Raw genomic sequence first — 70,914 nt, forward strand, 5'->3', positions numbered from 1 at the left:
TTCAAAAGTCACGGAAGACAGGAGACATTCCAGAAGACTGGAAAAGGGAAAATATAGTGACCATCTATAAAAAGAGAAATAAGGACAACCTGGGGAATTACAGACCAGTCAGCTTAACTTCTGTACCTGGAAAGATAATGGAGCAAATAATTAAGACCTCAATTTGCAAACGCCTAGAAGATAATGAGGTGATAAGTAACAGTCAGCATGTATTTGTCAAGAACAAATTGTGTCAAACCAACCTGATATTTTTCTTTGAGAGGGTAACAAGCCTTGTGGATAGGGAAAAGTGGTAGATGTCATATAGCTTGACTTTAGTAAGGCTTTTGATACTGTCTTGCATGACCTTCTCGTTAACATGGGAAATACAACATACAACATAGGGAAATACAACCTAGATGGAGCTACTGTAAGGTGGTGTATAATTGGTTGGAAAATCATTCCCAGAGAGTAGTTATCAGTGGTTCACAGTCATGCTGGAAGGACATAACAAGTGGGGTCCCGCAGGGATCAGTTCTGGGTCTACTTCTGTTCAATATCTTCATCAGTGATTTAGATAATGGCACAGAGAGTACACTTATAAAGTTTGCAGATGATACCAAGCTGGGAGGGGTTGCAAGTGCTTTGGAAGACAGGCTTAAAATTCAAAATGATCTGGAAAAATTGGAGAAATGGTCTGAAGTTAATAGGATGAAATTCAATAAGGACAAATGCAAAGTACTCCACTTAGGAAGGAACAATCAATTGAACGCATACAAAATGGGAAATGACTGCCTAGGAAGGAGGACTGCAGAAAGGGATCTGAGGGTCATAGTGAATCACAAGCTAAATATAAGTCATCAGTGTAACACTCTTGCAAGAAAATCAAACATCATTCTCAGATGTATTAGCAGGAGTATTGTAAGCAAGACACGAGAAGTTATTCTTCCGCTCTACTCTGCGCTGATTAGGCCTTAACTGGAGTTTTGTCTAGTTCTGGGCACCACATTTCAGGAAAGATGTGGACAAACTGGAGAAAGTACAAAGAAGAGCAACAAAAATGATTAAAGGTTTAGAAAACATGACTTATGAGGGAAGATTGACAAAATTGGGTTTGTTTAGTCTGGAGAAGAGATGACTGAGAGGGGACATGATAACAGTTTTCAAGTACATAAAAGGTTGTTACAAGGAGGAGGGAGAAAAATTGTTCTCCTTAACCGCCGATGACAGGACAAGAAGCAATGGGCTTAAATTGCAGCAAGAGCCGTTTAAGTTGGACATTAGGAAAAATTTCCTGTCAAGAGTGGTTAAGCACTGGAATAAATTGCCTCGGAAGGTTGTAGAATCTCCATCATTGGGGATTTTTAAGAGCAGGTTGGACAAACACCTGTCAGGGATGGTCTAGATAATACTTAGTCCTGCCCTGAGTGCAGGGGACTGGACTAGATGATCTCTCGAGGTTCCTTCCAGTTCTATGATTCTATGATCTGGGCCATTGGTTTTAAATTGTAAAGCCTAGATAGTTTTAATCTGAGTAGGAGTTGGGTAAACTCAGGAGGGTTTTAGTTTAGACCAGTGGTTCCCAAACTTGTTCCGCCACTTGTGCAGGGAAAGCCCCTGGCAGGCCAGGCCGGTTTGTTTACCTGCTGCATCCGCAGGTTCAGCCGATCGCAGATCCCAATGGTCGCGGTTCGCTGCTCCAGGCCAATGGGAGCAGCTGGAAGTGGCGCGGGTCGAGGGACCGCATTCCCTAACTGCTCCCTAACATCTGTGCTGGGTGGGTGGCGAGGTTTACCCCGATAGGCTTGTAAAATACATGCATCCCTATTGTGCCATATATCTTATACAGCTGGGGTTTTAGTTACATTCCAGGTTACTCTGACATGGGCTAAATATAACCTATGAGCAATTACTGCAGATGTTGCATCATCAGGACAGCCCCATGCTGGCATATTTTTAGTCGGTTCAAGAGTTTCACCATTCAGGAAAAATATCACTTAGGGGAATAGCAGAGAGAATTGTGTACAAAGTATGTCATGTTTCCATGTTACTCTAGTGCTTTAAAAATGAACCTTAAATAGTTCTCTTGGTATACAGGAGAGGGCAGAGGTTCTTACCTGTAGTCCCAAGTGTTCCAGGGCTTCCTCTTTCTCCTAAAGAAAGAAAACAGCCTGAAATCCTTGTTGGATGCATCAGTCACACTTTGCTCATTGTGCTTATCTTGGTGCTAAGCACCAAGCACCTGTCCTGGTGGTGAGAAAACCCAGCCCCTCCAAGCACCTGTCCTGGTGGTGGGAAAACCCAGCCCCTCCAAGTCCATTTACTAGTACACCGGGGGAAAAAAAGAATCCTGCTAATTCCAGTGCATTTGGCAAAAGGGATCTAACGGCTAATAATTTGCTCAGTAAGGGTGAATTCACCCCTGGGCAGAAGGCCAGCAAAAGGTCCAGGCAGAGCTTAAGCCTATTAAATAAAGCTGAGGCAGGATGTAAGTGATCTATAGACTCTTCACTGTCTACCTACACAGGGATGAATTTCATCTGGAGGGCATGATCCAACTCCCAATAAAGTCTTCTGCAAGAATCCCATTTATTTCAGGGACAGCTAGACTGGGCCCTAAATCAATATGGTACTCCAGTACACTGTGTGTAAGAATATAGGCACTGCCTGACTGGGTCAGCTTGGTGGTCCATGTGGTCCAGTGTCCTGTCTCTGACAATGGTCAGTACCAGATGCTCCAGTGAGAAGTACAAGAAACCCTGCAGTAGGCAGAGGTGGTATGGTTTGCCACCTTAAGATGTCTCTCCTGATCTCAAAGCATTAGAGATTAGTTTAAACCCAGAAGCAAAGGGATTATAAACCTTCCCTAACTTTGTATAGTTATAACTATATAGCTAACTTTATAACTCTGAATAGTGTTCCAAAAAAGAAGTTGGAAAGGGCTCAGAAAAGAGCTACAGGAATTATTTGAGGTCTGGACCGTACCTACATGAACAAGGGATTGTGGATAGTAGCCAGCTCTTTAATCTAGTAGAAAAAAGGCAAAATGAGATCCAACTATTGGAATCCAAAGCTAGACAAATTCAGATTAGAAAAAAGGCACTTTATACAGGAGGTCAGACTAGATGGTCATAATGGTCCTGTCTGGCTGTAAAATGTATGAACCTATGAAAAAAATCTTTGTTATTTAAATCACAAGCAGAATGGCTAGCGTTCTCTGCTCTTTAGTGCTTTACCTTTTGTCCCTGTTGGTCCAGCCTTCCCCAGAGCTCCACTGTCTCCTGCAAATGCAGAGAACATCCAAGAAATATTTCCTTACGTTTATAAAACTTCAAACGCACAAAATGAACCAGACTTCTAAATTACTCCTTCACCTGTCTCTATAAGGCGTCTGGAAGAAGACCCCTACAGCTAGACTGAATCACAATATCTAATCTCCTTTTATTTTGCCTTGATCTGACCCTGCTACCACTGTTCAAACTAATCTCCCATTGAGTTCAAGCAGAATATTTCATGAGTGAGGGCTCTGTTAGATTGCAAGATTTGGTCCTGTGGATTCTATTCACTGTAAATTTATCTGGTTGATACAGTCTGTAATTTGCTGTTATCCTACGGGTGGTTTGGATAGGGATTCTCAACCTTTTCCATACCTGGTGCTCAGGACACCCCTCCCATTTAGCTGGGATGTTTTTCCATTTAGTAATGTGGGGTGGGTAGAGAGGTTGTAACCCCCAGGCTCAGAACCCTAGCTCTGATGTTCTGATTGTCTGTTTCCAAAGGTGCATTACTATCAGTCTGCAGCCCAGGAGACTGTGAACGTGTTTTCCAGTCTCAACAGAAGATGCTGGAACTGTGCGCCCCAACTCCTAGAACTTGTGAAGTGTCAAACTGGGCACACTATTGTCAGGAGGAGCCTGTTCGGGGATTGCTTGCAGTGAGTCTCGCTCAGGGCCAGAGATGTACCTTTCAGTTCTACAGCTCCGGGTTCGCCTTTTGGACCAGGTGGACCTGTGGTTCCAGGGCATCCTTGGAGAACAGAGAGTTTATTAAATGGATGATGTTTGTAAGGGGGATCTCAGGGCCTGAAATATTCTTCAAATTCCAGACTGCAACAAACACCTTAGATCAGAGCTCACAGGGCTTCATGTATCTTTCTCACTGTCTAAAAACAAAGTAGCCCCCTTGGTTTTAGGAATTAGCTGGATCTTTAATATCATTATAAAAAGTGCTAATAGAAGAATGACTTTATATAGATTAAGACATGCCACCAGTAGAGCTAACCTTAGATGTTCCAAAACTTACCTGAAAGGGGTTGGTGCATCTTGAGGTGGGCAAAATTCACAATTTTCGTTTCACGAAACTTCATACAATGGTTTTCACTCTTTTATTTTCTGTCATTTTACACCTTCCATCCACATCAATTGTGCTTTATGGGAACTCAATGACTTGGCTACTCTTCCCTTGCACACACGCAAAAAAGCTATTTTTCAGATTTTTGATACAAAACCATTTTCACTCAGAAATTAGCCCATTTTGCGGAGTCCAACAGACTGGTTCCCTAATGGATCACTGTTTTTACATACTTTTAACAGGGTAAAAACTCCATTTGAAAATGCAGCATTTAAAAAAAATCAAAAGACTGATCTTAAAAACGATCACTCGCATGACAGGTTTTCTTACATCTCTGATAATAATTGGAGATTCACAAATTACAATGGGGTCCCAAAGGGCCAGCAGAGAAGCTATAAAGTGCATCTTTGAATCACAGAATCATAGAATATCAGGGTTGGAAGGGACCTCAGGAGGTCATCTAGTCCAACCCCCTGCTCAAAGCAGGACCAATCCCCAATTAAATCATCCCAGCCAGGGCTTTGTCAAGCCTGACCTTAAAAACCTCTAAGGAAGGAGATTCTACCACCTCCCTAGGTAACGTATTCCAGTGTTTCACCACCCTCCTAGTGAAAAAGTTTTTCCAAATATCCAACCTGAACCTCCCCCACTGCAACTTGAGACCATTACTCCTTGTCCTGTCCTCTTCTACCACTGAGAATAGTCTAGAACCATCCTCTCTGGAACCACCTCTCAGGTGGTTGAAAGCAGCTATCAAATCCCCCCTCATTCTTCTCTTCTGCAGACTAAACAATCCCAGTTCCCTCAGCCTCTCCTCATAAGTCATGTGTTCCAGACCCCTAATCATTTTTGTTGCCCTTCACTGGACTCTCCAATTTATCCACATCCTTCTCGTAGTGTGGGGCCCAAAACTGGACACAGTACTCCAGATGAGGCCTCACCAATGTCGAATAGAGGGGAACGATCACGTCCATCGATCTGCTCGCTATGCCCCTACTTATACATCCCCAAATGCCATTGGCCTTCTTGGCAACAAGGGCACACTGCTGACTCATATCCAGCTTCTCGTCCACTGTCACCCCTAGGTCCTTTTCCGCAGAACTGCTGCCTAGCCATTCGGTCCCTAGTCTGTAGCTGTGCATTGGGTTCTTCTGTCCTAAGTGCAGGACCCTGCACTTATCCTTATTGAACCTCATCAGATTTCTTTTGGCCCAATCCTCCAATTTGTATAGGTCCCTCTGTATCCTATCCCTGCCCTCTAGCGTATCTACCACTCCTCCCAGTTTAGTATCACCCACAAATTTGCTGAGAGTGCAATCCACACTATCCTCCAGATCATTTATGAAGATATTGAACAAAACCGGCCCCAGGACCGACCCCTGGGGCACTCCACTTGACACCGGCTGCCAACTACACATGGAGCCATTGATCACTACCCGTTGAGCCCGACAATCTAGCCAACTTTCTACCCACCTTATAGTGCATTCATCCAGCCCATACTTCTTTAACTTGCTGACAAGAATACTGTGGGAGACAGTGTCAAAAGCTTTGCTAAAGTCAAGAAACAATACATCCACTGCTTTCCCTTCATCCACAGAACCAGTAATCTCATCATAGAAGGCGATTACATTAGTCAGGCATGACCTTCCCTTGGTGAACCCATGCTGACTGTTCCTGATCACTTTCCTCTCATATAAGTGCTTCAGGATTGATTCCTTGAGGACCTGCTCCATGATTTTTCCGGGGACTGAGGTGAGGCTGTCTGGCCTGTAGTTCCCAGGATCCTCCTCCTTCCCTTTTTTAAAGATTGGCACTACATTAGCCTTTTTCCAGTCATCCGGGACTTCCCCCGTTCGCCACAAGTTTTCAAAGATAATGGCCAATGGCTCTGCAATCACAGCCGCCAATTCCTTTAGCACTCTCGGATGCAACTCGTCCGGCCCCATGGACTTGTGCACGTCCAGCTTTTCTAAATAGTCCCTAACCACCTCTTTCTCCACAGAGGGCTGGCCATCTACTCCCCATGTTGTGATGCCCAGCGCAGCAGTCTGGGAGCTGTCCTTGTTAGTGAAGACAGAGGCAAAAAAAGCATTGAGCACATTAGCTTTTTCCACATCCTCTGTCACTAGGTTGCCTCCCTCATTCAGTAAGGGGCCCACATTTTCCTTGGCTTTCTTCTTGTTGCCAACATACCTGAAGAAACCCTTCTTGTTACTCTTGACATCTCTTGCTAGCTGCAGCTCCAGGTGCGATTTGGCCCTCCTGATTTCATTCCTACATGCCCGAGCAATATTTTTATACTCTTCCCTGGTCATGTGTCCAACCTTCCACTTCTTGTAAGCTTCTTTTTTGTGTTTAAGATCCGCTAGGATTTCACCATTAAGCCAAGCTGGTCGCCTGCCATATTTACTATTCTTTCGACTCATTGGGATGGTTTGTCCCTGTAACCTCAGCAGGGATTCCTTGAAATACAGCCAGCTCTCATGGACTCCTTTCCCCCTCATGTTAGTCCCCCAGGGGATCCTACCCATCCGTTCCCTGAGGGAGTCGAAGTCTGCTTTCCTGAAGTCCAGGGTCCGTATCCTGCTGCTTACCTTTCTTCCCTGTGTCAGGATCCTGAACTCAACCAACTCATGGTCAATGCCTCCCAGATTCCCATCCACTTTTGCTTCCCCCACTAATTCTTCCCGGTTTGTGAGCAGCAGGTCAAGAAAAGCTCCCCCCCTAGCTGGCTCCTCTAGCACTTGCACCAGGAAATTGTCCCCTATGCTTTCCAAAAACTTCCTGGATTGTCTATGCACTGCTGTATTGCTCTCCCAGCAGATATCAGGAAAATTAAAGTCACCCATGAGAACCAGGGCGTGCGATCTAGTAGCTTCTGCGAGTTGCTGGAAGAAAGCCTCATCCACCTCATCCCCCTGGTCCGGTGGTCTATAGCAGACTCCCACCACTCCATCACTCTTGTTGCTCACACTTCTAAACTTAATCCAGAGACACTCAGGTTTTTCTGCAGTTTCGTACCGGAGCTCTGAGCAGTCATACTGCTCCCTTACATACAGTGCTACGCCCCCACCTTTTCTGCCCTGCCTGTCCTTCCTGAACAGTTTATAACCATCCATGACAGTACTCCAGTCATGTGAGTTATCCCACCAAGTCTCTGTTATTCCAATCATGTCATAATTCCTTGACATCACCACGACCTCCAGTTCTCCCTGCTTGTTTCCAAGGCTTTGTGCATTCATATATAAGCACTTGAGATAACCTGCTGATTGCCCCTCATTCTCAGTATGAGGCAGGAGCCCTCCCCTCACAGACGTTCCTGCCTGTGCTTCCTTCCGGTATCCTGCTTTCCCACTTACCTCAGGGCTTTGGTCTCCTTCCCCCAGTGAACCTAGTTTAAAGCCCTCCTCACTAGGTTAGCCAGCCTGCTCGCAAAGATGCTCTTCCCTCTCTTCGTAAGATGGAGCCCGTCTCTGCCCAGCACTCCTCCTTCATGGAACACCATCCCATGGTCAAAGAATCCAAAGCCTTCTCTCCGACACCACCTGCGTAGCCATTCATTGACTTCCACGATTCGACGGTCCCTGCCCTGGCCTTTTCCTTCCACGGGGAGGATGGACGAGGACACCACTTGTGCCTCAAACTCCTTTATCCTTCTTCCCAGAGCCACGTAGTCTGCAGGGATCCGCTCAAGGTCATTCTTGGGAGTATCATTGGTGCCCACGTGGAGAAGCAGGAAGGGGTAGCGATCTGAGGGCTTGATGAGTCTCGGCAGTCTCTCCGTCACATCGCGAATCTTAGCCCCTAGCAAGCAGCAGACTTCTCGGTTTTCCCGGTCAGGGCGGCAGATAGATGACTCAGTCCCCCGGAGGAGAGAGTCCCCGACCACCACCACCTGCCTCCTTCTCTTGGGACTGGTGGTCGTGGAACCCCCCATCTCAGGACAGTGCATCTCATGCCTTCCAACCAGCGGAGTCTCCTTCTGCTTTCTCCCCCCAGACATATCATCTGGTCCACTCTCTGCAAAGGTACCTGTGGAGAGAACATGAAAGCGGTTAGTTACCTGTGTCCGCGTTGCTGGAACCCAGACATTCCCCCTTCTTCTTCTGGAGGTCACATGTTGCCAAGCTTCTTCACTGGCCTCTTGGCTCCGCTGTGCAACCTGCTCTAAATCTTTAGAGCTTTGTGCCCGTAGAAGCATATCCTGACTTTTGTCCAGAAAATCCTCAGTTTCTCGTATGCAACGCAGGGTCGTTATCTGTTGCTCCAGACCTTCAATCTTCTCTTCCAATATGGAGACCAGCTTGCACTTTGTACAGACAAAGTCGCTTCTGTCCTGTGGAAGAAAGACAAACATGGCACATCCAGTGCAGGTCACAACAGCTGAACCCCCCCCCCCTTCCATATCACCTTCCTACTATGAGCTTCCTCAGAGAAGTTGGCAAGATGTAAGGCTCACTGGGCTCACTCCAGGCGAACTCCCAGGCAAACTCCTGCTGTGTGCTGCTCTGCTGTTCCCAGCTGCTCAGCTGGTTCCCGAAGCTCTGGCTATCTTTAAACAGCCAGGCTTCCCTGAAACAAACAAACAGACAGCCCCAATGCCTGCCCCCTGCAGGCTACCAGTTTCCTCTATGAAGGATTATTTCTGACCAAATAAAAACGTGCTATTTACTGCTACCTCTGATGAGCTCATAATACTTCTACAAGAGAAGAAGAAAGGAGCATGTTGTTTGTAAGGGTGACAGGTTCGTCTCTCACGCACCTGGGCAGGTGTTCGGAACCTCACAAAGTGATGCTGCTAGCCAGAGTAAAGGGACGAGGATTTTCTGCATAGCTCTCCCCATGACTGGTGCTGGTCTCGGCCACAGCAGTCCCATTCATCTTTGCCTTGTCTCTGCTTCGGCATTTGAGTGCTCCTGTGTATATTGAGTTTTACATAGCCAAAGAGAATGCAATGTTCACTTGCACCTCCTAATTCTTAGCTCTCCCACTCGTTCACCACATTCTGTTTGCTGTGAGACTGCGCTGTGGAAAATTAAACAGATGCAATGTCCCAGGAGGGCTGTGAGCATGTGATTTGGAAATCCATTTTCTTATGTAATCTGTCTGGGTTTCCTACACAGGGTTGTTCCAGTGAGGCGACCTTTAGCTCAGAGTTTCCCAAAGCAGTTTATCTTTAAGCAGTATTGATGTGATGTGTCTACCTTATTGGACAGGGTTTTACAAAGTCATCATAAATATCAGCCACAAGTGTCTGTTTTGTACAATTCACATTGGCTGTGCCTTCTACGAGAGAGAGAGAGAGAGAGAGAGAGAGAAATGGCCGTAGGACTCACGCAGAACTGAACGGTGGCTGTAGTAGGACCCCTGGCATACATTTAGCATTGACATTATTACTATTCAGTTGAGCAAAGTGATGTCTGATGCTCTTCTCAATGGCTTTTTTTCCTTTTAGGCTGGAATGCAATAACTTTTGAGTGCTACATCCAATCAATTCCAAAATTTCAGAGAAGGCAGAACCCTATTTATTTTTGGTGGCAAATGGGAAAACCAGAAGGGAGGAAATGGGGCACACAAAACCCCTGGCATCTGGTTAGCAGACCCCCCAGCTTCAACCACCCCTGTAAATGTTTACAGATCGGAAAAACCATTTGCTGTTAGCCATTAGCACCATATCATAACAGTAACCCCCTCCCCCACATCTCAGCGCTTCCAAAATGTCGATACCTGGAGTGACTTATAACCTAGACAGAAAGAAAATACATAAGAGTGGTGGGAGTGGGAAGGAGGGAGGAAGGGTGAGTGGAGGTGCATACTGAGCCCCTGGCATGGAAGGGAGAATGGGGGACACTGGCATGGGGAAATGGGCAGCACATGGAACCACTGTTGGGGGCAGGGAATGGGGTCAGGGGGACACACAAACCTCCTGGCATGGGGGAAAATGGGGACAATGGTATGGGTGTTGGTGGGGGACACAGAGCTCCTGGCATATGGATGGTGGGGTTGCAGTGAGTCCCTGAAACAGAGAGGGATGCCAGGATGGCATGCAGGAAGCTTGTCTGTGTGTGTGGTGGCGGGGGAGGGGAATGGAAGGATGCAGAATCCCTGGTGTGTGGAATGCGCTCGGGTGACAGGCGCAACAAGCGTACAGCCCTCGGGTGTTACTGGTTACCATTTCTATGGTGGTGCGACTGTGCAAAATGTGCAGCACTTTGGATAGCCCGAGGTCGGCCGTGTTGCTTTGCTGCATGGTCTGCATTTTGGTTTTGGCTAGAGCCACTGGATGTCCTGTCCCTTTCTGGGTCACACAGGGCAAGACTAGAGGTGCCAGGGTGCTCCTCAGGAACACACAGAAAGGAAACTTGATAACAATACAGTGTTTAATTTAGAGTTTAAAATGATCAGTGGTGTGGCGCGGTCAGGGTGGTAGGAATTTCCATTGTTCTCACTGCCTGCAGTCCCAGCTCCATTTCCCACAACACAGCAATGACTTCTGTGGCTTTGGAGTAACATGAAGAAATGTCCTGGGAACGAAGCAGCCCTAAAGCACAGCTGTCCTTCAGTGAGGCAGCAGCTTCCAGGCAAGCGAGTCTATACAAACCATGCCATGCTCCAGAGGGGTCTGGATGGAACCAGAGCCAACATCAGCAGGAGGTGGGAATATTAGCAGAGAGCTGCTCCCAGGACAGAGACTCAACTCAGCTGTGATCTGTGAGAGGATTAACGCTGGAAAATATTAACCAAGTTAAACCAGAGGGTAGCTGGAAATGCTTGGATCCCATGGCAATGGGGTGCTCCTATAAATAGATAGAACAATAATAATTATTTTACAGCCTCTTTTCTCCTGCAGAGAAGACTCTACTCCCCAGATATGCACTTAGCAAATGCTTATTTACAAGAGAAGTGATGGGCCAGCTCTGAGGGCCCTGTCTCACCAATGGGAGGGAGAGCAGGCAAAAGCAGAAGAAGGTGTAGGTCTGGGTTTGAGAGAAGTCTAAGGACTCCCATTATTATTTGCATTACACTGGGGTGTGGAATGCCCCCCCCCCCGCACTAAGTGCTGTACCAACACACGTGGAAAGAGTTCCTGCCCCAAAGAGCTTGCAAACTACACAGACAAAGGGTGAGCAAATGGAAGGAGTACAGTCCCCATGTGTCAAGGCTGTTTCCCCACTCTGGCACTTCGAGTGCAGAAGGTGGGGGCCCACAAGTATTTTAAAAATTAATACTGGCCACTCCAGGCTGGTATTAAACTCCCAAGGTCACAACTTCTCTCTGACCTTGGATGGGTAGATGCTGCCACTACCCAAGTGCAACCGTCCCCTTATTTTGAGAACCCAGGAAGGAGCACTTGGGAATTCCTTCCTGTGGGGTACCCTCAAGCCCTTTCACCCCCATTCTGGGGAAGAGATGTGAAAAAAAAAAAAGGAAATCAGCTGTTGCCACCTGCTAATTAAACAACATGTGCACAAACCTCTTAAGAACACAAAAATCCAATCCTGTTCTTAAAAAAGGTAAATTTTATTAAATCCAAAAAGAAAGGAAATACATTTGGAACTTGGGCTTTTTGCTAGATCTTAAAAGAAACAATTACAAAAATTAAGCATCAAGATCGCTCTCTTGAGGTTCTGCTTAAAGGTTACAAGCAAAACAAAAGCATATGGGGATAGCACAGAGGAGTCCACAAGCCAATAAAATATAAAAGAAATAACCCTAATCGCATCTTCCTAGACATTCCCTGATTTACGTACATATCTGGGGTTTCAGATAAGTAGGTTCGAGGTATGAATTGATGCTTTTTCATACCTGGTTTTAAAGCTGCTTACAATGTTGCTGTTCTGTGTCTCTGCTCTCCGGAGAACAACAACACCAGACAAAAGTGGAGTCTTGTTTCGATTTTAAAAAGTTCTAGCCTTCCCATTGGCTCTTTTGGTCAGGTGCCCACTCCGTTCTTTTTATCTGTGGGCTTTTTTTAACCCTTTACAGGTACAGTAAGTAGAGAACATCTACTAACAGGAATTTTATAGCTAGCTGGCTGGCGGGGTGTCCATAAAAGGGAGCTATCCCCCAGCTTCATTTATCACACCATGTTACAGTGAGATTAAAGGTAGGTCTTTCCTGGAGCTGGAGATGCACTTTCCAGCTCCAGGAGATGTCCGGGCTGGCGTTCTGATTGAGCTAGTGCACTAGAAGTAGCCGTGTGGCTGCAGTGAGGTAAGCAGAGGTTCAGGCAAGATGCCTGAGTTCAGTCCGAGAGAGACAAGGTGGGTGAGGGAATAACTTTTAGTGGACCAACTTGTGGGGTGTGAGAGACATGCTTTTGAGCGGACCCAAGCCAGTCCAACGTCTTAGGCATGCCCTCAGGTGGCTAGCCCAAGGTGTCGTGGCCCAACTGCTGCTGATCAGAGCTAGTGCATGCATGTCTACCCACACTGGGAATTACACCTCCCAGCTGCGGTGTAGTCGTCTCCTACTTTACTTGCCAAAGATGACACAGGAAATGGATTGCAGAAGCAATACCTGAACCCCAGTCTCTAGAGTCCCAACCCACTACCTTAATGACATGAGCAGGCTTCTAAGTCCGACTCAGTGGAGATTAATCTTATGGTTACTTAGTGTCTAGAAAGAGGGTGCCACTTGCTCTCATACCCCCGGCCATGAACCCTGTAGCATGTGAAGCAGCTCTGTTAGTTGGGCAGCCAAGGCACAGTCACTGGTGGAAGCCAAAGGAAACGAATGAAATCAGTGGTACCAAAATGAAGATCAGGGCATTGTCCACACTTAGAACCCAGGCACTGGGGGAAGAAAGGAGAAGGCATTGCCAGGAAAATACGGATGGCAGAAATATGTTACAGGCAAGAAACAGAGAGCAGTTCTCCTTCATCGTGTGCCTGCTGGCTGAGCTAGACAGGCCTACATTTCATTTCTGACTGTTTGTAGGAATAGTTATATCCTTTGCCCGTCCTCCAGTTCACCCCATCCGCAAAGCTGGAGTGGGCACCAGCCAAGTACATCCCATTCAGGTTGGACCAGTGACAGTCCTTGTACCACCAGGCCCCCTTGTAGATTGCAGCACAGTTTTGAGCATTTGAACCCAGGTCATTGTCACGGTCTCTGGTTGAAAACTGCATGTCCTTGTGCCAGGTTAGTGAATCACCTGTGGAAAATAATTGTGTTACTTTGTCACAAAGATGTTACAGTTTCTTGTCTTGCCAGGGCCTGATCTCAAGGCCATTGAAATGGACGGGGGTCTTGCCAGGGATTTCAGGCCAGGGCACTCAGCATTATGGTATCATATGCTGCGCTGTCTCATGTGATCACCGGCTTAGTTCCCCAAATCCCAGCCAGTGAGTTCTGCTACAGGATGGCTTATTTCGCTACCAGGCACCAGGAAACCCTTGCAGTGCGGGAGAAAGGCTCTAATGCTTAGTGGAGGAAGGAGGAGAGGGCAGCACATAGGAAATTACACATACAAACATATGTACCGCCAACAGACCCCTGTCGCCGGCGGGCAGGATTGAACCGGGGACCTCTGGAGCTTAGTGCATGAGCCTCTATTGCATGAGCTAAAAGCCAACTGGCTGTTAGCTAAGGCTGTAGAGCAGACTCATTGAACTCTCTCTCTAAGTGGTCTCAGTGCCACTAGATAGGACAGAACGTCACACCCAAGGAGGTGTGTGGGTTACACATACTTTTAGTGGGGGCTGTGCTGGTAACTCAACAACTCTAAAAAAAATTATACTCATCTCAATGGGGTGAAAGCTGGGTCTTCTCGCTCAGCAGCATGACCACAGTGCCCCGTGATTTCACACCATTACAAGAAGTGCTTTGGGAACGAGGTTACTAAGTCCCTAGAAGAACGCAGTGCTTTGGGAATGCTATTGCATTGCACCTCTTCAGCGTGTCTGTGGTGATAGTGGGAGTACATGAACACTATAGCTTAGAGCAGAGACCTCACTGGCCTCACACCTCCCCACCTTGGGGTTTCTTTTCTGGTGCTCTGTTAAGGACAGACGTCTCAAACCAGACAAGTGGTTAATAGAGCCCGGGTGGAATTTCAAATCAATGATGTGCAAGCGGGTTCAGAATTCCTAAAATTTCAATTGTCGCTCGTGAAATCAACTTAGAGATTTGGAGGCTAAATACAGAAACAATGGGCCGCATTTGGTTTACAACTGCTGCGACCCCACTGATTGCACAGAGTTGATCAATACAGCATTTATTCCAATGCGTATAGGGAAGATTCCTGTTCTCCATTCCCCCTGTCAGTTTTTCCTTCCTGTAACTGAGTTTCCAGATGCTGTAAATAAATTTGATCCTGTGTCTTAGATGCACATTTATCTCTCCAGTTATGACAACCAGGGAGGAATTTATTTTGCTTTCTCCACAAGGTGTCCTCTCTCTCTGCTGGTTGGGCCTGTTTCCCTTGTGCTATCAAAGGTATAAGACATGCCCAGAACCTACCTGCAGTGCCTCCAAGAAAATCTCCAAGAACCAGTTTGTATTTCTCCGTCTCTCCTGCAATCTTGAATGACTTGTACTTGGCAAACTGCATGTTGTTTTCAAAGTCTTTGAGGTCAATGCGGAGTTCATGGTTTCCTGTTAAAAACAAGGTGACCACTGAGCATATTCTGCTTTTGCACTATCTGTGGGGTCCTTTTTGCACCGGAATCAGCCCGATATTTGCAGTAGGGCTGGCATTACCCATCTGATTTCTACCCTACAATGTCACTGGTCTATTAGCAAACAGTGCCACAGCATCCAACCCCTTGCTGAGAAGACAGCCTGATTTTCCATCGCTTTGCCCCTCCTGTAACCGTTTACACCGGTCCAAGTCAGAACAAGAGCATTTTACACGCATTTTTGAATTGCAGAGCAAAGAAGAATCTGGCCTGGTGCATCCAGAGCCATCTCCTTCCCTGAAGTTCACTAGTGCCACTGCATGGTTCAGCTGACAGAGCCTGTTTAAATGATCCACCCCCTCCATTAGAGCTACAGAGTTCTCTGCTCCAGCAGCTTTCCCCAGAAGGGTCGTCGAAAAGAGGCTCAGTCCCTTATCACTATTTTCACCATTATTAGTGTGTCCCACTGTTCCCTGTAATGAGGCAGGATTAGACTGAAAAATGGCATCAGTGATTTCTTACCTAGAGATGTTAACAGGTGGATATTGTCGTTCCCCAGCCAGAATTCTGACAGCCGGCTGCCGAAACCTCTTTTGTATGAACCCCAGTCACGGAAAAAGTTCTCGGATCCATCTGCCCTTTTCTGGAAAACCTATAGGGAAAGGAGAGGGGCTCATGTAGGAAACTGAAGAGTGGTGTCTGCCTTTAATAAAAGCTGGGCAAAGGAGGGGGGAAAAGACCCCTCCCCCAGTCTCCAAATGTACATCAATTACTCATGTGTAAATGGCTTCAATCCATTTCAGTCTCAGGTGAGTAACAGCTCAGCCCGTCTGGGGTAAATGTTCACTGTGGAGAATGGTGCAGCTAAATCCCCTGTCCACAGCATTGAAAATATATCTGTGATAGAGTGAACTGTCACATGGTGATGGGGGTGGGGGGACCCCAAGCAGCTGGTTCCAATTAACCAATCCCCTTAGAGGCTGCTGGGAGTAGGAGGGATCTGAGCCTATATAACCCAGACCCAGCTAATCTCAGAGGAGGAGTGAGAATGTGCAGGGGGAATGGGATGCTGAAGGAGTGCTACAGGGAAAACAACCTCAGCAAGGAGCAGCAGGAGAGGCGATCGCCTTTGGGGGAAAGGTACTAAGGCAGGGGAAAGCAGGGTACAGGCTGGAGGACTGCTTCCCTAGGAAACTTTGGACTTGCCTGAGAGACAGGAGAACTTATGGGGAAATGGGACGAAGGACTTTTGGTGTAGATGATGATAAACTAAATATCGATACAACTACTTCCAAGAACAGCTACTGTGTTTTCTCTGGCTTCCACCCCCTCTAGTGGTCAGGCCACTGTGGCCCACCCAGGAAACAGCTTAGTGGCAGTATTCAATAACGTTAAAGTCCTTTGCATCAGCTCTTACAAAAAGGGTGAATTAAACTAGTCTCTTCAAAAGAATTTAGACCGAACATCAGTGAAATCTGTAGGAATGTAAGTCAGTGTCATGGACTATTGATTAGCTTGCAAAGAATCCACTTTCTCACATCCTGGGACCCTCATGCAGAACAAGCTTCTGTCTCTGATATTTGTGTACACTTTATTCTCACTTACAAGCCATCCCCCACCATCTGTGTCCATGTCGCACAGCACGGTCATGGCGTTACAGTCACGGGGGTAGATGGTGTACCAGCCGCTCAGGGTATTCCCTCTAGCTAACAGCTCCTTGCAGTTTTTTGCTCCTGGGCAGAACCAGAATTTAAAATACTTATTAAAATTCAACATTATTGCAAGCTGTCTAGAACCAAAACACGGCTAACGAGACATCACAAGCCCACTTTACTGGAACTAAACCTCTGTGACAGAGCCAGGTATTGAACTTGGATCGTCTAAGAGCCAGTCTAGTGTCTTAAGAACAAAACCAGCTGATGAAGAGCCGAAAAATCCTCAATTCTTAACTTGTCTGGGGGCCTGTGCATCAATCTATGCAACCGCCCCATTGATCAGCATGATGTCTGTGTATTGTGGCCCTCACAATGGTACCGGGTTTATTAGTCTTCTCATACCTTGGGTGAGTGCAATAACTGAAAACTCCACTCAGTGGTTTTAGCTCTGAAATTGAGGCAGGCTCTTTAAAGAGAATATCCATTTAAAATGAGCTTTGCCAGTGGGTATGTGTATTTGTCATGGCCAAGGATAGTGTGACAGACACCACGATCCCTACAACAGCTGGGGAAGAATCAAATGTGACTCTGCATTCTGAAGCAAGGTTCCATTATCCTTGGAGCAGAATGAGCGGATTGACCAGAAATTCCAGGAAGCACTCACCTTTCTTACACTGTACACTGTCCAGCTCGCTCTCTCCTGTGCAGGAAAATGAAATCAGAAAGGAGTGACTTTGTAAACTGCTGATAGTGTCTATAATAAAAATGCTTATCCATTATGACTACATGCCTCTGGGTTTAAGAGGCACAACAGGGGGGACGGATAGCTCAGTGGTTTGAGCATTGGCCTGCTAAACCCAGGGTTGTGAGTTCAATCCTTGAGGGGGCCATTTAGGGATCGGGGCAAAAATTGGGGATTGGTCCTGCTTTGAGCAAGGGGTTGGACTAGATGACATCCTGAGGTCCCTTCCAACCCTGATATTCTATGATTCTAACAGTGCCATAAGTTCAGTTGCTTCATTTTGCTGGGTTTGTATTTTCATGAGCCATTATTCCTTGGTGTTTCTTTCATTGTCAACTGGATGATGCATTCCCTGTAAGATATTTCATAGAATCATAGAATATCAGGGTTGGAAGGGACCTCAGGAGGTCATCTAGTCCAACCCCCTGCTCAAAGCAGGACCAATCCCCAACTAAATCATCCCAGCCAGGGCTTTGTCAAGCCTGACCTTAAAAATATCTAAGGAAGGAGATTCCACCATCTCCCTAGGTAATGCATTCCAGTGTTTCACCACCCTCCTAGTGAAAAAGTTTTTCCTAATATCCAACCTAAACCTCCCCCACTGCAACTTGAGACCATTACTCCTTGTTCTGTCATCAGATCCAATTAGGCAATTAGATTAGTCAGGCATGACTTGCCCTAGGTGAATCCATGCTGACTGTTCCTGATCACTTTCCTCTCCTCTAAGTGCTTCAGAATTGATTCCTTGAGGACCTGCTCCCTGATTTTTCCAGGGACTGAGGTGAGGCTGTCTGGCCTGTAGTTCGCAGGATCCTCCTTCTTCCCTTTTTTAAAGATGGGCACGACATTAGCCTTTTTCCAGTCGTCCGGGACGTCCCCGGATCGCCATGAGTTTTCAAAGATAATGGCCAATGGCTCTGCAATCACATCCGCCAACTCCTTTAGCACTCCCGGATGCAGCGCATCCGGCCCCATGGACTTGTGCTCGTCCAGCTTTTCTAAATAGTCCCGAACCACTTCTTTCTCCATAGAGGGCTGGTCTCCTCCTCCCCATGCTGTGCTGCTCAATGCAGCAGTCTGGGAGCTGACCTTGTTCGTGAAGATAGAGGCAAAAAAAGCATTGAGTACATTAGCTTTTTCCACATCCTCTGTCGCTAGGTTGCCTCCCTCATTCAGCAAGGGGCCCACACTTTCCTTGACTTTCTTCTTGTTGCTAACATACCTGAAGAAACCGTTCTTGTTACTTTTAACATCTCTTGCTAGCTGCAACTCCAGGTGTGATTTGGCCTTCCTGATTTCACTTCTGCATGCCCGAGCAATATTTTTACACTCTTCCCTGGTCATTTGTCCAGTCTTCCACTTCTTGTAAGCTTCTTTTTTGTGTTCAAGATCATCAAGGATTTCACTGTTAAGCCAAGCTGGTCGCCTGCAATATTTACTATTCTTTCTACACATCGGGATGATGTCCCTGTAACCTCAATAAGGATTCTTTAAAATACAGCGAGCTCTCCTGGACTCCTTTCCCCCTCATGTTATTCTCCCAGGGGATCCTGCCCATCAGTTCCCGGAGGGAGTCAAAGTCTGCTTTTCTGAAGCCCAGGGTCCGTATTCTGCTGCTTTCCTTTCTTCCCTGTGTCAGGATCCTGAACTCGACCATCTCATGGTCACTGCCTCCCAGGTTCCCATCCACTTTAGCTTCCCCTACTAATTCTTCCCGGTTTATGAGCAGCAGGTCAAGAAGCGCTCTGCCCCTAGTTGGTTCCTCCAGCACTTGCACCAGGAAATTGTCCCCTACACTTTCCAAAAACTTCCTGGATTGTCTGTGCACCGCTATATTGCTCTCCCAGCAGATATCAGGGTGATTGATGACTCCCATGAGAACCAGGGCCTGCGATCTAGTAACTTCCGTGAGTTGCCGGAAGAAAGCCTCGTCCACCTCATCCCCCTGGTCCGGTGGTCTATAGCAGATTCCCACCACGACATCGCCATTGTTGTTCACACTTCTAAATTTAATCCAGAGACACTCAGGTTTTTCTGCAGTTTCATACTTGAGCTCTGAGCAGTCATACTGCTCCCTTACGTACAGTGCAACTCCCCCACCTTTTCCGCCCTGCCTGTCCTTCCTGAACAGTTTATATCCATCCATGACAGTACTCCAGTCATGTGAGTTATCCCACCAAGTCGCTGTTATTCCAATCACATCATAATTCCTTGACATCACCAGGATTTCCAGTTCTCCCTGCTTGTTTCCCAGGCTTCGTGCATTTGTGTATAGGCACTTGAGATAACTCGCTGATCGTCCCTCTTTCTCAGTATGAGGCAGGAGCCCTGCCCTCTTGCACGCTCCTGCTCGTGCTTCCTCCTGGTATCCCACTTTAGTCTCTGGCACATGTTCCCTCCAAGGGAGAGGAGTTGCAAGACGCCTGCCCTCCTTAGATGAGAAGGGTGTCCTAGGCAACAGCCAGGGTCAATTTCAGCCTGTGCGCTTGTGGGAATTCTCCGCACATGCCAGAGAACCGTGAGGGTGCAAATAGCTTCCAATCAGATGGGTAAAAAGCAGGCACAGAGTTCAGCCTTTTCTTTTTGTTTGTTTTTGCTGGATCATGGAGCAGGCCAGCCATGCATGGGGAAGCAGGTTGCACCAGCCCGTCTCCACCTGGGACCCTCAGAATGCAGCATCCCCCCTGTGCACTAGGGAACGTGGGCAGGGTGTTATAAGAATTTAGATCTATAAATTGCTCGTTGTAATCCTGGGAGGTAAGGAGCTATAGGGGACCAAAGGGTTGTTGTTAGTCGTCCCATCTCTTATAGAAGGATACTTCTTTATTTAAGCAGGACACTGGCCTTTCTCCCAGGATTCACATGAGGATGGGAATTATGGGCTAACTGGGTCATCTTAACTGAGACCCCTACCCAAAATGGTGCTGGCTCAAATCTGATTAATTTGTACCTTAGAAATATTCCTGGTACTTGAGTTCTGGCACTGGCCAAAAAGTCATCTGTGTGTAATTGGGGGAGCTGTTGCAACACTTGGATGGCCACATGTTGACATGTTTGTTATGCTAAAAAATGTTTCACTCGGCAGGCTTCACTTCAGTTATGAAAACGTTACAGAAAGATTGTGGGGGGAAGGGGGAATCAGTTTGTTTGTTGTTTGTGTCCTGTGCTTTTAAATATAGTTCTACTCTGAAAAGTGACTCTGTACAAATGGCCCTTTCTGACTCTGTCAACAACTCAGTGTATATAATGTCTTCTGCAGTTTCCACGGTATGCATCCGATGAAGTGAGCTGTAGCTCACGAAAGCTCATGCTCAAATAAATTGGTTAGTCTCTAAGGTGCCACAAATACTCCTTTTCTTTTTGCGAATACAGACTAACACGGCTGTTACTCTGAAACTCAATAGATATTATTCTGAATACATAAACTTAAAATTACTCTTTATTCATGTTACCACCTCTATGGTAGAGGGTGTTAGACTCTTCTTCTGGTGCCACATCAACAGTACTGTTTACTAAACTCTGGTCACTTAGAATTGTGTAATCCCATCAAAATCAATAGGACTACATAGCATTTATTAAGGGCACAACTTGAACACTATAGTGTTCCCCAGGTATAAATGAAGGCACTTGTTATTGGTGGTGATGAACAAAAAGGGAAGAACTCAGCATGACTCTCAGATCTCAGGCTGAGTTTGCAAGGCTGGTAAGTGGTGGTGGTGGGGGGGAGAACCTTTTACTTGTAAACTAATCAGATTTCCAATGGAACCCTTGAGAGATGGGACCCCACTGTGTTACTTCAAAGGAATTCCTTTTTAGCTCAGAGCTTCACTTTAAAGATGAAACTCCCAGGGCTCTTGGTATGAAAGAGGGCAAAGGTTCTCACCTGGTGTTCCAGGTGCTCCAGGAGATCCTTTATCACCTAAAGAAAGAACACAGGGTCAAATCCTTGTGTCGCTTGGATATGATACCCTGATCTGTGTAGGGCTTAAACAGTGCCTCACTTTTAGGCATCCAAGCTTGGAAACATGGCCCAAGTGTAGGACACGATGTGCTATGAATGGAATTACTGAAGCAGAATCCTGCTGAAGTATCTTGCTGAATGTGTCCACCAAGAAGGATTTCAGTGGGCCCCTTCTGCCTGCCTAGGTGTTGATGTCAGTCTCCAAAGGCAGGACTTGGAAGTCCTGATAAGGCCTGGCACATGTGAAAATTGGGCCCATCCTGGACTCTACTAGCTGTCACAGTCCATCACCTTAGATAACATGGTGATAACACGATAATCAGGCAAGAAGAATGATTTGAACTCTCACCTTTTGGACCCGGGGGACCAGCAACACCTCTATCCCCTGATAAGAGAATGGAAAGGATTAGAAGAGTTGTAGGCATCTCAGCATTGTGGGCTCAGAGCTGAATTTCCTTGTGTTTTCCTGAAGGCAAATACTGTTCCCCTGACTAAGACCTATAGCAAAGGTTTGCTTAGGAGCTCACCACATCCTTGCCAGGCCATGGAGTGCTCTCTGATCACTACTGCATCCTCAGACCAGGAACAGCCTCCAATCCAGCTGCTGCTCCTTCTCCCGGCCTGGGAATGGCCAGTGGTTCTGCCACTGCATTGATCTGCCAGATCTACCCTCAATCTTGCCCTTGCCCATACCCTCCCTGTCCTGTCTCTACTCTCCCTCCATAGCAGGAGTGGAGCAGAGTTCCATGAGGCACAGGACATTTATAGCCCTGTGTGGATTCTTAGTATTCTGCCCCTGCTACCTGGGCAGAAAATTGCACCCGTTCATTTTTGGGCATGGCCCTTCATGGCTACAAAAGAGGGGCTGGGATTTAACCACCTTGTACATTCAAAGGAGCATAAGAATGGCCATACTGGGTCAGACCAAAGGTCCATGTAGTCCAGTATCCTGTCTTCTGACAGTGGCCAATGCCAGGTGCCCCAAAAGGAGCACATACTCCTTGGAGAGAAGACACAAATGCTTTTAGAACAGAGGCTGTTATCTCTATCACCTACCAAGAGCACGAGGTTTTCCATGGATTACTTTACCTTTCAGTCCCTGTGGTCCTGCCTTCCCAGGGATTCCCTGTGTTCCCTGTACACCTACACAACACAGAAAGAGACTAAATATCTCACAGGACAAATTCTGATGAGTTACATTTGGGAGTTCCCTCTTTGTCCTCTGCCTTAAAGCCAGAGGGTGTAGGGAGAATTTGCTCTTACTGGAAACATTAATGACCTAGTTAAGCTATGTAAACTGTGTCCAGATACCATGGTGATGGGTGCAATAAAGAAATTATTTGAAATGCTATATTTGCTATTTTTGATCAAATGACTGCCCGAAAAGTGCTCTGGCAGCAAAATTTTTGATTTCACAGCAACACTCCCACACAGTTTAATTTTGATGGGCTAAATTTCAAAATAGCTCACATCCAGCCTTCTGGGATTTCAGAACAAACACGTACCCATCCTGGCCACCTAGTTTAATATCTTAGTGATAGCTGAGCTCTTTTGTAAATCTGACCCTATGAATATCTCAAAGATTTAGCAGCTAGCGGCTCCAATATTTATTGCCTAGATTGTTTCTTGGGGACATCATTCATGTATAGTGTATTGTCACCACCATGTGGGACCTAGAAGACTAACAGCTCATTTCTCTATACATGGCACCCCTTGTGTTTCCATTGTGAACTGCCAGTCTGGGGAAATGGACACTGTATGAGAACAGAATTATTTTAAGCTCATGTCTGTTGCAGAGTGAGTGTCTTACACTGTAATTGGGATAGTCAAGGCAATTATTCCTATGATGGGGGTATTTATCATTGTCCTTGGTGGCCTCAGTGTGCAGATCAAGGCTAACTCTAGTGTGTTGGTGCAGGATCCCAAGGCTTCCATGACATGGATTATTACACCAGATGGTTTGGGGGCTAAACTCCTCTTTACAGGAATGCTCTGGATGCTGTCTTTGGGATGGTGTTGGAAATGGAGGGTGACACCATTGAGGGTCATAAATACCACCTTCAGTGTGATGTTGTGGGGTAAGGGGACTACTCCCATGCCACTTGTTGTGGTGTACCTCTGTGCATGGCCTGATATAAAAAATTGATGGACCAAGCTGGACTCTGTATTATTCAACTACGGGTCAACTCTGCCAGTGGCTTAGTGAGGAATGATAATCACGCTGTTGCCCAATCATTGACAGATTGTTGCCCTGAGGTCTTCACAAGTCACAATGGGGCTTGTGATGGATGTACTTGAAGGGGAGGTGATGAGAGTGCCTTTAGTGCTGGATCCAGACTGCATCTAATGGACTGGAATATAGTATTTGCATTTCTGAGTATTTGCATTTCTTAGCTTCAATCACAGCGATAGCAAAGAGAGACACTCGGCTAAAGCATCCAGGAGACCTCAGCCAGCAGGGTTATTCAGAGTGTCAGGTAGGTGGCTACTCCATAATGCTTTCTCTCTGGGACAAAATAGGGCTTCTTCCAGGGTGAAGACTTTTCCATCTATGGAAATCCATATCAAGAGCATTTGGACACATGCTCCAGAGTCCATGTCAGAGCAGGAGATGACCATGGGCATGGCTCATCTTGGAAGGTGTTCAATTAAGTCACTCTTCAGGGTGGAAGAGGCACTGAGGAAGCTGGGCATGATCACTAGGCACAAATTTTGTTTACTAGGCGCAAATATTTGTCATTCACCCTAGGCTGAGCCACAAACACTTTTCTTAGAACAAACATTTGTGGAGCATTTAGACTAGTGCCTACATTGTGCTAATTGCCATTTAACTGCTATTAATCAGTTAACTCTAGTTAAAACAGGACCACAGTCTAGTCTAGACAAACCTTCTGTAACTGGCTCCTGCCTTTGGAAACCAGTCCTCCTAATGGGCTGTTAGATATGCAGGCTGGTAAGCTTCAAATTATGCTGCTGGGCTCAGCCAGCCAGGTTATTGACTGTAGTTCGTACGTTCAGGATTAGCTGAGGTTTTAGGAAGGTCAAGATGTGGGACTTGTTTATTGTGACTAACTGTTTTCTATACAGCTTGGCTATTTTTGTTATAAACATCCTAGTTAGGGTTGCCAATTTTAGTTGGACATATTCCTGGAGGTGTCATCACATGACCATCTTTAATTAAAGATTAATCTTGAATTCCCAGAGACGCCAGGACAATCCTGGAGGGTTGGCAACCCTAATCCTAGTGTAGCTACTCTTTAAAGGAAACAAAACTGTGTCCAAAAGAGAGCTGAGTTGCAGATGGTGTTGCTAAATGCTGGCCATTAGAAGACATGACATATAATAGATCCCTAAGTAACCCAAACAACAAATCATAGAAATCCCAAACTAAGCTGACATGAACAATTCTGATACCAGCCTTCTCCACTGGTTCATGTCAAGAGGCTATTAAAATGAAGAAAAAATAGAGAAATCATTCACACTTCTATCCATCCTCATCATCACTCAAATCAGGTTCTCATTCAGTGCCTGGGAACGTACCTCTCATTCCTGCAGCTCCTGGGGCACCTTTGGGTCCTGCGGCACCAGGAAACCCAGGGCAGCCTTGGAGAACGGCGAGTTTATCAGAACCGCTGAGTCCCACTATTCTCACTTCTGAAGTAACAAATAAATCAACACATGACTTCTGAAAGCATCTCAGGAGCTGAAACAGTCTTCAAAGGGTGGTGGTGGGGAACCTCACCAGACCCATTTCTGGGTATTTGTAAGGCCCTATTGCCCTAGCATCTGAGCACTTCAGTCTAATATATTAATCCCCATGACCCCGCTGTGAAGTAGGTCCTGCCTAAGGTCACAGGAAGTCTGTGGCATGGCAGGGATTTAACCATGGTCTCCGACCTCCTAGGTTAGTGACCAAACCATGGGACCATCCATCCTCCTGATCAAATCCCGATCAGAACCTACAGATCTCCGTTGCTAGCTATAAATGCAAAAATAATCATCTCACTTTCAGACATTAAATACACAATAGACTGCTGTGAAGATCATGATAAAAGAACTAAGTTTATACAGATCTACAAAAAGAACAGGAGGATTTGTGGCACCTTAGAGACGAACAAATTTATTTGAGCATAAGCTTTTGTGAGCTCCGGCTCACTTCATCGAATGCTGTGTTGCTTCCGATGAAGTGAGCCGGAGCTCACGAAAGCTTATGCTCAAATAAATTGGTTAGTCTCTAAGTGCCACAAATCCTCCTTTTCTTTTTGTGGATACAGACTAACACGGCTGCTGCTCTGAAAACTATACAGATCTAGTACTACTATATCTACATGTATTTCTTAAACTGGTTCTGCTTCAAAGATAGGCTGATCCTAAGCTGGCAGTGGGAGACCTACAGATTGTGGGTGGTTCTCTGAAATGTATCAATCTCCTAGGCCCTGAAATTAAGCACGAGCTGCTGAGATTTCTTGCACTCACTGATTTGGGACAAGTCAGAACCTCACATGAAATAGATTTTCTTGTGGTGTCTTATTAACATGGCTTCTGGTCTCGGATGAAACCAGGAAATTCACTCAAACCTCAGAAAAGCTAGTTTTGGCTCAAGAGAGGGGTGTGTGTGTGTGTGTGTGTGTAAATTCAGGCTGGCTCTTATTTATCCAAAACCATGTGGGCCTTCCCTAACTTGCTGACATGTTGCAATCTTGAGGCACAAGAGAGCTCATGAAGGATGGAATTTCATTCTGTATTTCTCTATTGTAGCAATTCAAATATTGTTATAGCATTTAAATGGAAGGCTGTGTGCAATTTTTAATACTCTTGAGAGTATTCTATAAATTCCAGCACTCTTCTGTGGATAGCATGTTCAAGAAAGATATCAAAATGCCTGTGTATAGAGTCCCACAGACTTGTTACCGAGTACAGCATGCCAGCAATATGCTTTGAACAGCACTGTTGTTGATTAGAGAGGGTTAGACAACAAAATGCTGAAATTATACTACAACTGCAAACTACCTTCTCTTCAGAATTTATTTTTGCCCTGGAAAATCTGATAATTATGAATTCTATATATCCTGGGGTCTCGCTCCTATCCGAAGAGGCCAGCCACAATGGAGAGAGGTTATAAAATAAAGTCTATAAAGAGTCCATTCAAATCTACTTTGCTCTCAACAGTGCAAAGGAAGAAGTAGGAAGGACCATATCTTTGAAAGAAGCATTTATGTCTCTCTCACCTGGGCAGGTGTCTTCTGCCTGGGCAACCACTGCTGCTATGGAGAGCAAAGTGATGAGGGTTTGCTGTGTGGCTGTCCCCATGGCAGGTGCTCCCCCTGCAATGGCAGCTTCAGTTGTGTTCTTGTCCAAGTCTCTCTGCTTCAGCATTTCAGAGCAACACAAGCCTTATATAGGCAATACATAAAATAGTAAACTCCACCTGCCAATTCCTCACCTTTCATTCTCCACATTCTCTTTCCCGTGAGATTGCTGCAGGGGAAAATGACACAGATGTAGTCACTCAATAGCCATGATGACCTAATTTTAAAACTCAGACCCACTTATGTTCCTGTAATCTGCCTTGGGGTGTGCTTTATAGGAGAGTTTCAGCTATGAGACAAGCTATGAGATTCATGCCACATTGAAGTTTTACTGCATGAGGGGCACTTTCATGTGTTATCACTAGTACGAATCATTTTTATAGTGCAGTAAATGTACACAGTACTTTGCAAAACACAGAGTAAGATAAGCTGTCTAGCCCAATACACTTACATTGTGAAACTGATAAGAAAAAGGTGACAGAGGGAAGTTCATTTAAACAAGAAGAGTTCCTGGAAGAAGTGTGTTCTAAGGAGATCTCTGAGAACAGAGGGCTGTGACAAAGTGGGAATTTTCTGTAACATACATATGAATGATATGCATGACAATGACTCCCTTGACTAGGGATTGCTACCCAGTGGGTGCAGAAAGGGTTAACATGCTCCCAAGGCAGAGCAGGACACAAGAGGTGCTTGGGTCATGAATGGGACCTTAAGGACTAGTGGAAACTGACCCAGATCCTCCATTACTATGGAAATACAATGGGAACACCCCCTCCCCCGCACCCCCCCCCCCCAGGACTGAACAAATGACACCTAACAACAGGGAACATTTAAACTCAGCACCAGATTCTGTAGGAGAAGGACAATGGACCAAAAGGTATCAAGGGGCTGTGTTAAGAGTTTGCCTTTGTAGAGACACAGGAACTCTCACCTGGCACTGAGAGACAGACCCAGAGGGTGATGGAACCAAAATGGATTCTACAGCAGCTTGGCTGGAGAGAGCCCTGGTGCTGGCCAGTCTGAACCCCGTCTTCACCTTTGTTTCTCTGTGGATTTCCCTGTGCTGGAGTTCAGTAACTAATACATGCTACGCAGTTTTGAAAGGCTGCCTGGTGTCACTGCAAATATTGCTGAAGCTCATTGATCCCTGGGCAGGGCAAAAAGTCTCTGAACGGGAGCCTATTTCAGTTGGACTCTTCGGGCAGTGCTCATGGTGTGAAATAGGAGTTCTGCAGTCCAGAGACTCAGTCTCTGAGTTGAGGCTGCATAGTTCACCCTTGCAGAAGAGTGGGACTCCTTGTGGTTCTGGCACACTGAAGGGGCTCCTCTAAGGGACTGCTCAAAAGCTGGGACATAGCACAGATCCCGTGGATCTGTGACACAGGCATTTGGTGGACCAGAGATGGGAGAAATCAACAAAGCAGAGGGTTCCCACACTGAAGTAGGTTCCCACACTGAAGTCAGTGGGATTGCACTGGGTGTAAAGGTGCAAAATTTGCCTCATTGTCGAAAATTCTTGATGTTTGACCAGTTCACTGGCTGGGACAGAGTTTCCAGATACTGGAAAGAAACTTAATCCAGTTGCTTAATTGCTCACGTTTGTTCTAAGATATTCACGGTTCTTGCAAACAGGGAGAACTTTCCCCGCCCCTGTAACAGGATGTCTTGCATCACTGTTGGCTTTTCCCTCCCTTAAGCAAGCATCGGAATGTGCCCAGAACATACCTGACTCACCCTTAGCAGAATCTCCAGAAATCAGCTTGTATTTCTTACTCTCCTGAAGTTCGGAATTATTTGTACTTTTCAAATAATTTGTTGTCAAAACTCAAAGATCAATGTGTAGCTCACAGTTTCCTGTTAAGCAATTTGGAAATAAAAATAGTCATCCCAATCTTTGGGCTCCCTTTTGGTTCACATAGGTTGATATCCCAGGCCAATCATTGTCTTTGCTTTTACTGGCCCAATTGTCATCATCTGTACCGGCAGCAAATTACAACGCTCTTTGCACCAGATCAGCTGTGCTGCTTCCATAAGGCCCTGGCTCTACCCACTCTTTCCACCTGCTCTGGTAGGACTGTGGAAGTATCCTGACAGTGTTCAGATCCAGGTTGCCCTTATAGAGGTGTAAGTGGTGGTGATGGTGGTAGCTCTTACTCCTCCTTGTATAGCCCAAGACACAAACTACCTCTACCTCTGAGATTCCGGTTTGATCGTATTTATAATACGTGCATGCTGAAAGGTGTTAATGGCTGCTATCAAGCATGACTGCTCTGTAACTCAAAGACACAGTTCTGATTAGAGCTCTTTCATTCAGGCTAAATGGATGGAACAATTAAATTTCCCTTTCCGTTGTGATCGCTGACATCACAAACCAGCCCGGTAACATGCTGCTGGTTTTCTGCCTCCTTTTCCTTCACGCTCAGGTCCGGTTCTCTGGCTTGCTGGTTTCCTTCCTACTTCTGGTGGTCACAGTCCTGTTCTCTATTAGTCATTTCCATCCTTTTGGCCCACTCTCCCAGACTCCCATCTCTGATGTCTGTAATTCTGTCTCAGCTAGTTCAAGTTGTGTGCTCACTGAGGGCTCTGTCTTTGTCCACATTGCCTTCAGCATGTCCACTCACGTTTACACTTCCTTGGTTCTGTTTCCTCACCTGAAATAAACAGAAACTAACTGTCACCTTTCTGGAACTTTCCCCAGCCTCTGCCCTTGAGAGTCACCTACAGCTGTCTTACCAGTGCTGGAAGTATAAATCTCTGTTACAATAGCAAGCTGTGCGTAACTCCTGTTCAGCTACACCCAAGTAGCATATTGCTGCTGGGGATACCCCGAGCTGCGAGCTGCTGTTACCCTCTGCCTCAGCAAGAGTGAGCTTTGCTGGAGATTAGGCTTGGCAGCTCCCCGCCACGCCGCAAGGCTCTCCTGGCCCAGACCTTGCCTAGAAGGTAACAACCAGTCAACTCCAGGCTGAGGCCCAGCGGGAAGGCCTAAGGAGGTACTCCGGCTGCAGGGAGACAGTTGGGGCTAGAAAGGCAGCAGGTCCAACCCCCTTGCCAGTGATATTTGGCCATTACAGGTGGCAGTCTGCCCCAGGGGGTGGGGGCGAGATGATGACTGGCAGTAGCCATACAGGCAAGGTGGGCTTAGAGGGTTGGGGGTTCCCCTGGGAGGGGAGACCTAGAGCATAAGGACTGAGGTGGGGCAGCATCTCAAGGTACAGGGCACCGGGGTCCGGGAGGGACATGGGGCCAGAGGCAGGTGAGATACAGGCCAACGGTGGGTGCTCTGAGGCTGAAGAGCTAATTCCCAAGATGACCAGCAGGAGGTGCCACACCAGTGAGTCCGTGAACTGCTACAGCTGTACTCATAGGTATGTTTCTCTTTGCCAAAAAAAAAAAAAAACAACAAAAAAAAAGTCTGCAGGGTTCTTACTCTTCCCTCTCTCCCACAAAAATGAACTTTTCTCTGATTTAAATGAACTAGATGGAGGAAAGCAGCTGATAAAACTACCGCCACATCTCCTGCAGTTAACTAAACAGGCCAATAAGTAGAACATCTGTTTGTTTTTTTGTGCTTTATTCAGTTACACAAATGATCAGCAGGGCAGAATAGATCGAGAGGGAGGGTGTCCCATGGCATAGTTTCCCCCTTTCCACCATGCAGTGAAGGTTCATGTTGCATTTTGTGATTATAAAGAAATAACACAAGAGTGAAACATCCCTAAAGCTCAGCTGTCACTCCGTGGGACAGCAGCACACCGTGATTCTACACAAACTAGGCCCTATAAAGTACCATGCAGAACTAAAGTCAGCAGAGTAGTCCCCTGAAACATGAGTCCTACAAACAATGAACTGTTCCCAGGGCACAGACACTCCTCAGGGAGCCCTTTACAGCTCTGATCAAGTGGGCTGGGCTAAGTCAGTCCCAACCTTGCAGTGAGTGAGAGCAGCCTTGGGGTAGCTCTAATTTATACCAGAGGTAGAGCCAGGTGTTAAACTCCCAGAGCAGGGTGCTGTTTCAAACTGGAGTATTTTATTGACAGTTATGCAAGAATCAAGCAACCAACACACCAGCTTCCAGAATCCTGCTGCTTGAGCATCTCCCAGGAGCTCCACCCTCTGCTGTGACTATGCTGGGCTCACCAGAGCAGTGTCTTCCTGACCTGTCAGCAGACTGCTGGGAAAGGTAACCCTGGCATTCTACCCACTCTTGTGTAAAAGCATGTGTGTTAGCAAAACAGTAAGCTACATTTACACTGTTCTATACAGCATGACTTTTGAGTGCTGCATGCAGTGGTCCCTGAGGAACCACATGCCAGTAGAGGATCCGCATAGCACAGTTTTGCCAGCTTTCACAATGTCATATTTCTTAAGGCCCCAGCTGCTGGAGTCAAGTGAAGATGTGAGAATCTGAGTTTTCATTCCAAGAACCAGTGGTTGTAAAGAAATGCCAGGCAACAGCATGAAAATGAATGCACTGTAAAGGTTCTGGAAGGCAAATAAAAATCAACCCCAAACATATTTTATTTTTAAAGCCACTTTCATGATTGTTGAGGGGCGGGTTGGGGCTGACTCGTGATTGTTGAAGGATCGGTGTTGGCAAAACCGGTTAGTCTAGCAGAACGTTGCTCTGCTCCTATCCTGCCACCTCCTTGCCCCCTGTGATGGGAGGGGGCGTGGGCAGAGGAGGTAGATCCACTAGTGTAGTTGTCTTCACCCAGTGATATCTACAGAGAAGTTCTGGCCAGGGGCAGGCTTCTGGGCAGGACCTGAGTGTAAAAGAGGATCTGGCCCAAGAGCTAGGTCTTAAGCTCAGGAAAAAGGGTTGCTTGAAAATTTTCCATCTATTTTTTCAGTGGAAAATTGGCTTTTCAACTAAACAAGCATTTGCTTGCCATGGAAAATTGTGAGTCTAAGTTTGTTTTTTTTTGCCAGAAGTCTGATTTCCCCTCCCCCCAATGAAATGTCAAACCTTTCCACATAAGAGCCCATGCCCCTGTTTACCAACCAGTTCTTTTCAGGTGGTAAGGGAAGTGCTTGTGTTTTTGGTAACAGATCATGGGCTCCATCCCCACCATCGCTATGCTGTCCATAGATATATTCAAGCATCAACTGATTAAACTTACACTTGCACAGAAATCCCGATTCCAGGAGACTCTAGATAATATGGTCCAGTTATGCCCTCACTTACATAGGCATATGTCACATGGGGCCAACAGAAAGGGATAAGCAAGTGTGATCTAAAAAGAAACCAATTCACCTAAAGAGACCTCTCTAGCTGTTTGCTGTTGTTGACTAAGTGCTGGGCTCAATAGACCTAAATTTCATTTTTGATACTGTGTAGGAATAGTAGTCCCCTTTGTTGGTCTCCCAGTTCACCCCATCTGCTTAGCTGCTGTGGGTTCCCAGCCAGTACATCCCATTCAGGTTGGTATTTTGGCAATTATTGTACCACCAGACTCCTTTAAACTTTTGGCACAGTTACTTGACTGCTGGTCGTTGTCACAGTCTCTGGTTGTAAATGGTATGTCCTTGTGGTAGGATAATGAATCCCTGTGGAAAACAAGTGTGTTCACTTAATAAAAGTCATTGCAGTTCAGCTTCCCATAACCTGGCAGATCAGTTCTGTAGTGGAGCCACTAGCTTCTCCTTTCACCAAGCAAGAGGAACCTCTTGGGGAACAGAGAAGACTGTGGTCATGCTTGGCTTCATTAGTGGAAGGAGGTGAACAGGGGCTACTGCTCAGGTTCTGACCACAGCTGTAGTGGTGTAAATCCAGGGGAACCCACTGAAGTCAATGGGATTCTACCAGACTCACGATGACATAACCCTGATAGGTACCGTCCAGTCTATTTTGGGATTTTAAACTGCCATCCATCTCTATAGTATCTGAGGCCCAAATCCTCAAACATGTTTCGGGACCTAACTCTCATGGATTTCAGTGGTAATTAGTTGCCTAATTCCTTTGAGGATATTCGTCTGTATGTCTACCCAGTAATTCAGAACTCTAGTCAGCTGAGTGAGCTTTGCTGCCTGATCATGTGATCATCGCATGTGCCTTTGCTGCACAGAAACCGATGAAATTATGGACTGATTAAAAGCATTAGGTTGGGTACTAAAATGAGAACTTATCAAAGCACCGTGCGAACAGTATTGCTGTAGGGTCCGGAAGCAGCTGCATTAAGTGACAGACATTCAGGTAGGATTTTCATATATTGGGGTCTGATGGAGAGCTCCCAAATCTCAAACCTTATTACATAAATAATTCCCAATTCTAACCAGGGCAAGTTCCCACTCAGTCCCTTGTTGAATACGTGGCATTCCTGCAGCTCTGGGTTCTCCTCTGGGACCTGCAGCTCCAGCAATCCCAGGGCATCCTTGGAGAACAGTGAGTTTATCAGATCCACGGTGACCCACTATCCTCACCTCTGGGGAAAGAAATGAATGAATAAACAATCTCTGTGACGGACCCAGGCTCTGAAACATTCTGCAATAACTGGGAAGGAAATGAAATCCCCAAACAAGAACCTCAATATTTTCTTCACTTTATTTGAATAGGCTTTATTAGTTGTATGTGTTGTGGTAGTATCTAAAAGTCCAAGACCCCACTGTGTTACACTATGTACAAATATAGAACACAAAGATGGTCCCTGCTCCAAAGAGCTTACAGTCTAAAGACAACTATGAGTTTCTTCAGTTTTACGAATTAAAGAGACATTGTCCCATGGTTGATGCATAAAATTTGCATGGGTTATTTCTTAGCCTTTTGCACAAATAAATGTTAAATGCAGTCACAAAACTTTTTTAAAAGTGGAAGTGGCTTTTTCTATTTGGATGTGATGGAGAATATTCTTGGTTAAACATCAATGAGCTTGAAAGAGTAAAATTAGATTTTCCAGAATGTGTTAATAACTGGAACTAGACAGACGGTGTGTCTGTTACTTTTCCAAAGTGAAATATTTTGTCACCAGTGTATTATGGTGATGGGTGTGTTAGAGAGATTCCAGCAGAAGTGGGGCAAGGCTAGAAGTTAGGAAACTAGTCTGAACTGCACTGCTCTTCCAGCTCTATCAATATATTTAAAAAGTAATTTCAAGGAGCAGCTATTAGTGTTATTTATAGAATAGCAACAGTAAGCAAAGCACTTTACAGAAATGTAGGGAACATGGTCCCTGCTCTAAATAGTGAATACAATGGAGATGAATTAATCAATTCCCAATTCTGCAAAGTATGAAATGCTGTTGCCAACAGATTTCTCTCCCTCACCTGGGCAGGTGTCCTCAGCCTCGCAAACTGCTGCTGCTAGACAGAGTAAAGCAATCAGGGTTGATTGCCCAGCTCTCCCCATGGCTGGTGCTTGTCTCTGCAATGGTAGTGCCACCTCGAGGTCTCACCGCAATGATTTACGCTCTGCAAGCCTTTCATATGCAATTAACATACAGGCCTATTCTCTGCCTCTGACATCTCAGCACCACCCTCCTCTTCTCTGCATTCCAGCCGTTCCCCCTGAGATTCTCATGTTGCAAATTTCCCAGCCCAGAGCTCATTAAATGATTATTTCCAACACGGTCAGACATCAGATTAACAGCGCGAATGGGGGATTAAAAATATTTGCTGTTTTCATCAACTTCACAAAAGTGTTTGATTTGGTTTGGAGGGAAGCATAAAGGAAAGTAGCAAAATCATGACGTTCCAGATAAGATAATAGCAATGATAACAGCTATGTATGAAGACTCCTCCTGTACAGTAAGAACTGGTGGAAAATTAAGCAAATGATTCTAGCCAAAGCCTGGTGTAAACTGAGAGGTCATGGAATCGCCATAACTTTTTGTCCAGTTCTTAAAGTGGACATTAAGAATGTTAGCAGAGTTGACGGCAATAACATTGGATGATCTAGAGTTAAGTTCCTTAATTTATGTAGACGACATTGTGCAACTGGTAGACATATTTGAATTAATGGCACCTGGGAAAATTGGTGAAGCCAAGAAGAAAGTGTCTGCATCTTGGAAAGGGATAATGGATTGTGTTGAAATGTTGCTGCGCTGAAGTTGTAGAGCAAGTAGAATCTTATGTGTACCTAGGAAGATTGATCACTGCTGATGGCTCCGTCAAGATGGTTTAGTTGGTGTTCATCCTGCTTTGAGCAGGGGGTTGGACTAGATGACCTCCTGAGGAAGCATGGCTGGCGTTAGACTCGCTAGGGCCCAGGGCAGAAAACTGAAGCCTCACCATGGAGGACTGCAGCCCGGGGCCCTGAGCTCCAGCAGCTGGGGCTGAAGCCTGAGCAACTTAGTTTTGCGGTGCCCCTTGTGGTGTGGGTCCCCGGGCAATTGCCCTGCTTCCTGCCCCTTAATGCCAGCCATAGATTTTATATGGAGAAAAGCAATTGTTGTGGTACAGGTGGGCCGTGGAGATTTTAAAGCATGTTGGGGAACCTCAGAAACCCTGATCTACAGGGTCTGTGGGTTTTATTTGGTTATTAAGATAATCTTTCGCTGTGTTGGTTTGTAGCGCATCTGGTCTTCAGGTATGCGAGTTTCAAGCGAAGTTTCTCTGGAAATATCAGCTACTACAACAGCTGCAACTTGAGTGGTACTGAACAAATTGTTTTCCTGACTTAAACCTTGCCACAATGACAGATTCATGTGCCCTGAATTGAGATGCGGCTCACACACTTCTACTTTAGACTCAAGGGATTTACAAAATGATAGTTTCTGCTTCTTAGAATATTTGGAGGTCGTTTGAAAGAACAAGAAATCACTTTTTCTTTTCATGCTCTAAAATCAGACCCGTATTTTTATTTATGGCGTTCATTTGCAGACACCACCCAGTATGAGAGTAACTAAGCTGGCAGTGTAGGCCTAAACGAAGTGTGCTTTTTTTTGTGCTGCTTAATTTATCCTTCATTCTAGGGGGAATACTTGAAAAAAAAATGTGGATTTTTCCATGCAGAATCTAGCAGAGATCAGCAAAGCTAGAGTGGGGCCGGGGAGAGGCTGGAGCAGGCCGACACACACCTCTCAGTGTCCCACTGCTTGAGCAGGCTACAGACACAACACATCCCAGCAGCGCTTCGGTCAGCACTGGCGCATGCCCAGAGGCTGTGGCCCCTGCAGGACGGGAAAGGAAACGTCTCCTAGCAGCAGCCAGTGCTGGGCAGGCTCAAACGCGGTGGAGTTTCAAAAGCATTGCAGGGCAGGGGGCCATGGGTCCCCTGGGAGCAGCGGTGATATGTAGGGCGCTCATGTGGGACCAAGTGCCCCCCTCCCCCGATTGGCCTGCTGAGTTGTGGGGCGGGGAGAGGGGCTCTGTCCTCCTGTTGCGCCTGCCCAGCGGGCACGCTTGGCCCCTGTCCCCGGCAGCAGGGCCCAGGCAGGGGGCAACCCACCGCTGCTGCCAGCTCCCCAGCCCAGCTCTCTCAGGCAGCCGCTGTGCTGCGTGGAACAGAGACCTGGAGTGGCCGGTTCCAGCCGGCGTGAGACGTGGCTCCATCCCGCTCTCCACCTGGCCCGACTGATGATGCCTGGGGGGGGGGGAGGCACCATGGGAGAAGGACAGAGCCTCCCCCCAGGCCCCGGAGATAATATGGGGTGGGGAAAGCCTGGGCATAGGAAAGTGGGGGGTGGCTTGGGAGATACGTGGTGCGGTCACGTGCCCTCCCCTTTAGATTGTGCCCCCTCAGTATGGGGGAGGAGCAGGAGTCGTCTGTGCCTGGGAGCCCTATAAGAATTGGGGCTGACGGCCAGGGATGGGGTTAGACACGTGCAACCCGTGCAATGGCAGGAGCCCTGAGGCAGCCAAGGGGCCCCCTGCCATGGCGACTGCGTCGGGTGCTTGTGAAGGTGGGGTCAGGAATCGAGCGGGAGAAGGTAGACGACAGGGGCAGATGAATAGCTGGGGCAGGCTCAGGGCTTCTTGGCCGTACAACGTCTGCCCAGCGCAGGCTGCTGCTGTTGTTGGGGGCCTGCTGGAAACCCGAGGAAGAGCCGTGCCCTGAGCCCCACGGTCCACATTTGAATTTGCCCCGGGGGGGGGGGTAATGGACTCCAAAAGGGTGGCTCTGCTGTGAAGTCTGATGAATGGGACTGGCAATGGCAGAGCCTCCATTTTGGTTGGAGGCCCCCCTGTCTCCCCCCGCTGCCTGCTAGGGCTCTGACTCCAGCTCCGCTGGCAGCAGCAGCTGTGGTTTGCGGCGCTGACTCCCGCGGTAGCAGGTCTGGCTTTGGCAGGAGCCGTGCTGATGGCTCTAGCAGCAGCAGCTCTGGTGCAGGGCATGGACCTGGGTGGGGCGTTGGGATGGGCGGGGGAGCAGAGCAGGAGGTGCAGAAGCAGGGATGGGGGCTGTGGGGGGTGAGGGAAGAGAGAATGTGGGACTTGTGATGGCACATGGGGTCCACAATAAAAGCCTGCACCGAGGCCCTTCTTTTTCTTCCTCTGCCCCTGGCACAGGGAGAGGGAGATGAGGGGAGGGGGTGGGACTAGGGGTCCAGTCAGCATTTGCTCTTAAATTGTTAAATCTTCCGCTGGGAATAATACCAGCATAAAGAGGGGAGATTATGGCCTGTTCTGCCTCACAAGGCACCATGGGCTGGGCGATGGGACTTTCTAGTGCAGGTTTAGCCTGAGATCATCTCAGTGCTCTTCTATTTCCACCCTCACTCTATTTCGACATGACCCTTCTGCAGCTGCAACGCTGCTGGCAGAGGTAGCTCCCCTCTCTTGTACTCCCCAGGGTAGCCAGGCAAATAGTGTCCCCTTCTGCCCAGGGCGCACTCTGCCCACAATGTTCACAACGCAGGGCCAGGCACATTTGGGCTTTAATGCTATTGAACTGTCTTGTGTGTACAAACAAATCTGAAACGTGGAACTCATTGAGCAGCCCTTGCTTTATTGACAGAGGGGAAGGTTCTCCAGAGGCAGACGCAGCATCTGAGGATAATGAGTCCTGAACACCACAGGAAGAATTGCATGGCAGTGGAAGGAGCTGTGGTGGTGCTTCTGGTAATGGAATGAAGAGACAGCAGAGCCATGCAGGAGAGGAGACATAACCTAGACAGAGCTGGCTGACATTTCTCGAATTATGAGCTCTTCTGTGGACAAACAGCCTTTGAAAAAACATGAAAATTTTAATGAAATATCACTGATGTGGTTGTAATGTTTTGTTTGGCAGGAAAAGAAATCATACTTTTTTAATGCACAAAACATAAGAGCTAAAATGGGTTAATTTATATTCCTTTGAAATGAAAACAACTGAAAAATTCAGTGTTTCCCCACAAAACTATTTTAATCTTTTTTTACCTGCTCTAGTCCTAGTGCACTGCGCTGGGTAAGTGACTATGATGATGTCTGCCCCCTCGTGGCTTGTGCATAAAGAAAAGATCTTTAGTGTCAAATTCAGATTAATGTTCATTATGATAGGCCGATAACTGCTATATAAAAGCTCAGTATAATTGGCTACACGGGCCTGATTTTCATCTCTGCCATATTGTAGGAGTAGTTGTACCCTTTGGATGACTTCCAGTTTACCCCATTAGCATAGCTTTCATGGGCTCCTCTCAGGTATAATCCATTCAGGTTGGATGTATGACAATCCCTGTACCACCAGGCCCCTTTAAAGGCTTCAGCACAGTTAGCTGGAGACCAGTCGTTGTCACGGTCGTAGGTTGAAAACATCATGCCGTTTTGCGTCGTTAAAGAATCCCCTGTGGGAACAATTGGGTTTATTTATTACATGTTTTTACAGAGACAAGGTGGGTGAGATTCTCTTCTTGTTTGTTTACGTTTTTACTGTTCAGTTCCCACAGCCCAGCCTGGTGACTCTGCAGTGGTGTTACTAAATTTCTCCCTTTCCAGGCATCAGAAATCTCCCTGGGGTCAGGAGAGAGATTACAGTTCTATTTCTAGTAAGGAACATTTTTCACCAGGCCATATTCTGAGTGTCTCTCCACACAGGATCGGATAGGAAACTCTTCAACCTGTCATGACTTAACTCTAAGACCAAAGTCAAAAAGGTGCTGATCAGGGAACATCTATTAGCTGATTATGCTGCCCTCATAGCCCATGATGAAGATCTGTTACAAGAATTCATGGACCTCCTTTCAAGTACCTGTCAGGCATTTGCTCTCACCATCAGCATGAAGGAAATGGTTGTATTACAACAGAGGGTTCCACAAGATCCTTCAATCGCCTTAAATGCAAACCAGCTAGAAGTAGTCCAAAAGGTTCAACGATTTAGGTTCTACAGTGACCACCAATCTCTCACTGGATGAAGAACTAAATGTTCACATTGGAAAGGCTGCCACCACCTTTAGCAGACTGTCTAAAAGAGGATGGAACAACTCAAAGCTGACCATCAAAATGGGAGTGTGCCAAGCGTGCGTCCTCAGCACTCTCGTGTGTGGTGGGCAAATTGGAAGACGGACGCATACGCAAGGACAAGCAATACGGGGAGCTCTCAGAGGGAACAAGAACATCAGGACATCTCAAACTTCACTATAAAGACACACTCAAGTGAGATATGAAGGGATTTGGAATTGATCCTGACCAATGGGAAATCTTGGCAAGTGATCGTAACAAGTGGTGCCATCAGCTCCGTTAGAGTATCAAAGTCCGTGACAGGAGCTGGCTCCTGCAGCTTGAAGAGAAAAGAGCCCACAGGAAGCAAGCAGCTCCCAACCAAGATAGATATATTTGCAGCAACTGCCAAAGAGCAGGCAAATCTTGGATTGGACCATTCAGTCACAGGAGACATTGCAAACCAACTACATCAGAGGGTGCAATTCCCACTGTCTCTCGTAGATGAAAGGATGCCAAAAAATGATAGTCTGAGTTCAGTTACACCACTATAAATCCGGAGTAACTCATTGTAGTCAATGTGTTCAGTCCTTATGTGTCGTGAAATCAGTTTGCACCATTGTGATGGTATAATGTGAGCCCAATGTGCTCCTAACACTAATAGCTTAGCAAGGAGTCTGTGGAGGATTCAGGATCATAGATTCACAGAATCATAGAAATGTCGGGCTGGAAGGAACCTTAAGAAGTCATCTAGTACAACCCCCTAGGCAGAGGCAGCCCCAAGTAAATCTAGACCATCCCTGACAGGTGTTTGCCCAACCTGTTCTTTAAAACTTCCAGTGATGCGGATTTCACAACCTCTGTTGGAAGCCTATTCCAGAGCTTAATTACCCTTATACTTAGAAATTTATTTCTAATATCTAACCTAGATCTCCGTATTACAGATTAAGCCGGTCACTAATTGTCCTACTTTCAGTGGACATAGAGAACAATTGATCACAGTCCTCTTTATAACAGCTCTTAACGTATTCAAAGACTGTTACCAGATTTCCCCCCCTCAGTCTTGTTTTCTCAAGACTATACACATCACCAGTTTTTGAACTTTTCCTCATGCGTCAGGTTTCCTAAATGTTTTATCATTCTTGTTGCTCTCCTCTGAACTCTCCAACTTGTCCTCATCTTTCCTAAAGTGTGGTGCCCAGAATCGGACACTGTTCTCTGGCTCAGACCTCACCAGTGGCTTTTTTCTGTTCCTTCCTAGGTGTAACTTATTTTGTGCCTTAATCTTTTTGATGTTGTCCTTACATGGATATGCTACTCTTTTGTACCTCTCCTTCGCACTTTGTCCACGTTTTCACTCCTTCCTTTCCTTAGAATAAAGACATCTGTGATTTCATGAACACTTTCACCCAAATTGTCTTCCACCTTCAGATTCGCTACCATTTCCTCCCTGTTCGTCAGAATTAAGTCTAAGATGGGTGGTCCCCCCCCGGTTACTTCCTCCACAAAACGGTGTCCGCAATACATTCCAAGGACTTCCAAGAAGTTGTGTGTTTTCTTTATTACTTTTCCAACAAACGTCTGTGTAGTTAAAGTCCCCCATTACTATATTTATTATCATTTTTTTCTTTACCCAGAGACTATCAGTTGATCTGCCTCTCATCTACTCCTGCAGCAGAGAACAAGTGTACATATTCTTGCTGTATAATTCAACACCTTCTCCCTTTTTACCTTGCCTGTCCCTCCTAAACAAGCTATACCCCACTATACCAATATTCCAGTAATGAGACTCATCCCACCAAGTTTCTGCAATGCCACTTAAGTAGTAAATTTACAATTGTACTAATCCTTCCAGTTTATTCCCCATCCGCCTGGTATTTACGTATAGGTATCTGAGATGTTGAATATATTCCTCTACTGGTTACCCTCTTCTTCCTCCTCTGACCCTACATACCCCCTCCCCAAAAAAATCTAGCCCTCTGTTAAGGTGGCCCTTTTTTATGCTTAGCTGTTGGCTTTTGTTCCCTGCCCCTTTTAAACCTACTTAAAAGCCCTTCTCCCTAGGGGGCTTGTGGGTGTGCCTGAGCAATCCTGCAGTGGTGTGTAGCAGACTCTGCATGCCACAGAATATTCCTGTCTCTGGTATCCATGAGTCTGGATGAATAGTTTGCCTGAAATGGGGCTTATCTACCCACCCAGTGACTTGTACCAATCCTGGTGTGCCTACTTAGTTTAATTCAGATATTTCTATGGGGCATTAAGATCTAATTCAGGAAAGCAACCCAGCAGTAGCTGTGCCTACCTCTGCTTGTTATTCTGCGTTCAATCCCTCACTCGGCAGGATATCCCTATTATACTATATGTTCTGTTGTCACTTGACCTAGTGTTTCTCCTCTAATAGTTCAGCAGGAGAATAACTGATGTTTCCTGACAGACATGACCTCCACAGATTACCTCGCCTTTTGCTTCTGCCATTGACTATTCTGCATCACTTTTGCTTTCCATTTTTCCATGAGCTCAGAACCTACCTGCAGTGCCATTCACAAAGGGTCCAACTATCAGCGTGTATGTCTCAGCCTCTCTGGCAATTTTGAACGATGAGAATGTAGCAAATTCATAGTTGTTGTCAAAATCTCTGAGATCGATGCGAAGCTCGTTGGGAACTTTAGAAAACAATTTGAAAGCAAAATGTTCAGCACCTTCCATTAGTGTTTATTACTGTTATTGAATGTTTTTATTGCAGAAGCCCCAAAAGGCTCCACACACAAATCAGGCTCCCTTATGTTGGGACCATTATGATCATCTAGTTTGAATTACCTGCATCACACACATCACAGAATTTCACCCACTGATTCTTGAATCAAGCCAAATATATTCGTATTGACCTTTATCAATTCGATTTCCATCCACCAACCTGACCTCCCTATTAAAAACCTGCTCCATGTTATGCTTTGCGAAGGTAGTTCAGAATCGATGACCTCATCCAGGCTGTAGTATCCCTTATTGCTGTACTGTGGGCGAACCACCCGAGGACAAAATGCTGCTCCAGGAATCATGACTGGATTCACCCCATCTACAAGAGGATTACTGGTTTCAATAGCTTTGTGTTGCAGGCCTGGCCTGTAAGGAACAGGAAGGGGTGTCTGCAGCGGAAGTGTTACCTCTACCGATTAGTACAACTCTATACCCTGTGTTCGTGGCTAAAGTGTGGGAACAAAACTTGGTGGAGAAGGTTGCTGTAAGGAAAAGAATGCATCAGTGATGTCTTTACCAAGGAATGTTAACAGATGGATATTTTCGTTCCCCAGCCAGAATTCTGACAGCTGGCTGCCAAAACCTCTTTTGTATGTATTCCAGTCACGGAAAAAATCCACAGAGCCATCCACCCGTCTCTGGAACACCTGCAGGGAAACAGGAGGTTCTTAGTTGGGAAATCCCACATTGTTTTCCATCCTACATATAGCAGAAGACCAGAAACTCTGAGACTGTAAATCATTGGATAAGATTTAACGTGGTCAGATGTATTTCAGCCTCAGGTGACTATCGCAGAGGGAGGCTTGTCTCAGAGGATCATATTAAATCTTGGCAGCAAGAGCATTAGGTTAAAGGATCACAAGGTCCAAAATCTACAGCACTGGACAAATGTCCTCTCAGACAGGATCTTTTAGACTCTAAAGCTCCAGGTTCCCTCCATGGAACCCATTGTGATCACAACCAAGTTATCGCCAGAACCAAGGACTAGGAAGGATTAGAAGGGCTCAGGAAGTGTCTCTGTTTTTATTTCAGCTAACCATGAGGAGCTAACAGCTTCAGAGCTTCTGTCCTCATGCTTTTCTGCTAGCTGCAACCCACTGGCTAAGGGCCACCTCCCATTCTTGGGACAGTAAACTGTTTGCAAAAAGAAAAGGAGTACTTGTGGCACCTTAGAGACTAACCAATTTATTTGAGCATAAGCTTTCGTGAGCTACAGCTCACTTCATCGGATGCATACTGTGGAATCTTCTCCACAGTATGCATCCGATGAAGTGAGCTGTAGCTCACGAAAGCTTATGCTCAAATAAATTGGTTAGTCGCTAAGGTGCCACAAGTCCTCCTTTTCTTTTTGCGAATACAGACTAACACGGCTGTTACTCTGAAACCAGTAAACTGTTTGTTGTTCAAGGAAAAAACATCCAATGAGCTTCATTATGCTCTGTTCTTACAATCCATCCTCCGCCATCTGTGTCCATGTCACACAGCACGGTCATGGCTTTACAGTCACTAGGGTAGATGGTGTACCAGCCGCTCATGCGGATCCCTCTAGCTAACAGCTCCTTGCAGTTCTTTGCTCCTGGTTGAAAGAAGAATTTAAATATGTAAATTAGTTGTATAACTCTCCTTGGAATAGGGATTCATGGGCTGCTTTACATTGCACTGAGGGCCAGATCAATTGCAGAATCAGGAAACTGGAAAAGAATCTTTGAGTCACCATCTCCTCTCCTCCCCACTGTACTGTTTGGGAATTGGGTAGTATCCCTTTAAATAGAACTCAGAGGGATCACACACTATCTTTGGAAGCCTACCACAGCAGTGTATGTACCTAGCGAGGCTTTCCATACTCTCTGTAGTTAGCAAACCAAATGATTTAGACTCCAGTGTACCAGTCTGGTTTGTATTAACTTTGTTTGGAAGAGGAAAAGATGCAACCACCTGCCTAACCCCATCTGTTCTGTGTGAGACCAGCTCAACCTGAACAGGGGATTGGCTCAAAGCATATTAAAAACTCATGGAAATTGAAATGTGCACAAAGATTTTTACTGTAAGTCCCCATGCAGCCATTTTGAAATCTCTGTGAGTAAGAAGGGCTTTGGGTTATCGTGTGACTTGCGTGAGCATTCACCCCCCAAAAAATATCAGATACTCACAGGAATATTCACATCACAGTTTGTAAGTGAACCCATCAGCTGAAATGTATTTCCACAAAAGATTCACTGGCTAATTGCTAACAGCAAAACACCTTCATTTTAAAAGATCAAAGTCTCCTTGCTGATAGTTTGAGAACAGCAAATGGTGAAAATCACGTGTGTGTGTGGGTGGGTAGTGTGGGGTGGTTTTTTTTTCTTTTCTTCAAATTTGTCTATCTCTAATGGTTTTTGATGTTTGGGTCTCTGGATGGAATAAGATGACATTTAGTGGTCTTAAGAAACTCACCTTTCTTACACTGTCTTTCTTCCAGGTCTTTCTCTGCTAGTCATGAAAAGAAACACAGTAGAAAGTGAAATGGAACCAGAAAACGTTCTACTGTCTTTTAAACTATGTAACTGGCCAACAGTGACAGCTGGGATAGCAAAGTACTCGTTATCTTGAAAATGCACAAGACAGGTTTTTAATTGTGAAAATCCAAGTGCTAATGGATTCACACACACCTCTGATCTGAGCCTTCCAGCCTGAACCATCAGGATAGCTCTCATTAGGTAGCTAATGCTATTTTATAACCCTCTCATGAGGCTCCTACTTGCAGGGCTAAGAATTGGTCCTTAATAGACAAAGTTAATTGCTGGTCAGTTCGTAGGAGCAATGCCCACTAAGTCAGGGGAGTTGCATGTGCTTACGCTAGCTGTAAATTTGACTCAATATTCTTTTTAAAAAAATTCCAAGCGACAACGGGAGAATAACAGTTAAATAAAATTCTGGTAAAAAAAGGGTCATTCCTTTAACTGGACATATAAATAGGATCCATTTCTTGTGATTCATACTCCCTACTCCTGGTATGTGGGAAATATAAGGAGGGGTAGGAGAAAGTAACCTTCTCTAGGATACACCTCCAGATCTACAGATTTCACTTACATTTCAGCTGTTCTCTCTCATACCAAAGGTCATCTGGCTAGTGTTGTTCTGGATGTTACAACACATGGATGACCACCTGTTTTTATAGGCACAGCTATTTCTTTCTTTATAGAGCCCAAATCTTACGGGAGGATCAGTGAGTTTGATATTGTGGACATGGTAACTATTCAAGAAACAAGCTTCTTCAGCCATTTAATTTTTAGTGCTGCAAAAATGGAACTGAAATGATGTGTTCAGTATAAAGGAGAGTGCAGAGGGTCTCACCAGGTGTTCCGGGGACTCCTGTAGCTCCCGGGGCTCCTTTATCTCCTAAAAAAAAGAACTCAGAATAAAATCCTTGTTTTACCTGGAGGTCACCTCCATAATTCACCATCTCACTACAGCAATCGCTTGGGTTTAATTCTATGGAGGGGCTAGTTCAAGGCCTATTTACCAGCTACACTCCGCACAAATCTGCTAAAGTTGGCGTTTTGTGGGACTTAAGTGATGCATGTTGCCAACTCTCAGGATTTGGTCATGAGTCTCATGATAATTATTGTTTTCCTTAAAGCCTAAGCTCCTGGCGTCAAGTGGATATGACATGATTTCAGCCTTTGGTCTTAAAGAAAAAGTAAGTTTCTAGCCCTCAAAGCTACAGTGAAAGCTTCAAAATGTGACCCCCAGTGCCCCCTAAATACTCAAAAAGCAGAAGGCAAATAAAAAGAACACCAGATCTATTATTTTTACAAAAAGAAAAGGAGTACTTGTGGCACCTTAGAGACAAAGGTGCCACAAGTACTCCTTTTCTTTTTGCGAATACAGACTAACACGGCTGCTACTCTGAAACCTGTCATTATTTTTACATAATCTCATGATTCTAAAACCAGTCTCCGGATTTTTTATGAACCTAACTTAAGTTTTGGGGTTGGCAGTAGTGCATTTATCTTATCTTGTCTTCTGCATTGACTGAAATGAAATAGGCTTAGCCTATGTCTACACTGCAGTTGAGATCTATTTCCTGTGACTGCATTGGACCTCATGACATATCAGACATTATACTTAGAGCTGGATGAAATTTTTCAAGATAATATTTTATGCAGAATTTTGAAATGTTCCAACTCTTCATTTTGGAACAACGCTGTGTTTTGTCATTTGGCTATTAAACAAAAAGGGGACATTCTTGTTTAACCAGAACCAATTTCATTTCAGCTTTTTTGTTTCACAAGAAGCTTGAAGGAAAACTTGTATAATGAAACGGGGCAGGGGGATTGTTGGTCCCAATTCCTCTATCACCGTGAATAGCACCATAAAGTGCCCTGCTCTGAAGTGAGAAGAATCATCTGAGGTCTCTCACCTTTCGCTCCAGGGTGGCCAGCAGGACCTCTTTCTCCTGATTGAACAAAAAATAAGTAAGTAAAGACTGATCAGAGATAGCGAGATCTTGACACTGGATCAGAACTGAAGTTCTGTTACAATAATAAACCCTTTATTGTCAAATATAGAGTGAGGGGAAGTTATGGTGGTTTTTGGAGCCCAGATATTATAGAAATTGGTGTTTTATAACTAGCTCTAATTGATATTTGATTAAAAACTTATTTCCTGTTCTTAGGTCACCTGTAGGAAAACACAGTTCTCTGCCCTTTGTTACTTTACCTTTTGGGCCAGTTTTCCCCTCCTTTCCGGGGATCCCCGGAGGTCCCCGTTCTCCTGCAAACACAGAAAACTGACTGAATATTTTCCAAGGTAGCATAAATACTGAGTACATAATCCCCACCCACCGCCCCAATCTGGAATTACAAGAACTCATCTGTGTCGAAATTCAAAGCCTGTATCTGCATCTGGCTCGCTGAGTCCCTGATCTCACATCAGGATTCCCTAGCATGGACTCTTACATGGAGGCCCATTGAAGTCAAAGGGACAAGCATATCTTGCTGCCAGGTGAGAACCAAAGCTGATAAACAACCATTTTATACATGCTACCATTAAAAATGTCATGGCTCCTGACAATAATCATGATTTGCTCTTCTCTGTACCCCTCATCCAAACTTCTCAGAGCGCTTTTCACAGATCAATGAAATGTGCCTCAGATAACTTCTGGGAGGTAAAGGACCATTATCGCCATTATATAGAGGAGAAACCTGAGGCTCAAAGAGAGTGACTTGACTAAGGTGACACAGCGAGCCAGTGATAGAGATGGGGAAAGAACCAGAGGACTTGGTTTCCAATCTGACACCCCAAAGGGAATGGACAGTATTTCAGAGCTTGGTTATTCTGAAGCTCCAATCCCTTGCCATAGGATATGGGAGATGCCATGTGAGTTAGCCAGAGTTTCCTCATATCAGGTTTGAGGGGAATCTCCAACGTCTGAGCATATTACAAAACTAATTCCCATTTACATCAGCACCAGTCATGTCTGATTCCCATTCAGTGCCTGGGAACGTACCTTTCATTCCTACATTTCCTGGGTATCCTCTGGGCCCTGTGGCACCTGGAATTCCAGGGAAGCCTTGGAGAATATAGAGTTTATCGGTACTCTTGTGACCCACTAAGCTCACCTCTGGGGAAAGAAATGAACCCATAATCAATTATTGTTTGCTTCTCAGGATCTGAAACATTCTGCAGAAATCTAGAGGGATAAACCCAGCAAATGAGAGCCTAGATAGTTCCTTGATTTTCTTTTCTCTATTAGTGGTAAATTCAACATTTTCTTCAGTTCTTTGCATTTCAGAGACAATAGACTAATATTAAAAGTTGGGGGTTGTTACTATTAGTCTTTGTTTTAAGTTATAGTGGAAACAAAAGTTAAAAAGATGTTATTAAATATTTGTATTCAAAGAAATCACTTCACACTTAATTTTGATGTACACATCCCTCTGCAATGTTTGCAACCTGACCATTGCAGCATTGTGTCAGTTCATGAGAATCTTTCAAGGAAATTACCTACAGAGAAACAGAAGCCCTGGAATGAGTTACCTAGGGAGGTGGTGGGATCTCCTTCCTTAGATATTTTTTAAGGTCAGGCTTGACAAAGCCGTGGCTGGGATGATTTGGTTGGGGATTGGTCATGGTTTGAGCAGGGGGTTGGACTCGATGACCACCTGAGGTCCCTTCCAACCCTGATATTTCATGATTCTATGAAAAGTGGAATGAAATGCAGAGGAAAAACAAATAGCTGCCATTCAGTGAAGAAATTGTGAAAAAGTAAAATAATTTAAAAAACAGTTGTTCTTACAAGCGCAGGAAATACATTTTAAAGAACTAAATATGTTTTTTAACCTAACAGCCCCTCCCTATATTGTACACATTGTGAGATTTAAAATTATTTATAGGGACATCAGTGGAGAAAAATAGGGACATACCGGTCAGCTCTGTTGATGTGGAAATTTTTGAGGTAACAAAATGTGGACATGGGTAATATTGCCTGTGATATAGGAACTCTACCTCCTAATCTGGAACATTTGGGCATAAATTGTACATAGAAACTGATTTTGAAAATGATCATGAACGTAAGGAGATGAACCATGAAAGCAGTACTGCTCTGAAATAATACATTAATTTATGCATAAGATGGCAGAGCCTGTATTCAATCCTTGTTTAGCAAACCACGCATTTCCTTCAAAGAGACCATTAGCCTGAATGAAGTCTCCACAAATTTGACTAAATCTTGCATAAGGATCACAGGATTTCATGATGAACTAAAATAAACCTTCAAATGCTGCTGGATTCTCAACCCAAAGCGCAGAAATGAAAGTGTTGACATGGAAAGAGTTGTATAGTGGATTTGCAGTGATAGATACACAACAGTTGCAATTTTATAAATAATCATCTTAATTTGGTAAACATGAATTTTTAAAAGCAGAAGGATCTTAAATCACAGGCTCACTCTGAGCTTTGAAGATTGAGATTTTATTTTCCAGAATTTAGCTCATCTGCCTGTGTGGGTCGGTCAGTCACCAGATTAGAAAGGCTTTGGCCCCAATTTGCAAAGGAGATGGGAGCTTTAGACAGAGATTCCAGCAGCAACATAGGGAGGTTAGAAGATAGTAAATGAGCATGAGGGAGAAGAGGTCAAGTCAAATTTTGAAGAATCTCAATGGAGACAAGAGACAACGTTTTCACAACATGATTTGCAAAAACTGTGTCCTATTTTCTGAACACCTCTCGTCTGTGTTGTGCTCTTCTATTGATTAATTGATTGATTAATTTCTACAAAGGAATTTTGTACAAAGAAGCTGTTCTTTTTATCATTTTAAAAGCACCCTGAGCAGACAAAGCACTTTATAGACGTGTAGGACAACAAACATTCCTGAACAGTTCCCAGTTCTCCAGGGTCCAGGTTGGCAAGAGCCACAGCATGAAACGCTGTTGGGAACAGGATTGTCTTTCACTCACCTGGGCAGGTGTCCTGAGCCTGACAAACCGTTGCTGCTAGACAGAGTAAAGAGAGGAGAGTTTTTTGAGCAGCTCTCCCCATGGCTGGTGCTGGTTTCTGCAAGGACAGCTCCACTTGTCTTCTCACCACCTTCTCCTCTCCTTTAGTATTTCAGTCCCTTTAAGCCTTTTATATGCAATAACAATAGAGCCTAGAGCAAATAAAACTCTCTGCCTCTGGCATCTCAGCGCCTCCTTCCCACTCTCCACATTCCAGCAGTTTCCACTGGGAATTTTATGCTGCAGCGGTCACAACTGGAGCTGATTAAATGGCCTGATAGGACACGTTCAATACTGGACTAGCAGCCGTTGCTTCCTCCGCAGAGCAAATGCAGTATCGTGTAATGAGGATTACTGAACGGAGCCAGTCTGAATTTTTCCTCACAAAGTTGATTCCTGTTTATGTGTCTTCTGAAATAGTAAAATAGGGTGCCAAATAATGAGCCCAAACTGACTTTCTCCATCCTGTCGAAGCCCCTTGTTGGCTTCAGTGGGAACCTTTGGGAGAACAAGGAGAGCAGGATTGGGTGGATTTACTAACCAACTGCTCTATTACTATTATGTCTATGACAGTAGCCACAGGAGGCCTCGTGTCAGATTGGACCCCCCTGCGCTGGGTGCTGTGCAAACCCCCAGTAGGAGCCAGTCATAGAGGGATTGGTTCCAAGACCGGAAGTGACCATTGTGATCATCTCGTTTGACCTCCTGTATAACGCAGGCCACAGAACTTCCCCAAAATAGTTCCTAGGGCAGAGCTTTTAGAAGAACACCCAATCTTGATTTTAAAATGGTCAGTGATGGAGAATCTAGCACAACCCTTGGGAAATAGCTCCAGTGGTTAATCACGCTCACCTTTAAATATTACACTTTATTTCCAGTCTGAATGTGTCTAGCTTCAACTTCCAGCCATCTCTGCCCCAAAGACTTCACGATCTAAGCAGCCAAGACGAATGAGTGATGGTGGGAAATAATTATTATCCAGATTTTTGCAGTGTTATGTGTGCCTGTGTCATAGAACTAATAAATAATAATGATGCATGCCCAGGCCATATCTGCTGATATACCACTGCTGCATTTTCCTACATGTCCATGTGATTTTTCAGTGACTGCTGCACGGCAGATGCTCCAGATGGCAGATCACTGCCAAGGTTCATTTCTTTATGTGCACATGTGTTTGCATGATTCCAGTCTGTACAGCAAGAAGGCAGCTGCTATTCTGGCTGTGTGCAACAGATATTTCCTCTCTTTGCACTGGGGAAGCAGGATGACACTTCCCACTGTGGTATTGTGGTTTGTAATTGGAATCAGAGATCCAAAGCTGCAAAAGAGAATATTGGACGATATGAATAAAGCCGTAAGATTGTGTCAGGCAGCAGAAATCATTCAACAGCATAAAAATAATAGAAGGAAAACAGAACACTGCCACACTGGATAGAGTGACGTGAGAGACAAAAAACTGGCAAGCAGTCAGTCAGTACAAAACAACAGAGATGCTTGAAAAATGCAAAGCACAAGAGTTTGTAAAAACTTCAAAGATTGCTCAAGATGTGGACAAAAAATGACCTCAACAATGCCCAGCTTTTGGTAATTGCTGCAATATTTGCAAGAAATACAGTCATTGTGCCAAAGTCTGCAACCAGGTTCAGCAACTGCGGAAGAGGAAGCAAAGCCTGTGTGCTTATGCAGTCACCCAGGAAGACAGCACAGATAATAGCTCAGAAGATCCATGTAGGACAGGGATGGGCAAACTATGGCCTGGGGGCCGCATTCGGCCCTTTAGACATTTTAATCTGGCCCTACAGCTCCCAGTGGGGAGCGGGCTCTGGGGTTTGCCCTGCTCTGCATGTGCTGGGGCTCTGCGCAGCTCCCGGAAGCAGAGGCATGTCTGCACTCCAGCTCCTATGCACAGGGGCAGCCAGAGTGCTCTGCACACTGCTCCTTTCCCAAGCGCCACACCTGGAGCTCCCATTAGCCAGGAACTGTGAGCATTCATGGCCCTCCATAAAATTTCCATACCCAGATGTGGCCCTTGGGCCAAAAAGTTTGCTCATCCCTGATCTAGGAGCTATATCTGAAAGGAAGGAAGAAACGAATAGGCAATTTCCTTAGACACTAATGGGACTCTTATAACCTACAAATTGTGCACTGATGCTCAGATAAATGCTCTTTCAGATATTAGTGTTAAAAGTTTGAAAAAAAAATAGAGAACATGGCTAGCAAACAGGTTAAACTGAAAGCTTATAATGGGCGACCTCATTCCTACTTGTGTACTACCAGTGACAATAAAAGATCAAACACAGCTGATAAACTTTGAGATAGTGAAAGGGAATAAAGCACCTATACTGGACTTAAAAACATGCCCAAGGGCTGATACAAAGAGTGCACGTGGGAGAGGAAGCAAGGGACACGTTGTCCAGAACATTTGATAAAACTGTAATAGAAACAGGGGTGGAGTCAGACATAGTGCATGTCAGACGGATAAAAAAAGAATTGTCCAGCCTCAGACAGGAAGTGGAAAGAATTTTCTCGGGCAACAGCTAATGATGGGACTTTACAGAGGGTATTAAGGCTATTATTACAGGGTGGCCAGGACATTCCATACCATGTCCCTATTTACAGTTTAAAGCAGAACTATCTGTTATTGATGGCATGTGGCTTAGAGGAAGTAGGAGAGTAGATGTTACAAGCTGACATACTGATTAGTATACAGGAAGGGTACTTGGGTATGGCAAAATGTAAATAAAGAGCAGAGAGAGACTGTACTGGCCACAAATGAACAATGATAGAGAAAACTGTTAAAACGTGTTAAAGATGTCAATAATACCAACTAAACAGAAAAAAGATCCTATGTTTTTACACAATGAACAGTTAAGAGCATGGTATGAAATTGGCATGGATTTATTTACCTATGCTGGTAAAAGCTATGTTTTGATGGTGGATTGTTATTTTCTTTGGCTTCAGTGAGGATGCTGGTGTTAATGCCGTGATCTTCCCACTTGATGCAAAGGATATTCCAGAGGCATCGTTGGTGGTACCTCTATCCCCCAGGAGCTGTGGCCGAAAATGAGGGCCACTTCCGGGAGCGGCGCAGGGCCAGGGCAGGCAGGGAACCTGCCTCAGCCCCGCTGTGCCGCTGGACTGTTAGTGGCCGATATCCCAGTTTGGCTGCAGGAGGGTTGGCAACATTAGGGAGCCTGAGATCGACTGTCGATCATGCTCTACCTGTTGGTGACCACTGCTGTAAAATGAAGATGAAAAATGGAGGTTTGTAGAAAAAAATGAAACTGTCCACCTGGCTTATCACATTCATTGTCCTGGCAAGGACCAAGCTGTACAAGCTACGCAATTGCTCCAGTGATAAAACTGAATCTTGAAAGTGCCTTTTGTCACTTGGGACCTTCAAACCTATTTTCACAGGAAGACTCCTCTGGCCTGTTTCATAATTGACCTACTCATAGGTAAGGTCTTAGATTTTTCTCCTTTCAAGGTCATCTACAGCAGTGGATCTCAATCAGGGGGGAGGCCGTGAGCTGGTTTCAGGGGGTCCGCCAAGCCTGGCTGGCGTTAGACTCGTTAAGGCCCAGGGCAGAAAGCTGAAGCCTCACCATGGAGGACTGCAGCCCGGGGCCCTGAGCTCCAGCAGCTGGGGCTGAAGCCGAAGCCTGAGCAACTTAGTTTTGCGGTGCCCCTTGTGGCGTGGGTCCCCGGGCAATTGCCCTGCTTCCTGCCCCTTAATGCCAGCAGTAGATTTTATATGGAGAAAAGCAATTGTTGTGGTACAGGTGGGCCGTGGAGATTTTAAAGCAAGTTGGGGAACCTCAGAAACCCTGATCTACAGGGTCTGTGGGTTTTATCTGATTTTAAGATCATCTATGGGAGCTTTTGCTGAGTTGGTTTGTCGTGCATCTGGTCTTCAGGTGTGCGAATTTCAAGCAAAGTTTCTCTGGAAATATCATCAGCTACTAAAATCAGACCCGTATTTTTATTTATGACGTTCATTTTCAGACACCACCCAGTATGAGAATAACTAAGCTGGGAGTGTAGGCCTAAACAAAGTGTGTTTTTGTGCTGCTTAATTTATCCTTCATTCTGGGGGGAATCCTTAAAAAAAAAAAATGTGGATTTTTCCATGCAGAATCTAGCAGAGATCAGCAAAGCTAGAGTGGGGCCGGGGAGAGGCTGGAGCAGGCCGACACACACCTCTCAGTGTCCCACTGCTTGAGCAGGCTACAGCCACAACACATCCCAGCAGCGCTTCGGTCAGCACTGGCGCATGCCCAGAGGCTGTGGCCCCTGCAGGACGGGAAAGGAAACGTCTCCTAGCAGCAGCCAGTGCTGGGCAGGCTCAAACGCGGTGGAGTTTCAAAAGCATTGCAGGGCAGGGGGCCATGGGTCCCCTGGGAGCAGCGGCGATATGTAGGGCGCTCATGTGGGACCAAGTGCCCCCCTCCCCCGATTGGCCTGCTGAGTTGTGGGGCGGGGAGAGGGGCTCTGTCCTCCTGTTGCGCCTGCCCAGCGGGCACGCTTGGCCCCTGTCCCCGGCAGCAGGGCCCAGGCAGGGGGCAACCCACCGCTGCTGCCAGCTCCCCAGCCCAGCTCTCTCAGGCAGCCGCTGTGCTGCGTGGAACAGAGACCTGGAGTGGCCGGTTCCAGCCGGCGTGAGACGTGGCTCCATCCCGCTCTCCACCCGGCCCGGCTGCCGGAGACAGTGACTGATCATGCCTGGGTGGGGGGGGCACCATGGGAGAAGGACAGAGCCTCCCCCCAGGCCCCGGAGATAATATGGGGTGGGGAAAGCCTAGGCATAGGAAAGTGGGGGGTGGCTTGGGAGATACGTGGTGCGGTCACGTGCCCTCCCCTTTAGATTGTGCCCCCTCAGTATGGGGGAGGAGCAGGAGTCGTCTGTGCCTGGGAGCCCTATAAGAATTGGGGCTGACGGCCAGGGACGGGGTTAGACACGTGCAACCCGTGCAATGGCAGGAGCCCTGAGGCAGCCAAGGGGCCCCCTGCCATGGTGACTGCGTCGGGTGCTTGTGAAGGTGGGGTCAAGAATCGAGCGGGAGAAGGTAGACGACAGGGGCAGATGAATAGCTGGGGCAGGCTCAGGGCTGCTTGGCCGTACAACGTCTGCCCAGCGCAGGCCGCTGCTGTTGTTGGGGGCCTGCTGGAAACCCGAGGAAGAGCCGTGCCCTGAGCCCCACGGCCCACATTTGAATTTGCCCCGGGGGGGTGGGGACTGACTCCAAAAGGGTGGCTCTGCCGTGAAGTCTGATGAATGGGACTGGCAATGGCAGAGTCTCCATTTTGGTTGGAGGCCCCCCCGTCTCCCCCCGCTGCCTGCTAGGGCTCTGACTCCAGCTCCGCTGGCAGCAGCAGCTGTGGTTTGCGGCGCTGACTCCCGCGGTAGCAGGTCTGGCTTTGGCAGGAGCCGTGCTGATGGCTCTAGCAGCAGCAGCTCTGGTGCAGGGCATGGACCTGGGTGGGGCGTTGGGATGGGCGGGGGAGCAGAGCAGGAGGTGCAGAAGCAGGGATGGGGGCTGTGGGGGGTGAGGGAAGAGAGAATGTGGGACTTGTGATGGCATATGGGGGTCCACAATAAAAGCCTGCACCGAGGCCCTTCTTTTTCTTCCTCTGCCCCTGGCACAGGGAGAGGGAGATGAGGGGAGGGGGTGGGACTAGGGGTCCAGTCAGCATTTGCTCTTAAATTGTTAAATCTTCCGCTGGGAATAATACCAGCATAAAGAGGGGAGATTATGGCCTGTTCTGCCTCACAAGGCACCATGGGCTGGGCGATGGGACTTTCTAGTGCAGGTTTAGCCTGAGATCGTCTCAGTGCTCTTCTATTTCCACCCTCACTCTATTTCGACATGACCCTTCTGCAGCTGCAACGCTGCTGGCAGAGGTAGCTCCCCTCTCTTGTACTCCCCAGGGTAGCCAGGCAAATAATGTCCCCTTCTGCCCAGGGCACGCTCTGCCCACAATGTTCACAACACAGGGCCTGGCACATTTGGGCTTTAATGCTATTGAACTGTCTTGTGTGTACAAACAAATCTGAGACGTGGAACTCATTGAGCAACCCTTGCTTTATTGACAGAGGGGAAGGTTCTCCAGAGGCAGACGCAGCATCTGAGGGTAATGAGTCCTGAACACCACAGGAAGAATTGCATGGCAGTGGTAGGAGCTGTGGTGGTGCTTCTGGTAATGGAATGAAGAGACAGCAGAGCCATGCAGGAGAGGAGACATAACCTAGACAGAGCTGGCTGACATTTCTCAAATTATGAGCTTTTCTGAGGACAAACAGCCTTTGAAAAAACATGAAAATTTTCATGAAATATCACTGATGTGGTTGTAATGTTTTGTGTGGCAGGAAAAAAATCATACTTTTTTAGTGCACAAAAGCCAAAAGCAAAAATGGGTTAATTTAGAAACTTTTGAAATGAAAACAACTGAAAAATTCAATTTCCCCCCCACAAAGCTATTTTAATCTTTTTTTACCTGCTCTAGTCCTAGGGAACTGCGCTGGGTAAGTGTCTATGATGATGTCTGCCCCCTCGTGGCTGGTGCATAAAGAAAAGATCTTTAGTGTCATCTTCAGATTAATGTTTATTATGACAGGCCTATAACTGCTATATAAGAGCTCAGTATAATTATTATGGGTGCCTCCCTGATTGGCTACATGGGCCTGATTTTCATCTCTGCCGTCTTGTAGGAGTACCTGTCCCCTTTGGATGACATCCAGTTCACCCCATTAGCATAGCTTTCATGGGCTCCTTTCAGGTATAATCCGTTCAGGTTGGATGCATGACAGTCCTTGTACCACCAGGCTCCTTTAAAGGCTAGTGCGCAGTTACCTACAGACCAGTCGTTGTCATTGTCATGAGTTGAAAACATCATGCCGTTGTGCTCCATTAAAGAATCCCCTGCGGAAACAATTGGGTTTATTTATTACATGTTTTTACAGAGACAAGGTGGGTGAGATATTCTCTTCTTGTTTGTTTTTTACATTTTTACAGTTCAGTTCCCACAGCCCAGCCTGGCAGTTCTGCAGTGGGGTTACTAAATTTCTCCCTTCCGAGGCAGCAGAAATCTCCCTGGGGTCAGGAGAGAGATTGCATTTCTATTTCCAGTACGGAACATTTTTCACCAGGCCATATTCGGAGTGTATCTCCACACAGGATCGGATAGGAAACTCTTCAACCTGTCATGACTTAACTCAAAGACCAAAGACAAAAAGATGCTGTTCAGGGAACTTCTTTTAGCTGATTATGCTGCCCTCATAGCCCACGATGAAGATCTATTACAAGAACTCATGGACCACCTTTCAAGTACCTGTCAGTCATTTGCTCTCACCATCAGCATCAAGAAAACAGTTGTATTAGGACAGAGGGTTCCACAAGATCCTTCAATCACCTTAAATGCAAACCAGCTAGAAGTAGTCCAAAAGGTTCAGCTATTTAGGTTCTACAGTGACCACCAACCTCTCACTGGATGAAGAACTAAATGTTCGCATTGGAAAGGCTGCCACCACCTTTAGCAGACTATCTAAAAGAACATGGAACAACTCAAAGCTGACCATCAAGACCAATATCTTTGAGAACTCATGGCGATCGGGTGAAGTCCTGGACGACTGGAAAAAGGCTAATGTAGTGCCCATCTTTAAAAAAGGAAAGAAGGAGGATCCTGGGAACTACAGGCCAGTCAGCCTCACCTCAGTCCCCGGAAAAATCATGGAGCAGGTCCTCAAGAAATCAATCCTGAAGCACTTACACGAGAGGAAAGTGATCAGGAACAGTCAGCATGGATTCACCAAGGGAAGGTCATGCCTGACTAATCTAATCACCTTCTATGATGAGATTACTGGTTCTGTGGATGAAGGGAAAGCAGTGGATGTATTGTTTCTTGACTTTAGCAAAGCTTTTGACACGGTCTCCCACAGTATTCTTCTCAGCAAGTTAAAGAAGTATGGGCTGGATGAATGGACTATAAGGTGGGTAGAAAGCTGGCTAGATTGTCGGGCTCAACGGGTAGTGATCAATGGCTCCATGTCTAGATGGCAGCCGGTATCAAGTGGAGTGCCCCAAGGGTTGGTCCTGGGGCCAATTTTGTTCAATATCTTCATAAATGATCTGGAGGATGGTGTGGATTGCACTCTCAGCAAATTTGTGGATGATACTAAACTGGGAGGAGTGGTAGATACACTGGAGGGCAGGGATAGGATCCAGAGGGACCTAGACAAATTGGAGGATTGGGCCAAAAGAAATCTGATGAGGTTCAACAAGGATAAGTGCAGGGTCCTGCACTTAGGACGGAAGAATCCAATGCACCGCTACAGACTAGGGACCGAATGGCTCGGCAGCAGTTCTGCGGAAAAGGACCTAGGGGTGACAGTGGACGAGAAGCTGGGTATGAGTCAACAGTGTGCCCTTGTTGCCAAGAAGGCCAATGGCATTTTGGGATGTATAAGTAGGGGCATAGCCAGCAGACCGATGGACGTGATCGTTCCCCTCTATTCGACATTGGTGAGGCCTCATCTGGAGTACTGTATCCAGTTTTGGGCCCCACACTAAAAGAAGGATGTGGAAAAATTGGAGAGAGTCCAGCGGAGGGCAACAAAAATGATTAGGGATCTGGAACACATGACTTATGAGGAGAGGCTGAGGAGAGGCTGGGATTGTTTAGTCTGCAGAAGAGAAGAATGAGGGGGGATTTGATAGCTGCTTTCAACTACCTGAGAGGTAGTTCCAGAGAGGATGGTTCTAGACTATTCTCAGTGGTAGAAGATGACAGGACAAGGAGTAATGGTCTCAAGTTGCAGTGGGGGAGGCTTAGGTAGGATATTAGGAAAAACTTTTTCACTAGGAGGGTGGTGAAACACTGGAATGCGTTACCTAGGGAGGTGGTAGAATCTCCTTCCTTAGAGGTTTTTAAGGTCAGGCTTGACAAAGCCCTGGCTGGGATGATTTAATTGGGTGTTGGTCCTGCTTTGAGCAGGGGGTTGGACTAGATGACCACCTGAGGTCCCATCCAACCCTGATATTCTACGATTCTATGATTCTATATGCTAGTATGCCAATCCTTCATCCTCAGCACTCTCATGTGTGGTGGGCAAATTTGAAGGGCAAATTTACCAAGTGTGACAGCCCTGCTCAAGCAAAGATGACTGCATTGGCTGGGCCATCTTAGTAGGTTGGAAGACGGACGCATACCCAAGGGAACAAGAGCAACAGGACGTCCCAAGCTTCACTATAAAGACAAAGGCAAGCAAGAGATGAAAGAATTGATCCTGACCAATGGGAAATATTGGCAAGTGATCGTAACAAGTGGTGCCATCAGCTCCATCAGAGTATCAAAGTCCGTGACAGAACTGGCTCCTACAGCTTGAAGAGAAAAGAGCCCACAGGAAGCAAACAGCTCCCAACCAAGATAGATATATTTGCAGCAACTGCCAAAGATCATGCAAATCTTGGATTGGAGCATTCAGTCACAGGAGACACTGCAAACCAACTACATCATACACTGCAATTGCCACTGTCTGTCATAGATGGAAGGATGCCAAAAAATGATAGTCTGAGTTCAGTTACACCACTATAAGTCCGGAATAACTCATTGCAGTCAATGTGCTCAGTCCTGGGGTGTCCTGAAATCAGTTTACACCATTGTGATGGTATAATGTGAGCCCAATGTGCTCCTAACCCTAATAGCTTAGCCGGGAGTCTGCTGAGGATTCAGGATCATAGATTCACAGAATCATAGAAATGTCGGGCTGGAAGGGACCTTGAGAAGTCATCTAGTGCAACCCCCTAGGCTGAGGCAGCACCAAGTAAATCTAGACCATCCCTGACAGGTGTTTGCCCAACCTGTTCTTTAAAACTTCCAGTGATGCGGATTTCACAACCTCTGATGGAAGCCTATTCCAGAGTTTAACTACCCTTATACTTAGAAATTTATTTCTAATATCTAACCTAGATCTCCGTATTACAGATTAAGCCGGTCACTAATTGTCCTACTTTCAGTGGACATAGAGAACAATTGATCACAGTCCTCTTTATAACAGCTCTTAACATATTAAAAGGCTGTTACCAGATTCTCCCCTGCAGTCTTGTTTTCTCAAGACTACACATCACCAGTTTTTTAACTTTTCCTCATAGGTCAGGTTTTCTAAACCTTTTATCATTCTTGTTGCCCTCCTCTGAACTCTCTTCAATTTGTCCACATCTTTCCTAAAGTGAGGTGCCCAGAATTGGACACTGTTCTCTGGCTGAGGCCTCACCAGTGCTGAGGAGAGCCGGACAATTACCTACTGTTTCTTACATGCCACACTCTTGTAAATACACCCCAGAATGGTATTAGCTTGTCGTGCAACTGCATCACATTGTTGTGCATTTGATTTGTCCTTCCTAAGTGAAAAGTGATTCACTTGTCTTTACTGAATTTCATCTTGTTGAATTCAGACCAATTCTTCAATTTGCCAAGGTCATTTTGCATTCTAATTCTGTCCTCTAATGTGCTTGCAACCCCTCCCAGCTTGGTGCCATCTGCAGATTTTATAAGCATATTCTCCACTCAATTATGCAACTCATTAAGGAAAATATTGACTTCTACCAGACCCAGGACTGACCCCTGCAAAACCCCATTAGAACCTCCCAGTTTGACAGCAAACCATTGATAACTACTCTTTGAGTAAAGTCTTTCAACCAGTTATGCACCCACCTTATGGTAATTTCATCCAGACTGCATTTCCCTCGTTTGCATTTTGAGAATGCCACGTGGGATTTTGTCAGAAATCTTACTAAAATCAAAATATATCATGTCTACTGCTTTCCCCTTATCCATTAAGCCAATAACCCTGTCAAAGAAGGAAATTAGGTTGGTTTGACATGATTTGTTCATGAGAAATCCATGCTGATTATTGCTAATTAATCCGATTGTCCTCTAGATGTTTACAAATTGATTGTTTAATAATTTGAGTGAGTGTCTTTCCAGGTATCAAAGTTAGGCTGACTGGCCTACAGTTCCCAGGGTCCTGTTTGTTCCTCCTTTTAAAGATAGGTACTATGTTTGCCCTTCTCCAGTGCTCTGGGACCTCACCCATCCTCCAGGAGTTCTCCAGAAAATTATTCATAGTTCTGAGATTGTTTCAGCTAGCTCTTTTAGTCTTTTAGCTTTTTAGGATGATTTTCACCAGGCCTTCCTGACTTGAATACATCTAACTCATCTAAATATTGTTTAACCTTTCCCCGATATTTGGGCTTTCATTCCTTCCCCTTTGTTGTTAATAGTGTGTTAAGTACCATCACCAATACCCTTTTTAGTGAAGATTGAAACACACTAGTCATGAAACACCTCCGCCTTCTTGATGTCCTCAGTTATTAGCTCTCCATTCCTGCTAAGTAAGGAACTACACGTTCTTTCATCTTTCTCTTGCTGCTAATATATGTTAAGAACCTCTTCTTATGGCTTTTTCTGTTCCTTCCTAGGTGTAACTTATTTTGTGCCTTAATCTTTTTGATGTCCTTACATGGGTATGCTACTCTTTTGTACTTCTCCTTCGCACTTTGTCCATGTTTCCACTCCTTCCTTTCCTTAGAATAAAGACATCTGTGATTTCATGAACACTTTCACCCAAATTGTCTTCCACCTTCAGATTCACTACCATTTCCTTCCTGTTCATCAGAATTAAGTCTAAGATGGGTGGTCCCCCCCGGTTACTTCCTCCACAAAACGGTGTCCGCAATACATTCCAAGGACTTGTAAGAAGTTGTGTGTTTTTCTTGATTACTTTTCCAACAAATGTCTGTGAAGTTAAAGTCCCCCATTACTGTAGTACACCCAACCCAAGAGGTCACTTCTATTTATTATCCTTTTTTTCTTTACCCAGAGACTATCAATTGGTCTGCCTCTCATCTACTCCTGCAGCAGAGAACAAGTGTACATATTCTTGCTGTATAATTCAACACCTTCTCCCTTTTTACCTTGCCTGTCCCTCCTAAACAAGCTATACCCCACTATACCAATATTCCAGTAATGAGACTCATCCCACCAAGTTTCTGTGATGCAACTTAAGAAGTAAATTTACAGTTATACTAATCCTTCCAGTTTATTCCCCATCCGCCTGGTATTTACATATAGGTATCTGAGATGTTGAATATATTCCTCTACTGGTTACCCTCTTCTTCCTCCTCTGACCCTACATACCCCCTCCTCAAAAAAATCTAGCCCTCTGTTAAGGTGGCCCTTTTTTATGCTTAGCTGTTGGCTTTTGTCCCTTGCCCCTTTTAAACCTACTTAAAAGCCCTTCTCCCTAGGGGGCTTGTGGGTGTGCCTGAGCAATCCTGCAGTGGTGTGTAGCAGACTCTGCATGCCACAGAATATTCCTGTCTCTGGTATCCGTGAATCTGGATGAATAGTTTGCCTGAAATGGGGCTTATCTACCCACCCAGTGACTTGTACCAATCCTGGTGTGCCTACTTAGTTTAATTCAGATATTTCTATGGGGCATTAAGCTCTAATTTAAGAAAGCAACCAGCAGTAGCTGTGCCTACCTCTGCTCATTATTCTGCATTCAATCCTTCATTAGGCAGGATATCCCTATTATACTATATGTTCTGTTGTCACTAGACCGTGTGTTTCTCCTCTAATAGTTCAGCAGGAGAATAACTGATGTTTCCTGACAGACATGACCTCCACAGATTACCTCGCCTTTTGCTTCTGCTATTGACTATTCTGCATCACTTTTGCTTTCCATTTTTCCATCTGCCATAAAGGATGAGCTCAGAACCTACCTGCAGTGCCATTCACAAAGGGTCCAATGATCAGCGTGTATTTCTCAGTCTCCCCTGAAACTCTGAACGATGAGAATGTAGCAAATTCATAGTTGTTGTCAAAATCTCTGAGATCGATGCGAAGCTCGTTGGGAACTTTAGAAAACAATTTGAAAGCAAAATGTTCAGCACCTTCCATTAGTGTTTATTACTGTTATTGAATGTTTTTATTGCAGAACCCTCAAAAGACTCTACGCTCAAATCAGGCTCCATTATGTTGGGACCAGTATGATCATCTAGTTTGAATTGCCTGCATCACACACATCACAGAATTTCACCCACTGATTCTTGCATCAAGCCAAATATATTCGTATCGACCTTTATGAATTTGATTTCCATCCACCAACATGACCTCGCTATTAAAAACCTGTTCCATGTTATGCTTTGCGAAGGTAGTTCAGAATCGATGACCTCATCCAGGCTGTAGTATCCCTTATTGCTGTACTGTGGGCGAACCACCCGAGGACAAAATGCTGCTCCAGGAATCATGACTGGATCCAGCCCATCTACTACAGCATTACTGGTTTCAATAGCTTTGTGTGGCAGGCCTGGCCTGTAAGGTACAGGAAGGGGTGTTTGTAGTAGAAGTGTTACCTCTATACCCTGTATCCATGGCTAAAGTGTGGGAATAAAACGTGGTGGAGAAGCTTGTTGTAAGGAAAAAAATGCATCAGTGATGTCTTTACCAAGGAATGATAACAGATGGATATTTTCGTTCCCCAGCCAGAATTCTGACAGCCGGCTGCCAAAACCTCTTTTGTATGAATACCAGTCACGGTAAAAATCCACAGAGCCATCCACCCGTCTCTGGAACACCTGCAGGGAAACAGGAGGTTCTCAGCTGGGAAATCCCACATTGTTTTCCATCCTAGTAGAGCAGAAGACCAGAAACTCTGAGACTGTAAATCATTGGATGAGATCACTGTAAATCATTGGTGGTCAGGTCTATTTCAGCTCAGGTGACTATTGCAGAGGGAGGCTTGTCTCAGAGGATCCTATTAAATCTTGGTAGCAACAGCACTAGATTAAAGGATCACATGGTCTGAAATCTATAGCACTGGACTGGCAATCAGGAGGCCTGAGATCTATACCCAGTTGTGCCACTTGAGAAAGTCACAGCACCTCTGCTTTCTGTCCAGCCCTTTGTCTGCCTTGTCTGTGGAGACTGTGAGCTGCAAAGGACAGGGGCTGTCTCTCATTATGTGTGTTCAGCACTCAGCACAATGGGACCCTGATCTTCATTGGATTCTCTAGGCACGACTGGGATATAAATAAGTGTAATTATAAATTAGAAGGTTTAAATGTGATGTGGTTCAAACCCCTTGCATGCTCAGCTCCCTAGAACGCTCTCTGCACTCGTACTCATAGGTTGCTGGAGCAAGAGAGCAGCGGATGCACTAGAAGAGGAAGGAAGAACAAATTCTGTTTCCGGAGTCTGGGCAGCTATTGAGGAGGCTCTGAGAGCCAGGCAGAGAATAGCCAGGAAAAGGGAAACCTGTGTCAGAGCAGCGACAAATGTCCCCTCAGATGGGGTCTTTTAGACTCTAAAGCTCCGGGTTCCCTCCATGGAACCCATTGTGATCACAACCAAGTTATCTCAACAACCAAGGACTAGAGAGGATTAGAAGGGTTCAGGAAGTTTCTGTGTTTTTATTTCAGCTAACTATGGGGAGCTAACGGCTTCAGAGCTTCTGTCCTCATGCTTTTCTCCTAGCTGCAACCCACTGGCTAAGGGCCACTTCCCATTCTTGGGACAGTAAACTGTTTGTTGTTCAAGAAAATATATCCAATGAGCTTCATTACGCTGTGTTCTTACAATCCATCCTCCGCCATCTGTGTCCATGTCACACAGCACGGTCATAGCTTTACAGTCATGTGGGTAGATGGTGTACCAGCCACTCATGCGGATCCCTCTAGCTAACAGCTCCTTGCAGTTCTTTGCTCCTGGTTGAAAGAGAAATTGAAATATTTAAATTAGTTGTATAACTCTCCTTGGAGAAGGGATTCATAGGTTGCTATATGTTGCACTGAGGGCCAGATCAATTGCAGAATCAGGTAACTAGAAAATATTCTTTGAGCCACCATCTTCTCTCCTCCTCACTGTTAGTGTTTGGGAATTGGGTAGTATCCCTTTAAATAGTTTGTGTTCCCTTTGTGTTCTATCTTTGTAAACCTACCACAGCAGCATCATATGTACCTAGCGAGGCTTTTCATGCTCTCTGTAGTTAGCAAAACAAATGATTTAGACTCCAGTGTGCCAGTCTGGTTTGTATTAACTTTGTTTGCAAGAGGAAAGGATGTAACCACCTGCCTAACCCCATCTGTTCTGTGTGAGAACAGCTCAACCTGAACAGGAGGGATTGGCTCAAAGCATCTTAAAAACTCATGGAAATTGAAACATGCACAAAGATTTGTGTTGCAAGTCCCCATGCAGCATTTTGAAATCTCTCTGTGAGTGAGAAAGGCTTTGGGTTATCGTGTGACTTGGATGAGCATTCACCCCGAAAAAATATCACATACTCACAGGAATAGTCACATCAAACAGTTTGCAAGCGAACCCATTGGCTGAAATATATTTCTAGAAAAGATTCACTGGTCAAATGCTAACAGAAAACACCTTCATTTTAAAAGATCAAAGTCTCTTTGCTGATAGTTTGAGAACAGCAAATGGGGTAAATCACAGACGTATTTTTTTGCAATTTGTCTATCTCTAATGGGTTTTGATGTTTGGGTCTGTAGATGGAATGAGATGACATTTAGTGATCATAAGAAACTCACCTTTCTTACACTTTCTGTCTTCCAGGTCTTCCTCCACTGAAAATAAACACAATAGAAAGTGAAATGGAAATAAACACAATAGAAAGTGAAATGGAACCAGAAAATGTTCCACTGTCTTTTAAACTATGTAATCGGCCAACAGTGACAGCTGGGTTAGCAAAGTACTCGTTATCTTGAAAATGCACTAGACAGGTTTTTAATTTTGAAAATCCAAGTGCTAATGGATTCACACACATCTCTGATCTGAGCCTTCCAGCCTTAACCATCAAGACAGCTCTCATTAGCTAGCTAATGCTATTTTATAACCCTCTCATGAAGCTCATACTTGCAGGGTTAAGAATTGGTCCTTAATAGACTAAGTTAATTGCTGGTCAGTTCATAGGAGCAATGCCCACAAAGTCAGGGGAGTTGCATGTGCTTACGCTTGCTGTGAACTTGACTCAATATTTTTTTAAAAAAAAAATTCCAAGTGACAATGGGAGAATAACAGTTAAATAAAGTACTAGTAGAAAAAGGGTCGTTCCTTTAACTAGACATGTAAATAGGATCCATTTCTTGTGATTCATACTCCCCACTCCTGGTATGTGGGAAATATAAGGAGGGGTAGGGGAAAGTAACCTTCTCTAGGATACACCTCCAGATCTACGGATTTCACTTACATTTCAGCTGTTCTCTCTCATACCAAAGGTCATCTGGCTAGTGTTGTTCCGGATGTTACAACACATGGATGGCCACCTGTTTTTATAGGCACAGCTATTTCTCTCTTTATAGAGCCTTAATATTACAGGAGGATCAGTGAGCTTGATATTGTGGACATGGTAACTATTCAAGAAACAAGCTTCTTCAGCCTCTTAATTTTTAGTGCTGCAAAAATGGAACTGAAATGATGTGTTCAGCATAAAGGAGAGTGCAGAGGGTCTCACCAAATGTTCCAGGGACTCCTGTAGCTCCCGGGTCTCCTTTTACTCCTAAAAAAAGAACCCAGAATAAAATCCTTGTTTTACCTTAAATTCAGCTCCATAATTCACCATCTCACTACAGCAATAGCTTGGGTTTCATTGTGTGGAGGGGCTAGTTCAAGGCCTATGTATCAGCTACACTCCGCACAATCTGTTAAAGTTGGCATTTTGTGGGACTTAAGTGATGTATGTTGCCAACTCTCAGGATTTGGTCATGAGTCTCATGATAATTATTGTTTTCCTTAAAGCCTAAGCTCCTGGCGTCAAGTGGATATGACATGATTTCAGCCTTCGGTCTTAAAGAAAAAGTAAGTTTCTAGCCCTCAAAGCTACAGTGAAAGCTTCAAAATGTGACCCCCAGTGCCCCCTAAACACTCAAAAAGCAGAAGGCAAATAAAAAGAACACCAGATCTATTATTTTTACATAATCTCATGATTCTAAAACCCGTCTCCAAATTTTTGATGAACCTAACTTAAGTTTTTCAAAGATCTGGGGTTGGCAGAACTGCATTTATCTTGTCTTCTGCATTGGCTGAAATGAAATAGACTTAGGCTTTGTCTACACTGCAGTTGAGATCTATTTCCTGTGACTGCATTGGACCTCATGACATATCAGACATTATACTTAGAGTTGGGTGAAATTTTTCCAGCAAATATTTTATTCACAATTTTGAAATGTTCTCACTCTTCATTTCAGAACAACACCGTATTTTGTCATTTGGCTATTAATCAAAAAGGGGACATTCTTGTTTAACCAGAACCAATTTCATTTCAACTTTTTTGTTTGGCAAGAAGCTGGAAGGAAAAATTTTATAATGAAACGGGGCGGGGGGATTGTTGGTCCCAATTCCTCTATCACCGTGAATAGCACCATCAACTGCCCTGCTCTGCAGTGAGAAGAATCATCTGAGGTCTCTCACCTTTCATTCCAGGGTGGCCAGCAGGACCTCTTTTTCCTGATTGAACAAAAAATAAGTAAGTAAAGACTGATCAGAGATAGCGAGATCTTGACACTCTATCAGAACTGAAGTTCTGTTACAATAATAAACCCTTTATTGTCAAATATAGAGTGAAGGGAAGTTGTGGTGGTTTTGGAGCCCAGATATTATAGGAATTGGTGTTTTATAACTAGCTCTAATTGATATTTGATTAAAAACTTATTTCCTGTTCTTAGGTCACCTATAGGAAAACACAGTTCTCTGCCCTTTGTTACTTTACCTTTTGGGCCAGTTTTCCCCTCCTTTCCGGGGATCCCCGGAGGTCCCCGTTCTCCTGCAAACACAGAAAACTGACTGAATATTTTCCAAGGTAGCGTAAATACTGAGTACATAATCCCCACCCACCACCCCAATCTGGAATTACAAGAACTCATCTGTGTCGAAATTCAAAGCCTGTATCTGCATCTGGCTCGTTGAGTCCCTGATCTCACATCATGATCCCCTAGCATGGACTCTCACATGGAGGCCCATTGAAGTCAAAGGGACAAGCACATCTTGCTGTTAGGTGAGAGCCAAAGCTGATAAAGAACCATTTTATACATGCTACCATTAAAAATGTCACAGCTCATGACAATAATCATGATTTCCTCTTCTCTAGCCCCTCTCATCCAAACTTCTCAGAGCGCTTTTCACAGATCAATGAAATGTGCCTCAGATAACCTCTGGGAGGTAAAGGACCATTATCGCCATTATATAGAGGAGAAAAATGAAGCTCAAAGAGAGTGACTTGACTAAGGTGAGCCAGTGAGCCAGTGACAGAGATGGGGAAAGAACCAGAAGACTTGGTTGCCAATCTGACACCCCAAAAGGGAATGGACAATATTTTAGAGCTTGGTTATTCTGAAGCTCCAATCCCTTGCCACAGGATATGGGAGATAGAGGGGAGGGACAGCTCAGTGGTTTGAGCATTGGCCTGCTAAACCCAGGGTTGTGAGGTCAATCCTTGAGGGGGCCATTTAGGGATCTGGGGCAAAAATTGGGGATTGGACCTGCTTTGAGTATGGGGTTGGACTAGATGATCTCCTGAGGTCCCTTCCAACCCTGATATTATGTGATTCTATGCCATGTGAGTTTCCTCATATCAGGGTTGAGGGGAATCTCCAAAGTCTGAGCATATTACAGAAGTAATTCCCATTTACATCAGCACCAGTCATGCCTTACTCAGTGCCCAGAAACATACCGCTCGTTCCTGCATTTCCTGGGTCTCCTCTGGGACCTGTAACACCTGGAATTCCAGGGCAGCCTTGGAGAATGGAGAGTTTCTTGGTACTGTTGAAACCCTCTAAGCTCACCGCTGGGGAAAGAAATGAACCCATAATCAATGATTGTTAGCGTCTCAGAATCTGAAACATTCTGCAGAAATCCAGGGGGATAAACCCAGCAAATGACAGCCTAGATAGTTCCTTGGTTTTCTTTTCTCTCTTAGTGATAAATCCAAAATTTTCTTCAGTTTTATGCATTTCAGAGACAATGCCCTAACATTAAAAGTTGGGGGTTATTATTATTAGCCTTTGTTTTAAGTTATAGTGGAAACAAAAGTTAAAAAGAAGTTATTTAATATTTGTATTAAAAGAAATCACTTCAGACTTAATTTTGATGTGCACATCCCTCTGCAGAGTTTCCAACCTGAACAGTGCAGCATTGTGTCAGTTCATGAGAATCTTTTAACGAAATTAACTACAGAGAAAAAAAAGTGGAATGAAATGCAGAGGAGAAACAAATAGCTGCCGTTCAGTGAAGAAATTGTGCAAAAGTAACATAATTTACAAACAGTTGTTCTTACAAGCTCAGGTAATACATTTTAAAGAACTAAATATGTTTTTTAACCTAACAGTCCCCTCTCTATATTATACATATTGTGAGATTTAAAATTATTTACAGGGACATCAGTGGAGAAAAATAGGGACATACTTGTCAACTCCATTGAGCTCTATTGATGTGGAAATTTTTGAGGTAAACAAATTGTGGACATGGTTAATATTACCTGTGATAGAGGAACTATACCTCCTAATCTGGAACATTTGGACAACTGATTTTCAAAATCATCATGAACGTAAGGAGATGAAACGTGAAGGCAGTACTGCTCTGAAATAATACATTAATTTATGCATAAGGTGGCAAAGCCTGTATTCAATCCTTGTTTAGCAAACCACCCATTTCCTTCAAAGAGACCATTTGCCTGAATGAGGTCTCCACAAATTTGACTAAATCTTGCATAAGGATCACAGGATTTCATGATGAACTAAAATAAACCTTCAAATGCTGCTGGATTCTCAACCCAAAGCACAGAAATGAATGTGTTGACATGGAAAGAGTTGTACAGTGGATTTGCGGTGATAGATTCACAACAGTTGCGATTTTACAAATAATCATCTTAATTTGGTAAAGGTGAATTTTATAAAGCAGAGGGATCTGAAATCATAGGCTCACTCTGAGCTTTGAAGATTGAGATTTTATTTTCCAGAATTTAGCTCATCTGCCTGTGTGGGTTAGTCAGTCACCAGATGAGAAAGGCTTTGGCCCCAATATGCAAAGGAGAAGGGAGCTTTAGACAGAGAGATTCCAGCAGCAACATAGGGAGGTTAGAAGATAGTGAATGAGCATGAGGGAGAAGAGGTCAAGTCAAATTTTGAAGAATCTCAAAGGAGACAAGAGACAACATTTTCACAACATGGTTTGCAAACACTGTCCTATTTTCTGAACACCTCTCGTCTGTGTTGTGCACTTCTAGAATATTGATTAATTTCGACAAAGGAATTTTGTACAAAGAAGCTGTTCTTTTTATCATTTTAAGAGCACCCTGAGCAGACAAAGCACTTTATAGACGTGTAGGACAACAAACATTCCTGAACAGTTCCCAGTTCTCCAGGGTCCAGGTTGGCAAGAGCCACAGTATGAAACGCTGTTGGGAAAAAGGATTGTCTTTCACTCACCTGGGCAGGTGTCCTGAGCCTGACAAACCGTTGCTGCTAGGCAGAGTAAAGAGAGGAGAGTTTTCTGAGCAGCTCTCCCCATGGCTGGTGCTGGTCTCTGCAAGGACAGCTCCACTTGTCTTCTCACCACCTTCTCCTCTCCTTTAGTATTTCAGTCCCTTTAAGCCTTTTATATGCAATAACGATAGAGCCTAGAGCAAATAAAGCTCTCTGTCTCCGGTATCTCAGTGCCTCCTTCCCACTCTCCACATTCCAGCAGTTTCCACTGAGATTTTTTTGCTGCAGTGGTCACAACTGGAGCTGATTAAATGGCCTGATAGGAGACGTTCAATACTGGACTAGCAGCCGTTGCTTCCCCCGCACAGCAAATGCAGTATCGTGCAATGACGATTACTGAACGGAGCCAGTCTGAATCTTTCCTCACAAAGTTGATTCCTGTCAATGTGTCTTCTGAAATAGTAAAATAGGGTCCCAAATAATGAGCCCAAACTGACTTTCTCCATCCCGTCGAAGCCCCCTGTTGGCTTCAGTGGGATCCTTTGGGAGAACAAGGAGAGCAGGATTGGGTGGATTTACTCACCAACTGCTCTGTTACTAATATGTGTGTGACAGTAGCCGCAGGAGGCCTCGTGTCAGATTGGACCCCCCTATGCTGAGTGCTGTGCAAACCCCCAGTAGGAGCCAGTCATAGAGGGATTGGTTCCAAGACCAGAAGTGACCATCGTGATCATCTCATCTGACCTCCTGTATAATGCAGGCCACAGAACTTCCCCAAAATAATTCCTAGGGCAGAGCTTTTAGAAAAACACCCAGTCTTCATTTTAAAATGGTCAGTGATGGAGAATCTAGCACGACCCTTGGGAAATAGCTGCAGTGGTTAATCACACTCACCGTTAAATATTTACACTTTATTTCCAGTCTGAATGTGTCTAGCTTCAACTTCCAGCCATCTCTGCCCCAAAGACCTTACGATCTAAGCAGCCAAGGCAAATGAAGGATGGGGGGAAATAATTATTATCCCGATTTTTGCAGTGTTATGTGTTCCTGTGTCATAGAACTAATAAATAATAATGATGCATGCCCAGGCCATATCTGCTGATATACTACTGCTGCATTTTTCTACATGTCCATGTGATTTTTCAGTGACTGCTGCATGGCAGACGCTCCAGATGGCAGATCACTGCTGAGGTTCATTTCTTTATGTGCACGTGTGTTTGCATGATTCCAGTCTGTACAGCAAGAAGGCAGCTGCTGTTCTGGCTGTGTGCAACAGATATTTC

At 45.3% G+C, this 70,914-nt stretch overlaps 3 protein-coding genes across 3 annotated transcripts; all 3 read right to left on the minus strand.

Annotated features, from left to right (window-relative positions):
• Nucleotides 1-13,232: 13,232 nt before the first annotated feature.
• LOC144276000 (ficolin-2-like) lies at nucleotides 13,233-26,619 on the minus strand. The gene is made up of 10 exons (XM_077835798.1): nucleotides 26,538-26,619; nucleotides 24,850-24,963; nucleotides 22,399-22,452; nucleotides 21,659-21,694; nucleotides 21,232-21,267; nucleotides 17,271-17,306; nucleotides 16,557-16,684; nucleotides 15,474-15,603; nucleotides 14,794-14,928; nucleotides 13,233-13,486 (listed from the first exon to the last, which is right to left on the minus strand). Exons 1-10 carry the CDS (start codon nucleotides 26,617-26,619, stop codon nucleotides 13,233-13,235), a joined length of 1,005 nt encoding a protein of 334 aa, XP_077691924.1.
• An 11,450-nt stretch (nucleotides 26,620-38,069) lies between these two features.
• On the minus strand, nucleotides 38,070-49,188 carry LOC144276009 (ficolin-1-like). The gene is made up of 10 exons (XM_077835807.1): nucleotides 49,107-49,188; nucleotides 47,158-47,271; nucleotides 46,368-46,421; nucleotides 46,069-46,104; nucleotides 45,000-45,044; nucleotides 44,100-44,135; nucleotides 43,112-43,239; nucleotides 42,181-42,310; nucleotides 41,438-41,572; nucleotides 38,070-38,317 (listed from the first exon to the last, which is right to left on the minus strand). The coding sequence occupies exons 1-10, from the start codon at nucleotides 49,186-49,188 to the stop codon at nucleotides 38,070-38,072; spliced, it is 1,008 nt and encodes a 335-aa protein (XP_077691933.1).
• Nucleotides 49,189-55,817: 6,629 nt separating this feature from the next.
• On the minus strand, nucleotides 55,818-69,716 carry LOC144276014 (ficolin-2-like). Its single transcript, XM_077835819.1, has 10 exons — nucleotides 69,635-69,716; nucleotides 67,882-67,995; nucleotides 66,922-66,975; nucleotides 66,624-66,659; nucleotides 65,668-65,712; nucleotides 64,745-64,780; nucleotides 63,783-63,910; nucleotides 62,653-62,782; nucleotides 61,928-62,062; nucleotides 55,818-56,065 (listed from the first exon to the last, which is right to left on the minus strand). Exons 1-10 carry the CDS (start codon nucleotides 69,714-69,716, stop codon nucleotides 55,818-55,820), a joined length of 1,008 nt encoding a protein of 335 aa, XP_077691945.1.
• Between the last annotated feature and the right edge of the window lie 1,198 nt (nucleotides 69,717-70,914).

This window comes from Eretmochelys imbricata, chromosome 16, assembly GCF_965152235.1.
Source record: "Eretmochelys imbricata isolate rEreImb1 chromosome 16, rEreImb1.hap1, whole genome shotgun sequence".
NCBI lineage: Eukaryota > Metazoa > Chordata > Testudines > Cheloniidae > Eretmochelys > Eretmochelys imbricata.

Coding starts and splice junctions, on each gene's coding strand:
- LOC144276000 (XM_077835798.1), bottom strand. CDS start 26,619: ATGGGGACAGCCACACAGCAAACCCTCATCACTTTGCTCTCCATAGCA. Junction 24,964..26,537: donor GGCAGAAGACACCTGCCCAG/GTGAGAGAGACA, acceptor TTGTTACTTCAG/AAGTGAGAATAGTGGGACTC. Junction 17,307..21,231: donor TGGAGCACCTGGAACACCAG/GTGAGAACCTTT, acceptor TTTCCTGCACAG/GAGAGAGCGAGCTGGACAGT.
- LOC144276009 (XM_077835807.1), bottom strand. CDS start 49,188: ATGGGGAGAGCTGCTCAAAAAACTCTCCTCTCTTTACTCTGTCTAGCA. Junction 47,272..49,106: donor GGCTCAGGACACCTGCCCAG/GTGAGTGAAAGA, acceptor TTCTTTCCCCAG/AGGTGAGCTTAGTGGGTCAC. Junction 41,573..42,180: donor CCATCTGTTAACATTCCTTG/GTAAAGACATCA, acceptor TGTTTTCTAAAG/TTCCCAACGAGCTTCGCATC.
- LOC144276014 (XM_077835819.1), bottom strand. CDS start 69,716: ATGGGGAGAGCTGCTCAGAAAACTCTCCTCTCTTTACTCTGCCTAGCA. Junction 66,660..66,921: donor GGGGAAAACTGGCCCAAAAG/GTAAAGTAACAA, acceptor TTGTTCAATCAG/GAAAAAGAGGTCCTGCTGGC. Junction 63,911..64,744: donor AGACAGAAAGTGTAAGAAAG/GTGAGTTTCTTA, acceptor TCTTTCAACCAG/GAGCAAAGAACTGCAAGGAG.